The 63,069-nt window shown below is 39.8% G+C and overlaps 3 protein-coding genes across 6 annotated transcripts in view; all 3 read left to right on the plus strand.

Annotated features, from left to right (window-relative positions):
• The window catches only part of LOC132956574 (alpha-2,8-sialyltransferase 8E-like), a 9,535-nt gene extending 6,606 nt beyond the window's left edge, over positions 1-2,929 (plus strand). The window contains exons 6-9 of the mRNA XM_061030095.1: positions 286-427; positions 1,361-1,473; positions 1,583-1,675; positions 1,759-2,929. Coding sequence (XP_060886078.1) covers positions 286-427; positions 1,361-1,473; positions 1,583-1,675; positions 1,759-2,221 — 811 coding nt within the window. The 3' untranslated portion in view covers positions 2,222-2,929. The remainder of the gene's footprint in view (positions 1-285; positions 428-1,360; positions 1,474-1,582; positions 1,676-1,758) is intronic.
• A 13,211-nt stretch (positions 2,930-16,140) lies between these two features.
• LOC132956616 (alpha-2,8-sialyltransferase 8E-like) lies at positions 16,141-35,221 on the plus strand. Its single transcript, XM_061030167.1, has 8 exons — positions 16,141-16,253; positions 19,832-19,905; positions 21,345-21,419; positions 21,527-21,601; positions 33,157-33,295; positions 34,231-34,343; positions 34,447-34,539; positions 34,623-35,221. Exons 1-8 carry the CDS (start codon positions 16,248-16,250, stop codon positions 35,083-35,085), a joined length of 1,038 nt encoding a protein of 345 aa, XP_060886150.1. The 5' UTR covers positions 16,141-16,247; the 3' UTR covers positions 35,086-35,221.
• An 11,225-nt stretch (positions 35,222-46,446) lies between these two features.
• On the plus strand, positions 46,447-56,296 carry LOC132956456 (alpha-2,8-sialyltransferase 8E-like). 4 transcript variants are annotated; one of them, XM_061029920.1, is made up of 9 exons: positions 46,447-46,523; positions 48,705-48,813; positions 50,567-50,640; positions 52,083-52,157; positions 52,265-52,339; positions 53,448-53,586; positions 54,458-54,570; positions 54,679-54,771; positions 54,855-56,296. In XM_061029920.1, the coding sequence occupies exons 2-9, from the start codon at positions 48,808-48,810 to the stop codon at positions 55,315-55,317; spliced, it is 1,038 nt and encodes a 345-aa protein (XP_060885903.1). In that variant the 5' UTR covers positions 46,447-46,523; positions 48,705-48,807; the 3' UTR covers positions 55,318-56,296. The 4 variants fall into 4 exon arrangements, with proteins under 4 accessions (XP_060885903.1, XP_060885906.1, XP_060885904.1 ...); XM_061029921.1 differs by lacking the exon at positions 46,447-46,523 and adding an exon at positions 48,475-48,617 and having other exon boundaries at positions 48,718-48,813; XM_061029919.1 differs by lacking the exon at positions 46,447-46,523 and having other exon boundaries at positions 48,485-48,813.
• The last annotated feature ends 6,773 nt before the right edge of the window (positions 56,297-63,069 follow it).

The raw sequence follows: 63,069 nt of genomic DNA on the forward strand, positions 1-63,069 counted from the left end.
AGAAAGAAGAACAGCTGAAGAAGTGGGAAAGAGAAGTGGAAATACATGTGGAGTGAAGTTGAGGAACTTCTCTGTGAATGTTAAACACTTGGTCTAAATATAACACACATTAAAATCATGTGTGTGTTGATAAAACAGAGAGGACTTTGCCTGAAACACACATGACTGCCCTTAATGTTTATTTGCTCTTTTTTTAAAAAAAAAAAACTAAACAAACATTTGAGGGAGCATCAAAACATCAGAGTCACTTGTACATGGTTTAACAAAGTCCTTGTGGTTCCCTAGATCTCAGCTGAGCAACAACAGCAGTGGTTTTGACAATGCCATCCTTACCCAGGCCAACACTCCAGTGGGATCAAAGCTCGTTTATAATTGGGGAAAGAGCAGCCTCCAGGTGTCTCCGGAGGTTTTTAACACCTTTACAAAGGTATTTTGTTTGGTACTCATGAATATAACCAACACATCCACAATATCTGCTACTTGTTTGGCATTGTGATTGTTCCTGTAATGTCTGACTAAAAGATTACACATTAATTAAACGAAACATTAAATAAATACAAAAAACAACTTAGCATACACTTCACATGTGTATTTACACAAGTAATATGTTGGTAGACTTGGGATGCCTCGAGCTAGCTGGAGGGTTCACAGAGCTCCTTTGCTAATACAATCCCTGTCCTTTGAGCCAGACATTGGGCATAGCCAGCTGATAGTACCGCTAGCCGCGTGGCTAACTATGTGACACTTAGCAGCTCTTAACTTAAGCTTTCATACTCTCTACGCCGCATGCATGGCTCTGGATACACAAACAAAATGTGTACTTTGTTATGCTGCAACTGGAAACAGGTTGACAACAAGGTTGAACTATTAATCCACATGAATCCATCTGAATTTCTTATACAAAATACTAAACCAAAGTATTTTTTAATTAAGTGTAAACGTATGAGGTATTTGAAACTCAACTCTTTCCACAAATAAATTGGAAGTGAGGAACTCTTTTCAATCCAAATCTCAGGAAATGTTCCCCCAACCGCTTACAGCATGTATGTACACAAATTAACAACTGTGTCATCAGCAAGTTTAAAGCTGCCAGTATACTTCACAACAAAGTGATATACTGCTGAATTTATCCATTAAAAACAAGTGTGACGCCCAAGTAGATGTTGGAAATTAAAACCTGAAGACTTCCAGGAGCACTCATATTTCAGCTGGCAACCTCTTTTAGGGGTGTCTGCTGCAGGGCATTTCCAAGAGGGAAACATTTGCAAATGAGACCCAGCAGTAAATTTGATCTACTGTATTATATCATCAGTATAATTATCATTATGTGGTAATACATAACCATTGATTACAATTCCAGGAGCATCCTTTCTCAAATAAAACATGGGACACGTGTTCTGTTGTTGGGAACGGAGGAATCCTGACTGACAGCAGCTGTGGAGAGAGAATTGATTCAGCTCAGTTTGTCATGAGGTGAGAAAGGTGTCCATTGTGGTGACAATGTCAACTCACAGTGTCAAAAATCATTTATGTTGAGATTCCACAAAAAAGATCTCTGACTTTTTTTTTCTTGCTTCTTCAGGTGCAACCTTCCTCCTTTGGGAAATGGTTATGAGAAGCATGTCGGTGTCAAAACGGACCTTGTGACAGCGAACCCAAGCATCCTCAAGGAGAAGTGAGCAAGAGGCTGGATTTCACTTCACTGTCATTACAGAGTTCTTTTGTCTTGTTGATTTATATCTGCTGTTGTGTCTCCAGATATGAGTCTCTGATGAAGCGTCGTCGTCCGTTTGTGGAAAGTCTGCATATTTACGACAACTCCTTGCTAGTCTTTCCCTTCTCTCGTGGAAACACTCCTGTATGTCTGCGGGCCATCTACAGTGTTGAGGACTTTGGAAGCCCCATTAGGCCCGTCTTCCTTAACCCTGAGTACCAGATAAGACTGGGTGCCTTCTGGAGTGTACAAGGCTTGGGATCAGCGTTGATGAGCACCGGGCTAGTTATGACTAGCATAGCTTTGGAGGTCTGTGAAAATGTGCATCTGTATGGGTTCTGGCCCTTCGATAATCACCCCTATGGACTCTACGACCTGACGCACCACTACTATGATGACAGAAAAGCTAAAAGGTTCCACGCCATGCCCAAGGAGTTTGGGCTCCTGATGCAGCTGCACAGAAAGGGGGTGCTCAAGCTTCATCTGGGAGATTGTCAACGGTTATGACTATGAGTTATAATTGTATATAAGTGTTATTATGTTGGTCTGCTTTGTGTTCGGTGTTTCGTTTGTGCGTCTGTCTTTGTGCTGTGTTTCAGGTGCCCAGCCCTGATTGGAGAAACCCGGATGGTTGCTAATGTTTTCTGTAAAACAATTATGATCCAATCTTTTTATTAACGCTTCAAGTGTTCATCAGACACATGTTCACACAAGAATGCATTCCTTTGAATACTTCTATAAACATGTGGACTGGAGAGCTGTAGGGTTTTTGCACTATTCCAACTCTGATTTTTTTTATACAACTAGTCTATGTATAACTGATATGTAACTCAGTTTTTGGTTTGACATTATTTTGGTTTGTTTGCATACTAGTTAGATAACAATATGTGTAAGTAATCTAGTTAAGGTAAGATAAATCTGAGACTTGCTCAAGAAACGGTAATTTCTCGTGCTTTAATTTTGTATTTTAGAACATGTCATGCTAAGGTTACCTTGCTTCCTTTTTGGTATTTTGAAGCAACTTCCGGTTTTGAATGTTGTTTAGGTAACTTAACTTCGAGAAATGAACGTGATGTATATATTAAGAGATGGTAAACAACAAAAAAGTTACGGTAAAAGGTGAATGTTAAAGTTTTGCAGCCCCCCACCGGACAATAATCTCTTACGGTGGTTTTGAATTATGAGTGAGCTTTACAATAAAGCAGATAAAAATCATCAGTTGAAGAGTCTATCTTTCGAAGGGTTTTCTACAATATAATACAGATTTTTTTTTTCAACATATTTTTATTAAAGCAAGTTCAAAATATACAGTGCAATTGGGATGCAGTCAACATTTTTATTTTTTCCTCAGAAACAGTCAAAAACCCAGTATCACTTCGCCCTGTAAACAACCCTCCCAGACCAACAAATAGACCTCTTAGTTTAAAGACAAGAATAAAAGTGCAAGATTGGAAAACTCACAGAAAAAAAATATAAAAAAAATACAATAACCAAATAAAAACAAATAAATAATAATAATGAAAATTGACGAGACAAACATAAATAAAAAATGAACAAACAACATTAACAGGAATGAAAGTCGTTATGTGCATACAACATAAGTAAATAGGAAAAACAGTATAACCTGTAAAAGAGACAAAATCACTCACACACACTGCTCAACTTGATCAATAAAAGGAAAGACAACAGCTGCTCACATCCAGGCTACCACCTAAGCGGCTGAAGAACCCACGCACAGAAAGAAGTATGGTCAGAACATAAAATGTGGTATTTAATTACGCACAGGTTTGCCCTGACTCAGGGGGAGAAAAAGGGGGGGGGGGGGGGGGGGGCGGCTGGACAGGCACGAGAGGACAGGATCAGTATCGGCAGGCGAAGGTGTACTACTACAATACCTCGTCAGGTGAGAGTTTCTCGTCAGTGTAAAACCTATCAGAGCACCCTCTAAGAGAGAATTTAATTTTCTCCAACTTAAGGAGAAATAAGACATCGTGCAGCCATGCTTTGAAGGAGGGAGGTTGTGAAGATTTCCATAAGAGAAGGATTTTCCTGCGTGCAATTAAAGAGGCAAAAGCAATAACATTGTCCTGAGTGGTCGAGGTGGCAAGATCATCAGGAGACCTACCGAAAATAGCTATATGTGGGGATGGATTAATGTTTATACCTAAAATGTCGGAGATGGACTTAAAGAAGGATTGCCAATAATGAACTAATTTAGAACAGGACCAAAACATGTGAGTCAGGTTGCAAGGAGCCTGAGAGCATCTACCACAAGTTTCATCAATTGTATCCGGAAATATTCTGGAGAGTTTATATTTGCTGTAATGAAGTCTGTGGAGCACTTTAAACTGGATAAGAGACAGCCTAGCGCAGCTAGAAGAAGAATTAACAGCCCCAAGCGCCTTTTCCCAGAAATCCTCAGAAAGGTTGGTTTGTAATTTGCTTTCCCAATCAGCCTTGATCTTTTTTACCACGGACTCGTCAGTTGTGAACAGGAGGTCATAAAGGAAGGAAACCTGACCTTTGGGCAAGACTCTTGCCTTGAGTGCCAGATCAATGCCACTGGGGTTTGGAACATGAGGAAATACCGGTGAGTGGGTCCTAGCAAAATCACAGAGCTGAAAATATCGAAAAAAGTCTGAGCCATTTAAATGGAATGCAGAACGTAATTGGTCGAAACTGGCAAAAACATCATTAACGTATAAGTCACCCAGACAGCGCAGGCCATTCCTCTCCAAAGATGCAAATCGTGGGTCAATCCAAGATGGTATAAAAAGGTGATTATTACAGATGGGCGTCGCTTTAGGGAGGGAGAGCCACCCAAAGTGTCATCTAATTTGTGACCATATTTTAAGTGTGCCTATTACCACAGTATTAGACGTGAAGCTAGAGGGAGAGAGGGGAAGGGTGCCACACACCAGAGATGGGAGAGAAGAAGAGCAGGAGTCAGCCTCTAATCGGCACCAGCTGCACTGGGGTGAGATAAAGTATAATTTTGTGAACATTGGCTGCCCAATAGTAGCTGATAAAATTAGGTAGCCCAAGCCCACCCACTGACCTGCTCCTCTGGAGTAAAATGTTACCCGTTCTCGCACGCTTACCAGCCCAAATAAAAGAAGAAATAATGTCGTTAATAGATTTAAAATAGGACTTAGGGAGAAATATGGGGAGACATTGAAATAAATACAAATATCTGGGTAGCACGTTCATTTTTACAGTCTGTACCCTTCCCGCCAGAGATAGTGGCAAACAATTCCACCTCTGTAGATCTGATTTGACTGCAGCAGTTAAAGCAGTGACATTTTTTTCACGGAGTGTACGAATGGTATGCATGATCATCACACCTAGGTACTTTATCCCTGTGTTAGATATTTTAAATGGTATGGACGACGGTGACATTTCTGCGGCCAGTTGATTAATCGGAAGACATTCGCTTTTCAAAATATTTAATTTATATCCAGAAATAACGCCAAAAGTGTTCAGGAGCGAAAGGATAGGCGGAATACTTGTCAGGGGGTCACACACATAAAGGAGGAGATCGTCAGTATAAAGCGAGACGCGATGTTCAACCCCCCCGCCCCCCTTTTGATCCCTTTGAACCCTCCAACCGACTTTAAAGCAACTGATAACGGCTCAATGGCGAGTGCAAACAACAGCGGAGAGAGCGGACAGCCTTGCCTAGTGCCGCGAAAAAGAGGAAAAGGTCTTGAACACTGTGTTTGTACACACAGATGCGTAGGGGGAGGAGTAGAGTAGCTTAATCCAGGAGATGAAGCTGGCACTAAAACTGAACCGTTGCAAAGTGAAAAAGAGATATGCCCACTCCACCCTGTCGAAGGCCTTCTCTGCGTCGAGATATATTACAGCCTCAGGCTCAGTAGAAGAGGACGGGGTGTGAATGATCCCGAGAAGCCTTCTGACATTAGAAAAAGAGTGCCTCCCCTTTATGAATCCTGTCTGATCTTCTGAGATTACTGTGGGCATAATAGCCTCCAGACGACGGGCTAGGACCTTAGATAATACAGAATTTGATTAATTTCTGACACATGATCATGTAGTGAAGACATGATCTTTTTTTTTCAGCTGCACAAAACCACAAAATACATCGTTTGTAGTTTTGTGCTTTGCATTGCAAAGACATAACAGCGGACATCTCTCTATCTCTCTCTGGTCCAATGCAGAGTATGAAGTCAATTAGAGGTGAATTCTTTTTTCCCAGAGACCCCCCAACACTTTGCTGTTGAGGCTTTCAGGGTGTTTCAAGTGGGTCTCAGACCCCCAAGTGTTTCGCACCCTTTTGCTAAATAATTAGCACATTGTGAACTGCAAATTCGTTGTTTGGTGTTTAATCATTGGGAGTGAGGAAGGAGAGGGTCACTTTTATGTTACAGCTGGTTTCCCCTAGGCTGGTCACAACATCAACAAAGAAAAAAGTAGACCCATGGACTACTTTTTGCAAATGACGGCTCACTTGACCGCAGTACACTCCAGTCAGGTGTGCACTGTGCACAGGCGACGACAGGCACACAGTTATATCCCATAACCGACTCACAAGCACAGAGGGTGGGGCAAAGTCGTGGTTCATTAGCATACCTAACAAGGCTAATAAATTACCTGATGCTCCGAACAGCATCAGACACACAAAGAGCAGGAGCAGAGGGGCTTCATCTGAAGTGCATGGCACGAAGGTTACACGAGGGGGAAGTTAAACTCAGGTTCTGAGAAGCAACTTCAGCCGAGTTGACTCACCTCTCTAAGAGACGCACTCAGATCCGGTCACCGTCCACCTTCTGTGCGTTAAAGCGCACAGCCGAAACAGAACTTTATGCGCTCCCAGGAGACCTTCCTCCAGCCCTCAGCGCTCGCTGGCTCTCAGAGACTTTCCCCGTCAGCCGGTTTGTGACTTTCACAACCGGTTCTGCTGAGTAGTGACCGATCCGACCCAGAGCTCCGGGTCCCCCATGAGGCTAGAGGCCGCAGCCAGGATGGATCTGATCAGGAAGCTGTGGAGGGCGAGGAAGCTGATCCTTGTGGTGCTCGTTCCGCTGTCACTGTCTCCTTTACCGCTCATCCACCCCACGATGGAATTTTAAGGTCCTTAAATTAACAAATAAAGTTACCCAAAGATGCATTTACAGACTTTGTATTGCAATTCAAGTCATTAAAGTAATCAAAATGGCAGTATTGTGTACCATAGATATAAATTAAGGCCATTTCATGATATGGGAGATTGTTTTGCCCCTTTTAAGGGACCCAAGGATCAATACAGAATACACAAACAAAACAACACAATATAAGCATCATTTATAAACGCAGAATAGTTTGCTTTCTGATTAGCACTAAGTTTTATCAGACTATTAAAGTTGCTTAAAGTGACTGTGTAAAACAAGCTTGCAGATAATTGAAAAGCTAGATACACTACAGTTTCAACTACAACCTTCTAAGCAACAAGTATGAAGAATGTCTTCCATAACTCCTTATAACCATGGTTTGATTCAATCCATGAAATCTCTGTAAATTAATTCACAGGCAACATGATAATTACCTTCAAGAAATCCGAGACACAAAAACCATCCACATGATGTGTTGTTGTTCCTCCTTGTTGTTTCAATGGCTGCAGTTTCCTGATGGGATTTGTAGTGTGTGTGTGTGTGTGTGTGTGTGTGTGTGTGTGTGTGTGTGAGAGAGAGAGAGAGAGAGAGAGAGAGGGAATCAATCAAAAGCACTTTGTCCTCTGTTCTGATGAGTGCTTGTCCCGGTCATCAGCTGAGATGTGTGTGTGGAGAGGAGATGTCGTGACATGTTGATGAGATGGAGATCAGTAAGAGAGAGAAAGAGTGAACAACATGACACTCACACTCAGTTTGATAGTTTTCTGTAAGAGACACTGAAAAGAACAAAATCTGTCTCATATTGCCGGCTCAGCTTGTTTCAAGTCTCTGAGATGTGAAAGAACATGGGAAACAACATCACACTGAATAAATCTGTTCAGAAGTTGTTGCTCAATGTGACCGAGACACAGAGGCTTGAAGACGAGATGATTACAATGATTAAGAGTTTTTAAAGGTTTTATTCTTGTTACCTTTAGTTTTCAATCCAAACTGAATTGATTCTTGTTTAAATGTCTTGGTTCAATGGCTGAAGTTTGTCTGTTGTGTCTTGATTCAAAAAGAGTTGTGTTTGGGGTTTTAGAATTAAGTCAGGATCATGTTTCATGAGGCTCACACCTGTGAGATTTGTCTGGTTTAATGTCAGGAATGAGCATAAACTCCCTGGATTGTCAACATGCTCCTTGTTGAAGTGACATCCTATGGAAAGCGTGTGCTGCTGTGTCATATCTTGAGAAAAGCTTGACTGGGATCAGGCTCAAGTATGAGGATGAGCAGTACTACCAAAAAGCAAGTCGTATAGTACCACTAAATCAGAGTCACAGCACTCTCCGATTTTTTAAAAACTCACCAGCATGTGAAAGGAGTCCTATTGTTGGTCGGTTGGGCACTTGTAGCTTAGCATAGGTGTGAATAGGCTAATGTGAATTATTTCTATTTTATTAATCTCTCAAGAGTGTCCTGACCAAGACAGGCTGCACACCCATTTACAGAGCAGCACACAAACAATGAGCAGCCACACATACAAATAAAAAAAAAAACACAATTAGAAATTAAAAGCAGATTTAAACATCAAATGTTTGTCAAGATCATCCACAAACATATCAGGGAGATCATCTACAGCCAGATGTTTCTGCCTCCAAGTCATTAAACGTCTTCTTAAAAGCATCCAATGAGAGCAGTTCGTTAAGTTTCAGCTCTTTTTGTAACTTAGACGCCTTTTTCCACAGTTCAGTTCCGACTTTTGGACCAGACAGTGAGAAAAGGGTCCCGGTACTCCTCTGACTGATGGAGGTCAGAAGGTATGAAGGAAGTCCGTGAGGGCCCCCCTCCAACCAGTGTTCATTATTAATTCTCCTTTCTTTTTTCCATCCCATAAAGATGAAAAAAATCTTTGTCCAATTCTTCCTGCATCTTATCCCATTGTCAAGCCCGGCACAGTGTCGGTAGATGTCTGTTCATCATGAGCTAAATCATGCATCATTGCTAAATGTTGCTAAATGCTTTGTGCTCATGACGGATTAACACATTTAAAACAATTAGTTTCTCATAAAAACTAAAGCTTGTGCAGAGTTTTCATTTTGCCTATCTATCTATCTATAGGAAGCTACGATAAAAATCATTATCTGGTTTCCCAAAGTGCTCGGTCAGAAATAACACATTTTCTCTGCTCAGACATTTAAAAACTAGTTTCTCACATAAACGAAAGCTTGTGCAGAGTTTTCATTTTGTAAACAACAGACCAAGCAGCAGATCTCACCTCTATCCCCCACGCTGTGGAACTAAACAGCACCAACTTGTGTACATAAGGTGTCATTGCAGCTTACTTTTTATCTTCCATCCTCCTTCATGCACCTTGATTCAAAATAATAAAGATTTTTTCGGAGAATAATTTGTATCTACCTCTACAATAAAACAAAAAAAAAGTGTGTGTGTGTGCGTGCTTTTGGGCAGTTAAACAATAATAATGCTACGAGTAAGTCAGGAGGGGCATTCACAAGTCAAAAAAATGTTATAATAAGCCTCCGGTTGGTTAAAGCATAAATGGCCAAAAGATAAGAATGATACTATATCAAAGAGTAAGGTCTTTTACCTGCTCTTTTGTTATCTAGTTGCTTAGAAAAAATGTGACCAGAGGCCAAACTTACTTGCCGACCCGTGGATACAGGATATCTATACCAGATACAGCTCCTGCTCAAAGCTGACCGTTGCTTCCTCAGTTAACATTTTACATAAAGGGAAACAAATTAATCAGGAGGAAACTATTTTCACAATGACACAGGTATTAATGTAAATGTTCTCAGGTTTTGAGAAGAGATCCATCTGTCTCTTCGCGTCACTCGTTAAGATGGGTATGTAAATAACACATGAACATAAAGTAAACTACTTTCTCTGACTTTTCAGGCTGACTGCAGACAATGACAATGACCGCATTGTTTTGTTAACGGATGGGAGAGGTTTATGTTTGTGTTTGTTAGTCAGTGACAGTATAAACATTTATACAAAGTCTATCTGGGCTACATCCAAAGCCTTAGAGCTAATATTTTAGTCGATGTGATAATTTCCTTGATATTATGTTTGTTCATTAAATAGCACAGTGTCCGACATTTTTTTCCTGTATTATACTTTCCACTGTTTTTAGTTAGCCTATGATTTATTTTCTGTTCACCTTTTGTCTTTTGTTACATGTTTGAAATAAAAAAAATCTAATCAAATATGTTGGACTTTGAAGACTCGTTCACAGTTTTTACACCAAGGGTGATTCTGGTTACAACCCTGCTAGCAAGTAGGCTAATAAGTGGCCTTTGACCTCATCATATTTAACTAGTTCCCCTTGTCGATATGAGTTGGTGTCTTTCATTACAACATATCACAAAGAGGACCAGCTGTTATGATGTCAGAGATGTCTGTTGTAGCCGAGACGGGCAGCTAAGTTTGAGACTTGAAAAAATGACTTTTCTTAGGACAAATACAGTACGCCAATGCTCGTGGCTCCCAGCTGCTAACTATACAAATGTTTGCTGTGGCTTTGGCAAACTTTTGTACAGATAGTACGGATGCTCAAGAAACAGCAGCTAGACTAGACTAATTATCGTGATGTAATGGAAAAATAACAAATGTTCAATAAAAGTAAAAACCTGTAATTACACCAGCCAAAAGCTAGGAAAGGGGAGCCTTAAACTGAAGTTGCAACTAGACATTTTAAAGATCAACAAGAAGACAACTAACAGCCAATCATATCCCAGGGATAAGTGTAGGCAAAAACATAAGTATTTGCATATTTCATTGCATAAGAAAAGTGATTGGGAGGAACGGCCTGCCCGATCTGAACCCGACTGGTGTTTTGTTGTTGGACTTCTGTGCTAGTCATGGATTGGCTATAACAAACACCATGTATAGGGATGTTCATAAGTTCGTTCATAAGCCAAAGATCGATGATCGACTTTGTAGTTGTTTCGTCAGATCTGCGGCCGCATGTTTTGGACACTCGGGTAAAGAGAGGAGCAGAGCTGTCAACTGATCACCACCTGGTGGTGAGTTGGATCAGATGGTGGGGAAGGCTGCCGGACAGACCTGTTTTTACAAGATATCAAATTCAAATACTCATTATAGTGATTTATAAAGAACGTTGACAGTGGATGTCTCAAAAAGTACACAGTAAAAGTACTTCATAGTACCTGTGCATTTAGTCCAAGAAGTTTTAAGTCCAACCATTTCAGAATCATGGTGTACTTATGGAAGAAAACATATATATAATTATTGTTTTCTCCAAGAAAACTGATTTGTTTTTTTAAAAATTGTGAACACCTTATTTTGAAAAAAGGAAGCCGTTTCAGACACGTGTATCTCATAGCCAGTTTTATGGTAAGACCTAGGCATTTAACACTTCACGTCATCGCTCTCTCTGTCTTTTACTCCTGCTCGCTCTGGAGTCCAGAGCATTTACCATAAAGATCAGAATACGTGAGCACTGGCTTGACCGCAGTCTAACTCTTGGGTTATTTCCACTCTCAGTGAATTAAAACAGTATAACTAAAACCCTGAAAACAGCCTCATGAGTACTTGGCAGCAACTTTAATCCTGCAGACTATTTCACAGTCAATCCAAAGAAGAAGGTGATGCAGCTCAGGTGCATCACAGCCAGACTCTAATCCAATCAAAAGCAGAGGGGAGGAGCAAAGGGACAAACTTAGAGCCGCCAAATGTAGGACTAACTTCACCTGCTGAGAGGCTCCACAGGCAGCTGTCGGCCTACAGACGATGGCCTGATGTGACTTCTACACACAGACACATTAATACTGAGACTGTTACCAACAGGAATCAAAACATTCATGGACCACATAAAACCAATCCTGGCCTCCCTGCATTGGCCTCCTATTCACTCCACATTCAGCTGAAGATTACTCAAAAAAACCTGCTGGATAAGTGAAAAATGAATACAATATGCTACACTTTAAAAAAAAAAAGAGTTATAAGGCAGCAACATGAGTTATAACTTCAGAAAAAACTTGAAGTGTGTTATTATCCCATTATAAATTTAGCCATATACATACACACAAACACATATATTGACTGTGTGACCGTTATGTTGCCTTTCAGTTGATTTTTCTCCACTAAGCCTTTCAGAGAAAAGCACCTGATGCATTGACTAAGTGAATCCTCTAGAGGGCAGTATCTGACTGCAGCACTAAATTTGTCCATCCTGGACTGGTCCCTGAATATGTTTCAATTTGTAATCTTACTCTTACATTTTATGTCTCAATAAATTCCTCTTTATATTAAAATCTATAACATTCATCACATCCCAGTTTTTACCTTTTAGCCCAAATACATTACAACTTTAACAACTTTGTAAAACCCAGGTCAAGCCAGCCGCCGCTTGAAAGATGATACGTGTCTATACCGGGGTTTACAGTACAGGTGCTTGGAGCACCCAAAAAGAATGAATGCAGCCGCGTATTTCAGCAAAAGATACCATCAATAATAACGGCTGACAGAAAAAAAACACAAAGTTAAGACAAGACAATTGTTGTTCCTCGTCTCCATGTCTCTAGTCCTGAGAATTTTCAGCATATTTTACTGTATAGTTTGTTAAAAATTAAAGGCAAAGTCTGCTTAAATTGCATTAAGCCGCTTTGATATTTTTTTGTCATTTTTGATCTTTTATTTAAAAAAATCTGTGATAGGTGACAAGAAACTTTCAATTGGTTCTTGTTCCTCATGTCCCTGGATGTGGCCCTGAGAATCTTTAACATATTTTACTGTATAGTGTTTGAGATAATTAAAGGCACAGACTACTCACATTGCATTAAGACACTAATATTTTAGTGATATTTAATATTTTATTTTGAAAAATCTGTGACAGGTGACAAGAAACTTTCAATGGATAATTGTTTTCTCATGTCCTGTGTGCCTTTAAAGACAGTAAACGTTTTACTGTAAGTTAGTAGGCCTACTGAGACGAAAGTAAGAAAGTAATAATAATGTATTAGACTTTAATAACGCTTTTCTAAGTACTCAAAGACACTTAACAAAGAATAACAACAAAACAAAACAGTGAAAACAATAAAGATGATATAAGAGAAGGAGGATGAGAACAGAGTTGGTCAGTGGTTGGTGATGTTGAAGAGGTGAGTTTTTAGGGATTTCTTAAAAGTTAGCTATAGTTGGAAAGGAGCTTCTAGCTTGTAAGGGATGTGTATAGTGCTGTTTCCAATTGAAACATAATCGTGAACTAGAATTAGAGAAACCAACAGGAGTAAGCTTGACATGAAACCAACTGGAAAAATACCAGTTACACTTCAAACACAAGAACCTGGTATGGCTCACTTAATGAGCAGAACAATTGTTCAACAAGTGTTCATGAGAGAAAAGTTTCATCTTTAGCATCAGGTTCACTTTCATCTCAGCAGTCTCTAGAAACAAACGCTTGTGGTTCCTCATAATGTGGTTTGCAAGTAACAGCAATTAGCCTTCATATGATATATGATATGAAATGATAGTTGATACTATAAAAACTGGATGTTTTATCTTTAATGGTACATTATAATGCATCATTAAGAATTAAAATGTAGCATTATAACCCAAACATTAAAACATGACAAGCTGCAACCGTCTACAATCGAGCACTTGTGGGACTATCTGGGAATTCAAAACACAAACCGTGTTACACAACAAACCAGTAACAAGATCATGGATACAGTAGCTATAGTGGTGTGGTTAAAGTATTTGACTTTAATCCCACTGCTCAAGCGATGATAAATTCTAAAACTGTATAAGTATTGTATCACTTATTGTAAATATATTCTTAGAAAATGTTTCTAAAAAACAAGCTGTTTGTTTACAAGCTGTCGATTGTCTCATCTGACTCCTACCCTGTGGCAGCATTACAGGTATAAAAAACAATCTACGATATAGAAATAGTTCATCTTTTAGCTGATGGTCTTTTTTGCTTTTGTAGGTCAAAAAGAGGCATCAATATGTATTTTGTTCAATTTGATCAAAAGTTTAAAAACTTCCCACAGGAGCTTTAAGACACCAAAGTCCAAACTAAGCAGGATTTAAATTGGTATTGAAAAATGAAAAATAATGAGGAAGTTATTGAAAATGAAGTATCCTTCCAGTTGTCACAACTTGAGAAATCAGCCAGCGGGATCAAAACAGGGATTTACTTGCTTTTGGAACCAGCTCCACGTGGCCACTCGAGGAACTGCGATTTTGGCACTTCAGCTTTACTTACTTTCTGAGCACTTGAAGTTGTTTCTTGGTTAACATTAGTTTGGCAGAGTTACAGAAGAAGAATAAAGTACAGGAAAGCATTTATATAAATGCTATTATTCTAATAAAGCATGTGGACAAGAAATACAGAAGTGTTTCAGGTAGACTTTTCTTTGTTGTATGTGCAGATCATGTATGGAATGCTAATAAATGAGTTTTATTGTTAATCATTTTCATCCAGCTCAAGTCACTCTTCTCTCCTGTGATGACTCTCCTGTGTTTGTCGAGCCTGCTGATGTGGTACTTACTGGACAGGTAAGTGTGAAAATGACATTTACCTTGGCTACGTGCACACTCTCACACACAGACTGCCAAACCACATCACAGATATGTTGTTTTACTTCTTCCTGCACCCTTTAGCCGTTCATACTGCTAAAATGCACGTAGCCTTTGTAGACGGTTTAATCTTTTCTTTTTCTCGGCTTCATTCATATGCGTATAGGATATCTTATTAGGACCTACGTGTGTCTGTGTTCTTAAACAGTGGAGAGGACGAGGAGCTTTAAGTAATTTATTTTATAAAAACATATAAATGCAAGAAAATGTGAAAATTACAGTTGGTTATATTAAGATTATTTTAGTGATGACACAGACAGAGAGGAAGAAGAGAAACACAGAGACAGAGAGGAAGAAGAGAAACACACAGACAGAGAGGAAGAAGAGAAATACAGAGACAGAGAGAAATTCCTGGATGAGGCAGAGAAAGGGTAAATATTTCTGACTAGTAGGCCCTATGTGTATTACTTTTGTGTCTCCATAATTGTATTTTCTTGTGTGTTATCCATTCACTAAGATAAAACACAGGATGATCACAATCAACCTCCTGCAACCTGCTAGAACAGAACATTACACCATTGGTTCTCAACTGGTCTAACTTCAGGACCCACTACCAACCTCTTCATGAAAAATCAGTAGGCCTACCCAAATTTCTAATATTTTCAACCAATCAGATTTATTCAATAGAAAAGTGTGCAAGTTTGGACTTCAGAAGGTACAAAAATGTGACTGATCAAAGGAACAGAACAACACAAACATGCTTCAAATTCACAGCCTTTTAGACCTTTTGTTTTCAGTACGCATTCAGTACCCACTGAAAAAGGCTCCTCGACCCACTTTAGGGTCCCGACCCATCAGTTGAGAACCACTACATCAGCCCTACAAATGCAGGAGGGCCCCCAAATGACTAAATCCGCCACTAGTAATCACAAGAAAGACCGTTTCTATCTCGGGCTCATACAGCTGAAGTGAGCCAGCGTGCGGCCGCTTAAAAATGTATTTAATTTCTCTTTATCTCCTCTTTCTTCATCTCCTTTGTCTCTGTGTGTTTCTTTATTTCACCATCTTCACTTGTAGGAATCTGTAAGCTTGTGTTTATGATGTTACAGGACTTTGGGGCAGTACTGTGCATCAAACACCCTGATGTGCATCATGGAAAAGTCCATGTAGTGCGGCTGGAGGGGAAAGGGGCCGTGAGACATGAGTTATAGATTAATTAGCCATTCTTCTGATTACATTTTTTAGAAAAACATAACTTAACACAAAGTTAAATAATAATAAATTATTAATAATAATAATAATAATAATTCTTAAACTTGAAATTTTTTTAGGGCATTTTATAGAGCCCCTGCAGTGTGGGGGCCCATTACAATTGCCTACCTATGCCTAATGGTTAAGTCCGCCACTGGTTTTGAGGAGTGCCACAACAAACATTCATAGAAAAAGATACCATCATAAAATTCTTTAAAATATCCACTCTATATCAACATTGACAATCAACCCTGCACTCTTGACAAACAGGAATAGCTGCTCATCACAAGGTAAACCTTTAAACTTAAAGTGAAGGCTTGTTTTTTTGTCAAGGTAGTTGATTTTAGGTTCGTGGTGTCTTGTGGTGTCAACGACTTCTTATCGAACATTTTTGTGTTTTACTTGATGTTTGAGTGACTGTCTGACATATTTCAGCTTCCTGTCTGCTTGCTCAGGTAAATCTTGAAATTTGGCAGAAGTGTGGATTTTTTTTTTTTACTGTGTGGTGACATTGCAGGGATATCTTACAGTGAAAGACGACAGTGACAGTGAAAGAGAAGCAGGCAAGAGAGAAACATTGACTGGATCCATAATCAAAGGACTAGCTTTTTACCTGGAACATGAAGGTAAGAATCAACTCTTTTTGTAGCTTGTAAATTATTCGGGCCCGAAGCATTGACAGGTGCCAACTCAGTGACATTCAATGTCATAAAAATTATATGAATGTTCAAGTGTTCATGGGAGAAAATTAGTTTCATCTTTAGCATCAGGTTCACCTTCTTATCAGGTTTGCAAGTAACAGCAATTCAACACGAACACGAACTTCCTAAGTACAGACAGCACATGAAGTGTCCCACCAGAGGACCTAACACACTGGACCACTGCTACACAGTAATAAAGGACTCATATCACTATGTTCCCCGTGCAGCTTTGGGACTCTCTGATCACTGCCTAATTCACCTCATGCTGACCTACAGGCAGAAGTTAAAAACTGCTAAGCCTGTAGTAAGGACTGTAAGGAAATGGACAAAGGAGTCAAAACAGGAGTTACAGGCCTGCTTTGACTGCACTGATTGGAGTGTTTTTGAAGCTGCATCAGTAAATCTCAATGGACTCACTGACACTGTGACATCATAGATCAGCTTCTGTGAAGACATGTGTGTGTAGACCAAGACCTTCTGCACATACAACAACAACAAGCCCTGGTTTACACCTCATCTAAGGAAGCTGCGTCAGACCAAGGAGGAGGCCTACAGGAGTGTGGACCGGGACCTGTTCAAGCAGGCCAGACACAAACTGACGAAGGCGATCTGAGTAGCTAAGAGGAGCTACACTGAGAAGTTAAAACAAAGCTTCTCAGCTAACGACCCTTCAGAAGTCTGGAAAAGCCTGCGAGAAGTAACAGGAGACCCACCCCCCACCCTGCCGGTAGCAATTGACTGGCTGAAGATATTTAATATTATACCTTTGTACAAAGAGAGCACAGTTTACCAAAGTAAAATTCCTTGTGTGTTTAAGCATACCTGGCCAATAAAGCTGATACTGATTCTCTTAAGGCCCTGACACACCAAGCAGACGGCCAAGAACTGGTGGCGATGAAGTCTGCCTGTGGCGTCGGCGGGCGACGCCTCTTGTCTTGGCCAAAAAGTTGCACTAGAACACACTGCAAAGACGACAGTGTTGGGGTTGTATCAAGTCAACTTTGGTTATATTCTTTAATAATTATACTTAATTATTAATAATATAAATAAGATATAATTAAACTGTGTTTAATCTCGTTTTGGGGCACCACCCTGTACTCAGGTAAATATAACCAAAATATCACTCAAATCAGTCTCAAATCAGTTATTTAATTACTAATATTATTAATAATTAATAACTATATTTAATAAATTGAAATCCGTACACAAAGCCTTCGCACCCAGCTTATATCACAATGCAAATACAGCAGTTATCACAAACAACTGCTCTCTTAAATTATAACAAAGCATTATTTAAACAAAGCAACATCAATCCAAAATCAATGAACTTAATCAAACAAATAACTATTACAAACTAATCTAAGCAAACAAACATTATCAAGCAAACCTTGTGAATGAGGTGTAAATGTGTTTGTGTGTGTGTATGTAGATGAGAGAGAGAGAGAGAAAAAGAGAGAAAGAAAACAAGATGGTGGAGAGAGACAATGCACCTTGTGGCTTCGTCACATGGTGACAAAATGGTGACAAAATGGTGGACAACAAAGGAAGCTGTGTTGTTATCTTTTGAAATAGTTTGAGCTCTCTGAGCTGAGTTCAGTAACTGTTACTTAAACACCAGAAAGCCAGTGGCCGGACTTTGATTCAACGGCGGGTACACTGGTCTTTCTGATTGTGAAAGCCGTTGACTGAAGGTAAATTAGGATAGCGTTACACACATAGGCGAACACAGCGGTTCATCACAATAAAACAAATGCAGCAGCTTACAACAGATAATAAACAGGATGTGACGTCTTGTCAACAATGATGCATAATTATCAGTGGTTATAAAAGAAACAACTATTTCTGAAACTATTTATGCCCAGACCAAAGCTCTTACTTGGGGTAACTCCTGGTGATCGTTGCAAAGCTGGTTAGATCGTCACTCTGTTGAATGTTGAATCAACAGATTCAGGCAGTTTTCCTTCGTGGCAGATGTAGGAGGAGGGTAGCGGGATTCAGATCTTCGACCAGAGCGCTGCTCTATAGGGTCTTCTGGTTGCAGGAGCCGAGTTCTTTATGTGTCCTTGTGGATTCAGGGATCAGTGGGCTTCCTTCAGCGCTCCTGTCCAGTTGCGTTCAATGACGTCTTACGAAAAATCAAAGGAAAGAAACTTTTCTTTTTGCTCGAACCTGATAGCATCTGATTGCGCCCAAAACTCCTAAAAATATGCCGTGGAAGTAGTCAGCTGAATCCTCTGATGCTTGAATTCAGCATGTGAAGAGCTACCTATACTGAGCAACCTCAGCTCTGGAGTTTAACCTATGTAAGTCAAGAGGAGGAAAGGGTTTGTCTCGAATGCTGGAGTCCATCTTGTTGGAGAGGGTATCCTCTGGTGTCGGCAGACCACACTTGAAGAGAAGGAAGCAATGCCTGGTGATTGCTTTTAAAGACTGGAGCTGCCTGTGGGTTAACCTCAGGCATCCTCCAATGAGGATAGAGAATTCAGAAGCCCCCAACCCCCCCACTTTTCACACCTATTTGTTAGTTTCTGTTGGGGGGTTGCTGGGCTAAGACCCCTTTGTTTTATGTTTTATCCTTAATGGTTTACATTATAATGCATCATTAAGAATTAAAATGTAGCATTATAACCCAAACATTAAAACATGACAAGCTGCAATTGTCTACAATCGAGCACTTGTGGGACTATCTGGGAATTCAAAACACAAACCGTGTTACACAACAAACCAGTAACAAGATCATGGATACAGTAGCCATAGTGGTGTGGTTAAAGTATTTGACTTTAATCCCACTGCTCAAGCGATGATAAATTCTAAGACTGTATAAGTATTGTATCACTTATTGTAAATATATGCTGAGAAAATGTTTCTAAAAAACAAGCTGTTTGTTTACAAGCTGTCGATTGTCTCATCTGACTCCTACCCTGTGGCAGCATTACAGGCATGAAAACAATCTACAATATAGAAATAGTTCATCTTTTAGCTGATGGTCTTTTTTGCTTTTTTAGGTCAAAAAGAGGCATCAATATGTATTTTGGTCAGTTAGATCAAAAGTTTAAAAACTTCCCACAGGAGCTTTAAGACACCAAAATCCAAATTAAGCAGGATTTAAATTGGTATTGAAAAATGAAAAATAATGAGTAAGTTATTGAAAATGAAGTATCCTTCCAGTTGTCACAACTTGAAAAATCAGCCATCGGGATCAAAACAGGGATTTACTTGCTTTTGGAACCAGCTCCACGTGGCCACTCGAGGAACTGCGATTTTGGCACTTCAGCTTTACTTACTTTCTGAGCACTTGAAGTTGTTTCTTGGTTAACATTAGTTTGGCAAAGTTACAGAAGAAGAATACAATACAGGAAAGCATTTATATAAATGCTACTATTCTAATAAAGCATGTGGACAAGATATACAGAAGTGTTTCAGGTAGACTTTTCTTTGTTGTATGTGCAGATCATGTATGGAATGCTGATACATGAGTTTTATTGTTACTCATTTTCATCCAGCTCAAGTCACTCTTCTCTCCGGTGATGACTCTCCTGTGTTTGTTGAGCCTGCTGATGTGGTACTTACTGGAAAGGTAAGTCTGAAAATGGCATTTCCCTTGGCTACATGCACACTCTCACACACAGACTGTCAAACCACATCACAGATATGTTGTTTTACTTCTTTCGGCACCCTTTAGCCGTTCATACTGCTAATATGCACGTAGCCTTTGTCGACGTGTTAATCTTTTCTTTTTCTCGGCTTCATTCATATGCATATAGGATATCTTATTAGGCACCATGTGTGTCTGTGTTCTTAAACAGTGGAGGTAAGAGGAAAGAAGATTGTCAAATGAAGCTGCTGAAATATCACTTGATCAAGTAGGCCTACATTGCAAAAACAAAAACTTTGCACAGCTACAGAATAGCCCATACACTTTATTTATCTGTGTTACAATGATGCCATGGTAATGCCACTCATTGGACGTGATGCAAGAGGAGCTTAACAGCTGCAATTTCCCCAATTACATTACAGGGTATTTAGCAATCAATCACAATCGTTCATATGGCCGTGGATTTTGTAGTCAGTCGACCAAAACCAGAGGCACTGCTTGTCAACAGGCAAGGCAGGCAACTGCTCGGGACCCCAGACCAGTAGGGGGCCCCAGAGGGCTCACAAACTTCAACCAAAGCAGTGGCTCAAAATGTGCAAATTTTGCAATGACAGTAGGAAACCTCCCTTTGGGTGCCCCATCTGAAAGCACTCACTCTATTGCTGAGAAAACCAAGGTGAATCAATGAAAGTCACTGAAGAAAAATGAAGAAGAATTAGCCGTCTATAGGAGAGAAAGGAAGAGGAGTAAGCGTCGGCTGGCAGACATGATGGTGATGAACTCTGGTTGGAGGGCCCCAACAGACTTTAGAATCGCCACTGACCAAAACAGTTTCTTAGGAAGTTGAAAACAGGAACAGAAGATGATGATAGCTGTAAAAGTAACACCGCAGACCACAGATTTTTGCAGATGACATGTAGCTACGTAGCAAAAATCTCTGCTCAAGAGTTTGTAGACTGGTTGTTCATTCATGGTGTATGAAGTTGACAGCTACTGAACACTGAATTCATGATGTTTACTCCATTGGCTTTAGCGTTAGTTGGAGTTTGAAATTTCTACAGAATGGCATCAAATCTTTCACTTGTTAAATGTTGATTCATTATGTCTTCTGTATATTTTGAACAAAGAACACAGCACACTCAAAATGGGAGTTTTTGTTCTCAAGTGATGAAAACTAATTATAAAGCTAACATGTTGGCCTATGTGAGCTTTTGGATTTAGGGGTGATTTTCTTTGTGTTGGCTGTCTTTTTGAGGAGGGTCTGTCCACAAAGTAACTATTCATAACTGTAAATGTGGGGAGTGGTTCATAGTCTATATGCAGGGTCCAGAATGTGGTGTTACACACGTTTACGTTATCTATGTGTGCCTTGCTTCTGAATCAACACATCTGTCCTTCTTTTTCTTTTGTTTGTTCCACAGTGATGTGGACCAGCACTTACCAGCCCCTCAGAGGAGAAGAGCCTCCAAGACCTTTGACCTCTGCAAAGAATGCAAGTGAGTGTGCAAACACCATCACTGCTTCATGACTGCCATCAGATGAAGGGATTACTCACCTGGTTGTGTATGTGTATCTTAGTTTGAATGTTTTTGTTTTTTCACAGTAATACGATCATAAAAGTAATGCAGAATTACTCCCAAGCCTGGAAGAAGCAGGAGGACAATTTTAAAAAGTTCAGGTAAAACAAAAAGGTCGTCTTGGTTTTGAACTTTAAGGGGAAAAAATAAAAGAAGGTAAGAATTACGTACTTTTAAGTTCCATGATGCTGGGTGGTAAAGGAGGTCAAAAGGGTAATAAAACCCAACATAGTGCCTAATAAGATGGCCAAGTGTGATTAAAAGGTTAAACAGAATGAAACATGAATCACATTATAGAACTATTACCAGTGTTTGGGCCTGTTCCAAAAAAATGCAACACAACTTTTGGGTTTTGGTGCACAACAGCATGCAGCTGGTGACTTAAAAAAAAAAACAAAGAAAATATAGTTATTTTTATCCATGCCCCTCAGAAAACCTGAGTCTGCCTGTGCAGATCAACAAACACAACTTGGTTACAGCTTAGTCCATTTACATTGTGATAGGAGCCCACAATATACACAATGGGTCAAATAAGGATCATCAAAGGTTCCTCCACAGAATGAGAGTTAGTCACTTTTTATAAGAAAGAGGGGAGGGGGAGATGTACAGTCTTCTAAAATCCCTCTTTGGGCCTTTTCCATGTAACTTTACTAGCTGGGTAAGTAAAGAGATAAGTGAAGACAGAAATATCAATCACACAATCAAGGTTAAGATACAACCCAATAATTTGAATGGCTAAAAAAAGACTTTACTCTTTGCATGTTTTACTCGAGGACAAGCTCAGAAAAGATGAGTCAGAATGCCCTCGTCTGATTGTCACATATTAAGTCTGTCCTCGAAAAATGAATGTGATTCATGACCTTAAACTGTAAACATTGAATGTTTGAACAAAATTAGAATCTGTGCAGGATCAGAATAGTTTCCTCTTAAGACGGATAGAAAGAAGAACAGCTGAAGAAGTGGGAAAGAGAAGTGGAAATACATGTGGAGTGAAGTTGAGGAACTTCTCTGTGAATGTTAAACACTTGGTCTAAATATAACACACATTAAAATCATGTGTGTGTTGATAAAACAGAGAGGACTTTGCCTGAAACACACATGACTGCCCTTAATGTTTATTTGCTCTTTAAAAAAACCCATAAAAAACTAAAGAAACATTTGAGGGAGCATCAAAACATCAGAGTCACTTGTACATGGTTTAACAAAGTCCTTGTGGTTCCCCAGATCTCAGCTGAGCAACAACAGCAGTGGTTTTGACAAAGCCATCCTTACCCAGGCCAACACTCCAGTGGGATCAAAGCTTGTTTATAATTGGGGAAAGAGCAGCCTCCAGGTGTCTCAGGAGGTTTTTAACACCTTTACAAAGGTATTTTGTTTGGCACTTATGAATATAACCAACACATCCACAATATCTGCTACTTGTTTGGCATTGTGATTGTTCCTGTAATGTCTGACTAAAAGATTACACATTAATTAAACGAAACATTAAATAAATACAAAAAACAACTTAGCATACACTTAACATGTGTATTTACACAAGTAATATGTTGGTAGACTTGGGATGCCTCGAGCTAGCTGGAGGGTTCACAGAGCTCCTTTGCTAATACAATCCCTGTCCTTTGAGCCAGACATTGGGCATAGCCATCTGATAGCACCGCTAGTCACGTGGCTAACTGTGCTGCAGCTGGAGGAAGTGACACTTAGCAGCTCTTAACTTAAGCTTTCTTACTCTCTTCGGTGCATGCATGGCTCTGGATACGGTGGATGTGGTGAAAAATTGAGGTATTGCTAAGGTATCGAAATATTGTGAGGGAATTGTGATTTTCTGTACAAAGTTTCATGGCAATCCAGATTATTATTGCTAGTTACTGAAACAAAATGTGTACTTTGTTATGCTGCAACTGGAAACAGATTGACAACAAGGTTGAACTATTAATCCACATGAATCCATCTGAATTTCTTATACAAAATAATAAACCAAAGTATTTTTAAATTAAGTGTAAACGTATGAGGTATTTGAAACTCAACTTTTTCCACAAATAAATTGGAAGTGAGGAACTCTTTTCAATCCAAATCTCAGGAAATGTTCCCCCAACCGCTTACAGCATGTATGTACACAAATTAACAACTGTGTCATCAGCAAGTTTAAAGCTGCCAGTATACTTCACAACGAAGTGATATACTGCTGAATTTATCCATTAAAAACAAGTGTGACGCCCAAGTAGATGTTGGAAATTAAAACCTGAAGACTTCCAGGGGCACTCATATTTCAGCTGGCAACCTCTTTTAGGGGTGTCTGCTGCAGGGCATTTCCAAGAGGGAAACATTTGCAAATGAGATCCAGCAGTAAATTTGATTTACTGTATTATATCATCAGTATAATTATCATTATGTGGTAATACATAACCATTGATTACAATTCCAGGAGCATCCTTTCTCAAATAAAACATGGGACACGTGTTCTGTTGTTGGGAACGGAGGAATCCTGACTGACAGCAGCTGTGGAGAGAGAATTGATTCAGCTCAGTTTGTCATGAGGTGAGAAAGGTGTCCATTGTGGTGACAATGTCAACTCACAGTGTCAAAAATCATTTATGTTGAGATTCCACAAAAAAGATCTGTGACTTTTTTTTCTTGCTTCTTCAGGTGCAACCTTCCTCCTTTGGGAAATGGTTATGAGAAGCATGTCGGTGTCAAAACGGACCTTGTGACAGCGAACCCAAGCATCCTCAGGGAGAAGTGAGCTAGAGGCTGGATTTCACTTCACTGTCATTACAGAGTTCTTTTGTCTTGTTGATTTATATCTGCTGTCGTGTCTCCAGGTATGAGTCTCTGATGAAGCGTCGTCGTCCGTTTGTGGAAAGTCTGCATATTTACGGCAACTCCTTGCTACTCTTTCCCTTCTCTCGTGGAAACACTCCTGTATGTCTGCGGGCCATCTACAGTGTTGAGGACTTTGGAAGCCCCATGAGGCCCGTCTTCCTTAACCCTGAGTACCAGATAAGACTGGCTGCCTTCTGGAGTGTACAAGGCTTGGGATCAGCATGGATGAGCACCGGGCTAATTATGACTAGCATAGCTTTGGAGGTCTGTGAAAATGTGCATCTGTATGGGTTTTGGCCCTTCGATAATCACCCCTATGGACTCTACGACCTGAAGCACCACTACTATGATGACAGAAAAGCTAAAAGGTTCCACGCCATGCCCAAGGAGTTTGGGCTCCTGATGCAGCTGCACAGACAGGGGGTGCTCAAGCTTCATCTGGGAGATTGTCAACGGTTATGACTATGAGTCATAATTGTATATAAGTGTTATTATGTTGGTCTGCTTTGTGTTCGGTGTTTCGTTTGTGCGTCTGTCTTTGTGCTGTGTTTCAGGTGCCCAGCCCTGATTGGAGAAACCTGGATGGTTGCTAATGTTTTCTGCAAAACAATTATGATCCGATCTTTTTATTAACACTTCAAGTGTTCATCAGACACATGTTCACACAAGAATGCATTCCTTTGAATACTTCTATAAACATGTGGACTGGAGAGCTGTAGGGTTTTTGCACTATTCCAACTCTGATTTTTTTTTATACAACTAGTCTATGTATAACTGATATGTAACTCAGTTTTTGGTTTGACATTATTTTGGTTTGTTTGCATACTAGTTAGATAACAATATGTGTAAGTAATCTAGTTAAGGTAAAATAAATCTGAGACTTGCTCAAGAAACGGTCATTTCTCATGCTTTTATTTTGTATTTTAGAACATGTCATGCTAAGGTTACCTTGCTTCCTTTTTGGTATTTTGAAGCAACTTCCGGTTTTGAATGTTGTTTAACTTAACTTCGAGAAATGAACGTGATGTATGTATTAAGAGATGGTAAACAACAAAAAAGTTACGGTAAAAGGTGAATGTTAAAGTTTTGCAGCCCCCCCACCGGACAATAATCTCTTACAGTGGTTTTGAATTATGAGTGAGCTTTACAATAAAGCAGATACAAATCTTTTGAAGGGTTTTCTACAATATAATACAGAATTTGATTAATTTCTGACACATGATCATATAGTGAAGACATGATCTTTTTCTTCTGGTGCACAAAACCACAAAATACATCGTTTGTAGTTTTGTGCTTTGCATTCAAAGACCTAACAGCGGACATCTCTCTCTGGTCCAATGCAGAGTATGAAGTCAACTGGAGGTGCATTTTTTTTTCCAGAGACCCCCCCAACACTTTGCTGTTGAGGCTTTCAGGGTGTTTCAAGTGGGTCTCAGACCCCCCAAGACACTGCGGTCAAGCCAGCCGCTCCTCGCTTTTACATGGTGAAGTGAGCAGCCCCTAAATTTGAAGTGCTCACGTATTCTGATCTTTATGGTAAATGCTCCGGACTCCAGAGAGAGCGATTTTGACCCGTTATTAATCTCCTTTTCCAGGCAAAAGTGATAAATGCAGAAGTCTTACCATAAAACTGGCTATGAGATACATGTGTATGAAACGGGAGCAAACAAAATACTGTTCAGGGAATAGCTCCGGAGGTCGATGAAATTAGTTTGAGAATAATACTGCGAGTCTGCGGTAACTTCCGTTTTTCAAAATAAGGTGTTCACAATAAAAAAAAACTAAAAAATATAAAATAATATGTTCTTCCATAAGTACACAATGATTCTGATATGGTTGTACTTAGTACTTCTTAGACTACATGCACAGGTACTATGAAGTACTTTTACTGTGTACTTTTTGAGAAATCCAAAGTTCCTTATAAATCACTATAATGAGTCTTTTTTTCTGACTTTGATGTTGAGGAGCTGTGCAGTTGTGCAGATATGTCCATGATTTGCAGTTTAAAACAGAGTGCAATGTAAACAGAAAATATATAAGTCCAGTGAGCGTTAATGTAACGCATCAAATCAGTTTCAGCCTTCACATTACTGTCATGTATTGAGCTCAACTGTACTTTTGACACAAACCGGCAGCACTTCTATACAGAGATGTTCCTAAATTAAAATCTGGTCTCAAAGGCTGAATGTGCGACATTTTACACATACTGTAAATATAGCAGAAATCCAGTGTCTTCCTTTAACGTATCATAAACATAAGCAACGTCATAAAAAAAACATACCTTTTAGAATACACATGCTCAAGAGTCAAACACATTAAATTCTGCTATTCTAAAATAATTTATTTTCGAATAGTTAAGGACGAGACCTCTCGTTCAGTATTTATGAAGGATTTGGAGGGCCAAAGTCTTTGTTAGTTATAGATGGATGGATCCTTTATTGTCATTGCAGCTCACTACACAATGAAATTCAGTCCAGCCTCAACCCCTTGATACTTTAACAAAATATTTTTAAATAATTCAAAGATATAGAAAGTAAGCAAGTTTATGGCACATATGGAAAAAAGAATGCTTGAAATTACAAGGATTTTTACAAAATCAAGAAAAAGAAGCTGTCATGTGTTACCAGAGATTGTACTCTTTCAAAAACCAACCTCTTCTTCATCATTCCCCCCACAAATACAAAAATAAATTCATATGCTCAATAATGATATTAGATTTAAGTCTTCTCATGGGAGGTACAAACCTAAATAGAAGATAATTATGTGTATAGATTGCCCTGCCTATAGAAATGTTTCTCTATTCCACAAGATTCTCTATTCCTGACAAGTTCATAAAGGTTTGCACATTTTATTTTACAGAAACAGTGTGACACATGCCAAAGATGGTACCATGAGCAGTGCTTAGCCATGGATGAACAACAACTCCAACATGCAAGGGTGAACAATTGGGATTGTGCTCTTTGCAGTTAGGGCAGAAAATAAAACACTTAAAAATGTCATGTGGTCTTACCAAATAAAGACACGTGAGCGCACCGGACAAAATGTATCTCGTATTTTTAATTTGATGGCTGTATTTTTTGTTTGTTTAAATCTTTGTTAATATTCGTATTGGTTCAAATTTGAAGAAAAAAGACAGATGTATATAGTTGTTGTTGTTCATAGTCTTTGTAATTTCATATGTATGTTCTACGAAAATGTTAATTGTTTTATTCGTGAAAGATTATTAATATTTGAAAAATGCTTGTATGCGTGTTTGTTGCAAAGTATTAAAAGTGCAACATGTAGCTGTGACAGACCGTATCAAATTAGTACTGTCACATTCAAAACACTGCAGAGAGCTGTGCTGTGTAAGGGAGCTTGACAGTGGATTTCTCAGAAAGCGCACAGTTAAAGTACTTCATAGTACCTGTACATGTAGTCTAAGAAGTTCTAAGTCCAACCATTTCAGAATCATTGTGTACTTATGTAAGAAAAAGTATTTACAAGACGTCAAAGTCAGAAAGAATACTCATTATAGTGATTTATAAGGAACTTTGACAGTGGATTTCTCAAAAAGTACACAGTAAAAGTACTCCATAGTACCTCTGCATGTAGTCTAAGAAGTACTTAGTCCAACCATATCAGAATCATGGTGTACTTATGGAAGAAAATATATATAATCATTGTTTTCTCCAAGAAAACTGTTGTTTTTTTTTTTATTTTAATTGTGAACATCTTATTTTGAAAAACGGAAGTTACTGCAGACTCGCAGAATTATTCTCACACTAACTTCCCCGACCTCCGAAGCTATTAGCACTTCATCGCTCTCTCTGTCTGTTACTCCTGCTCGCTCTGGAGTCCGGAGCATTTACCATAAAGATCAGAATACGTGAGCACTTCATATTTAGGGGCGGCTCACTTCACCATGTAAAAGCGAGGAGCGGCTGGCTTGACCGCAGTCTAACTCTTGGGTTATTTCCACTCTCAGTGCATGAAAACAGTATAACTAAAACCCTGAAAACAGCCTCATGAGTACTTGGCAGCAACTATAATCCTTTAGACTATTTCACAGTCAATCCAAAGAAGAAGGTGCTGCAGCTCAGGTGCATCACAGCCAGACTCTAATCCAATCAAAAGCAGAGGGGAGGAGCAAAGGGACAAACTTAGAGCCGCCAAATGTAGGACTAACTTCACCTGCTGAGAGGCTCCACGGGCAGCTGTCGGCCTACAGACGATGGCCTGATGTGACTTCTACACACAGACACATTAATACGGAGACTGTTACCAACAGGAATCAAAACATTCATGGACCACATAAAACCAATCCTGGCCTCCCTGCATTGGCCTCCTATTCACTCCACATTCAGCTGAAGATTACTCAAAAAAACCTGCTGGATAAGTGAAAAATGAATACAATATGCTACACAAAAAAGAGTTATAAGGCAGCAACATGAGTTATAACTTCAGAAAAAACTTGAAGTGTGTTATTATCCCATTATAAATTTAGCCATATACATACACACAAACACATATATTGACTGTGTGACCGTTATGTTGCCTTTCAGTTGATTTTTCTCCACTAAGCCTTTCAGAGAAAAGCACCTGATGCATTGACTAAGTGAATCCTCTAGAGGGCAGTATCTGACTGCAGCACTAAATTTGTCCATCCTGGACTGGTCCCTGAATATGTTTCAATTTTACTCTTACATTTTATGTCTCAATAAATTCCTCTTTATATTAAAATCTATAACATTCATCACATCCCAGTTTTTACCTTTTCGCCCAAATACATTACAACTTTAACAACTTTGTAAAACCCAGGTCAAGCCAGCCGCTGCTTGAAAGATGATACGTGTCTATACCGGGGTTTACAGTACAGGTGCTTGGAGCACCCAAAAAGAATGAATGCAGCCGCGTATTTCAGCAAAAGATACCATCAATAATAACGGCTGACAGAAAAAAAAACACAAAGTTAAGACAAGACAATTGTTGTTCCTCGTCTCCATGTCTCTAGTCCTGAGAATTTTCAACATATTTTACTGTATAGTTTGTTAAAAATTAAAGGCAAAGTCTGCTTAAATTGCATTAAGCCGCTTTGATATTTTTTTGTCATTTTTGATCTTTTATTTTTAAAAATCTGTGATAGGTGACAAGAAACTTTCAATTGGTTCTTGTTCCTCATGTCCCTGGCTGTGGCCCTGACAATCTTTAGCATATTTTACTGTATAGTGTTTGAGATAATTAAAGGCACAGACTGCTCACATTGCATTAAGACACTAATATTTTAGTGATATTTAATATTTTATTTTGAAAAATCTGTGACAGGTGACAAGAAACTTTCAATGGATTATTTTTTTCTCATGTCCTGTGTGCCTTTAAAGACAGTAAACGTTTTACTGTAAGTTAGTAGGCCTACTGAGACGAAAGTAAGAAAGTAATAATAATGTATTAGACTTTAATAACGCTTTTCTAAGTACTCAAAGACACTTAACAAAGAATAACAACAAAACAAAACAGTGAAAACAATAAAGATGATATAAGAGAAGGAGGATGAGAACAGAGTTGGTTAGTGGTTGGCAGTGTTGGGCAAGTTACTTTAAAAAAGTTATTAGTTACAGTTACTAGTTACTTCTCCCAAAAAGTAACTAAAGTAGTTACTGAGTAACAAATTATAAAAGTAACTAGTTACTTTGGAAAGTAACTATTGCGTTACTTTCAAGTAAATTTTTAAATGCTCAAATGTGTCAAAGAATTTGGACCCCACCTCCACCCCTCTTTAACAGAACTTAAAATACATGTGCATGTTCAATTATTTATGATAAATCTGAATATTATAATGAAATGGACACTTAATACAATCAATAATTAAAAGAAACAGTGTACACAAATCTAAACTATTTTAATGTTGCTGTGGGACAAAGTGAGACTAGCCTCCAATCAAATGTCATGTATTATTGTAGATATTATAATTACTATGTTTATATAGTGGATCCGTAAAAATGACATAATAGATGTTTTGTCTGCTGTGGTAGACAAATATTCTAATTTCTCAAATGTCTGTTTGAGCTCGACATTCATTTGAGCATGTTGGGCGTCTATATAGTTCACAAACGTCTTTCTACATGGCAGGCCAACTCCTGCTCTGACCGGTATTTTGGCAACTAGTGCTCTGAATGACTCCGACTCAACCATCGATAATGGCAGCATATCCTCCACAACATACCTGGCTACCAGTTTGTTTAGCTCGGCCTGAGACAAAACGTGTGGTGGTGGTGGGGCCGACTATGCATGCTTTCGAATTTGTGTAAACAACACCCGCCCAACTCTACCTCTGATTGGCTCACCATGAAATTTTACTCTACCTTAGCCAATCGTCATCATTTATGCGATTGTCTCGTGTCTGCACTCACCAATGAGGAAAAACAGTTGCCGCTCGGCTTAGAGATCTAGTTGGTCTGATGAAGAACAGCTTCAGTCATAGTAACGCGCTGCATTTTTTGGCAGTAACGGTAATAGCGTTATAATGATGGGAAGAGTAATCAATTAGATTACTCGTTACTGAAAAAAGTAACGCCGTTAGTAACGCCGTTATTTATAACGCCGTTATTCCCATCACTGGTGGTTGGTGATGTTGAAGAGGTGAGTTTTTAGGGATTTCTTAAAAGTTAGCTATAGTTGGAAAGGAGCTTCTAGCTTGTAAGGGATGTGTATAGTGCAGTTTCCAATTGAAACATAATCGTGAACTAGAACTAGAGAAACCAACAGGAGTAAGCTTGACATGAAGCCAACTGGAAAAATACCAGTTACACTTCAAACACAAGAACCTGGCATTAGTGATGTGTAGTTCGTGAACGATTCGTTCAAAATGAACGAATCATCTGGGTGAACGAACTGAACTGAATCACTTACTGAAAAGAGTCGTTCATTTCTCAACTTCAGTTGCGCTCTCCTCTCTCCCGTCTCGTGTCTCTCTCTCAGTTTGTTCACTGAACGAACTGAGAGAGAGCTCCGACGTGAATCACTGAACGAACTGAACGAGAGCTCCGACGTGAATTAGAATTTAATAAGCTGAAACACGGCCGAACGTTTAGTTCTGCTCGCGATCGTACTGAGAACAGCCGGTGGTGAATAATAAACCAATGAGCTGATTCATTATGTCTTCTGTATGTTTTGAACAAAGAACACAGCACACTCAAAATGGGAGTTTTTGTTCTCAAGTGATGAAAACTAATTATAAAGCTAACATGTTGGCCTATGTGAGCTTTTGGATTTAGGGGTGATTTTCTTTGTGTTGGCTGTCTTTTTGAGGAGGGTCTGTCCACAAAGTAACTATTCATAACTGTAAATGTGAGGAGTGGTTCATAGTCTGTATGCAGGGTCCAGAATGTGGTGTTACACACGTTTACATTATCTGATGTGTGCCTTGCTTCTGAATCAACACATCTGTCCTTCTTTTTCTTTTGTTTGTTCCACAGTGATGTGGACCAGCACTTACCAGCCCCTCAGAGCAAAAGAGCCCCCAAGACCTTTGACCTCTGAAAAGAATGCAAGTGAGTGTGCAAACACCGTCACTGCTTCATGACTGCCATCAGATGAAGGGATTACTCACCTGGTTGTGTATGTGTATCTTAGTTTGAATGTTTTTGTTTTTTCACAGTAATACGATCATAAAAGTAATGCAGAATTACTCCCAAGCCTGGATGAAGCAGGAGGACAATTTTAAAAAGTTCAGGTAAAACAAAAAGGTCGTCTTGATTTTGAACTTTAAGGGGAAAAAATAAAAGAAGGTAAGAATTACGTACTTTTAAGTTCCATGACGCTGGGTGGTAAAGGAGGTCAAAAGGGTAATAAAACCCAACATAGTGCCTAATAAGATGGCCAAGTGTGATTAAAAGGTTAAACAGAATGAAACATGAATCACATTATAGAACTATTACCAGTGTTTGGGCCTGTTCCAAAAAAATGCAACACAACTTTTGGGTTTTGGTGCCCAACAGCATGCAGCTGGTGACTTAAAAAAAACCAAAGAAAATATAGTTATTTTTATCCATGCCCCTCAGAAAACCTGAGTCTGCCTGTGCAGATCAACAAACACAACTTGGTTACAGCTTAGTCCATTTACATTGTGATAGGAGCCCACAATATACACAATGGGTCAAATAAGGATCATCAAAGGTTCCTCCACAGAATGAGAGTTAGTCACTTTTTATAAGAAAGAGGGGAGGGGGAGATGTACAGTCTTCTAAAATCCCTCTTTGGGCCTTTTCCATGTAACTTTACTAGCTGGGTAAGTAAAGAGATAAGAGAAGACAGAAATATCAATCACACAATCAAGGTTAAGATAAAACCCAATAATTTGAATGGCTAAAAAAAGACTTTACTCTTTGCATGTTTTACTCGAGGACAAGCTCAGAAAAGATGAGTCAGAGTGCCCTTGTCTGATTGTCACATCTTAAGTCTGTCCTCGAAAAATGAATGTGATTCATGACCTTAAACTGTAAACATTGAATGTTTGAACAACAAAATCAGAATCTGTGCAGGATCAGAATAGTTTCCTCTTAAGACGGATAGAAAGAAGAACAGCTGAAGAAGTGGGAAAGAGAAGTGGAAATACATGTGGAGTGAAGTTGAGGAACTTCTCTGTAAATGTTTAACACTTGGTCTAAATATAACACACATTAAAATCATGTGTGTGTTGATAAAACAGAGAGGACTTTGCCTGAAACACACATGACTGCCCTTAATGTTTATTTGCTCTTTTAAAAAAAAAAAAAAACTAAACAAACATTTGAGGGAGCATCAAAACATCAGAGTCACTTGTACATGGTTTAACAAAGTCCTTGTGGTTCCCCAGATCTCAGCTGAGCAACAGCTGCAGTGGTTTTGACAAAGCCATCCTTAACCAGGCCAACACTGTAGTGGAACCAGAGCTCGTTGATAAGAGAAAGTGCAGCTTCCAGGTGTCTCAGGAGGTTTTTAACACCTTTACAAAGGTATTTTGTTTGGCACTCATGAATATAACCAACACATCCACAATATCTGCTACTTGTTTGGCATTGTGATTGTTCCTGTAATGTCTGACTAAAAGATCACACATTAATTAAACGAAACATTAAATAAATACAAAAAACAACTTAGCATACATTTAACATGTGTATTTACACAAGTAATATGTTGGTAGACTTGGGATGCCTTGAGCTAGCTGGAGGGTTCACAGAGCTCCTTTGCTAATACAATCCCTGTCCTTTGAGCCAGACATTGGGCATAGCCAGCTAGCTGCGTGGCTAACTGTGCTGCAGCTGGAGGAAGTGACACTTAGCAGCTCTTAACTTAAGCTTTCTTACTCTCTTCAGCGCATGCATGGCTCTGGATACACAAACAAAATGTGTACTTTGTTATGCTGCAACTGGAAACAGGTTGACAGCAAGGTTGAACTATTAATCCACGAGTCCATCTGATTTTCTTATACGAAATAATAAACCAACGTATTTTTAAATTAAGTGTAAACGTATGAGGTATTTGAAACTCAACTTTTTCCACAAATAAATTGGAAGTGAGGAACTCTTTTCAATCCAAATCTCAGGAAATGTTCCCCCAACCGCTTACAGCATGTATGTACACAAATTAACAACTGTGTCATCAGCAAGTTTAAAGCTGCCAGTATACTTCACAACGAAGTGATATACTGCTGAATTTATCCATTAAAAACAAGTGTGACGCCCAAGTAGATGTTGGAAATTAAAACCTGAAGACTTCCAGGAGCACTCATATTTCAGCTGGCAACCTCTTTTAGGGGTGTCTGCTGCAGGGCATTTCCAAGAGGGAAACATTTGCAAATGAGATCCAGCAGTAAATTTGATCTACTGTATTATATCATCAGTATAATTATCATTATGTGGTAATACATAACCATTGATTACAATTCCAGGAGCATCCTTTCTCAAATAAAACATGGGACACGTGTTCTGTTGTTGGGAACGGAGGAATCCTGACTGACAGCAGCTGTGGAGAAAGAATTGATTCAGCTCAGTTTGTCATGAGGTGAGAAAGGTGTCCATTGTGGTGACAATGTCAACTCACAGTGTCAAAAATCATTTATGCTGAGATTCCACAAAAAAGATCTGTGATTTTCTTGCTTCTTCAGGTGCAACCTTCCTCCTTTGGGAGATGGTTATGAGAAGCATGTCGGTGTCAAAACGGACCTTGTGACAGCGAACCCAAGCATCCTCAAGGAGAAGTGAGCAAGAGGCTGGATTTCACTTCACTGTCATTACAGAGTTCTTTTGTCTTGTTGATTTATATCTGCTGTTGTGTCTCCAGGTATGAGTCTCTGATGAAGCGTCGTCATCCGTTTGTGGAAAGTCTGCATATTTACGACAACTCCTTGCTAGTCTTTCCCTTCTCTCGTGGAAACACTCCTGTATGTCTGCGGGCCATCTACAGTGTTGAGGACTTTGGAAGCCCCATTAGGCCCGTCTTCCTTAACCCTGAGTACCAGATAAGACTGGCTGCCTTCTGGAGTGTACAAGGCTTGGGATCAGCATGGATGAGCACCGGGCTAATTATGACTAGCATAGCTTTGGAGGTCTGTGAAAATGTGCATCTGTATGGGTTTTGGCCCTTCGATAATCACCCTTATGGACTCTACGACCTGACGAATCACTACTATGATGACAGAAAAACTAAAAGTGTCCACGCCATGCCCAAGGAGTTTGGGCTCCTGATGCAGCTGCACAGACAGGGGGTGCTCAAGCTTCATCTGGGAGATTGTCAACGGTTATGACTATGAGTCATAATTGTATATAAGTGTTATTATGTTGGTCTGCTTTGTGTTCGGTGTTTCGTTTGTGCATCTGTCTTTGTGCTGTGTTTCAGGTGCCCAGCCCTGATTGGAGAAACCCGGATGGTTGCTAATGTTTTCTGCAAAAGAATTATGATCCGATCTTTTTATTAACACTTCAAGTGTTCATCAGACACATGTTCACACAAGAATGCATTCCTTTGAATACTTCTATAAACATGTGGACTGGAGAGCTGTAGGGTTTTTGCACTATTCCAACTCTGATTTTTTTTTATACAACTAGTCTATGTATAACTCATATGTAACTCAGTTTTTGGTTTGACATTATTTTGGTTTGTTTGCATACTAGTTAGATAACAATATGTGTAAGTAATCTAGTTAAGGTAAGATAAATCTGAGACTTGCTCAAGAAACGGTAATTTCTCGTGCTTTAATTTTGTATTTTAGAACATGTCATGCTAAGGTTACCTTGCTTCCTTTTTGGTATTTTGAAGCAACTTCCGGTTTTGAATGTTGTTTAGGTAACTTAACTTCGAGAAATGAACGTGATGTATATATTAAGAGATGGTAAACAACAAAAAAGTTACGGTAAAAGGTGAATGTTAAAAGTTTTGCAGCCCCCCACCGGACAATGATCTCTTACGGTGGTTTTGAATTATGAGTGAGCTTTACAATAAAGCAGATAAAAATCATCAGTTGAAGAGTCTATCTTTCGAAGGGTTTTCTACAATATAATACAGATTTTTTTTTTCAACATATTTTTATTAAAGCAAGTTCAAAATATACAGTGCAATTGGGATGCAGTCAACATTTTTATTTTTTCCTCAGAAACATTCAAAAACCCAGTATCACTTCGCCCTGTAAACAACCCTCCCAGACCAACAAATAGACCTCTTAGTTTAAAGACAAGAATAAAAGTGCAAGATTGGAAAACTCACAGAAAAAAAATATAAAAAAAATACAATAACCAAATAAAAACAAATAAATAATAATAATGAAAATTGACGAGACAAACATAAATAAAAAATGAACAAACAACATTAACAGGAATGAAAGTCGTTATGTGCATACAACATAAGTAAATAGGAAAAACAGTATAACCTGTAAAAGAGACAAAATCACTCACACACACTGCTCAACTTGATCAATAAAAGGAAAGACAACAGCTGCTCGCATCCAGGCTACCACCTAAGCGGCTGAAGAACCCGCGCACAGAAAGAAGTATGGTCAGAACATAAAATGTGGTATTTAATTACGCACAGGTTTGCCCTGACTCAGGGGGAGAAAAAGGGGGGGCGGCTGGACAGGCACGAGAGGACAGGATCAGTATCGGCAGGCGAAGGTGTACTACTACAATACCTCGTCAGGTGAGAGTTTCTCGTCAGTGTAAAACCTATCAGAGCACCCTCTAAGAGAGAATTTAATTTTCTCCAACTTAAGGAGAAATAAGACAGCGTGCAGCCATGCTTTGAAGGAGGGAGGTTGTGAAGATTTCCATAAGAGAAGGATTTTCCTGCGTGCAATTAAAGAGGCAAAAGCAATAACATTGTCCTGAGTGGTCGAGGTGGCAAGATCGTCAGGAGACCTACCGAAAATAGCTATATGTGGGGATGGATTAATGTTTATACCTAAAACGTCGAAGATGGACTTAAAGAAGGATTGCCAATAATGAACTAATTTAGAACAGGACCAAAACATGTGAGTCAGGTTGCAAGGAGCCTGAGAGCATCTACCACAAGTTTCATCAATTGTATCCGGAAATATTCTGGAGAGTTTATATTTGCTGTAATGAAGTCTGTGGAGCACTTTAAACTGGATAAGAGACAGCCTAGCGCAGCTAGAAGAAGAATTAACAGCCCCAAGCGCCTTTTCCCAGAAATCCTCAGAAAGGTTGGTTTGTAATTTGCTTTCCCAATCAGCCTTGATCTTTTTTACCACGGACTCGTCAGTTGTGAACAGGAGGTCATAAAGGAAGGAAACCTGACCTTTGGGCAAGACTCTTGCCTTGAGTGCCAGATCAATGCCACTGGGGTTTGGAACATGAGGAAATGCCGGTGAGTGGGTCCTAGCAAAATCACAGTGCTGAAAATATCGAAAAAAGTCTGAGCCATTTAAATGGAATGCAGAACGTAATTGGTCGAAACTGGCAAAAACATCATTAACGTATAAGTCACCCAGACAGCGCAGGCCATTCCTCTCCAAAGATGCAAATCGTGGGTCAATCCAAGCTGGTATAAAAAGGTGATTATTACAGATGGGCGTCGCTTTAGGGAGGGAGAGCCACCCAAAGTGTCATCTAATTTGTGACCATATTTTAAGTGTGCCTATTACCACAGTATTAGACGTGAAGCTAGAGGGAGAGAGGGGAAGGGTGCCACACACCAGAGATGGGAGAGAAGAAGAGCAGGAGTCAGCCTCTAATCGGCACCAGCTGCACTGGGGTGAGATAAAGTATAATTTTGTGAACATTGGCTGCCCAATAGTAGCTGATAAAATTAGGTAGCCCAAGCCCACCCACTGACCTGCTCCTCTGGAGTAAAATTTTACCCGTTCTCGCATGCTTACGAGCCCAAATAAAAGAAGAAATAATGTCGTTAATAGATTTAAAATAGGACTTAGGTAGAAATATGGGGAGACATTGAAATAAATACAAATATCTGGGTAGCACGTTCATTTTTACAGTCTGTACCCTTCCCGCCAGAGATAGTGGCAAACAATTCCACCTCTGTAGATCTGATTTGACTGCAGCAGTTAAAGCAGTGACATTTTTTTCACGGAGTGTACGAATGGTATGCATGATCATCACACCTAGGTACTTTATCCCTGTGTTAGATATTTTAAATGGTATGGACGACGGTGACATTTCTGCGGCCAGTTGATTAATCGGAAGACATTCACTTTTCAAAGTATTTAATTTATATCCAGAAATAACGCCAAAAGTGTTCAGGAGCGAAAGGATAGGCGGAATACTTGTCAGGGGGTCACACACATAAAGGAGGAGATCGTCAGTATAAAGCGAGACGCGATGTTCAACCCCTTTGAACCCTCCAACCGACTTTAAAGCAACTGATAACGGCTCAATGGCGAGTGCAAACAACAGCGGAGAGAGCGGACAGCCTTGCCTAGTGCCGCGAAAAAGAGGAAAAGGTCTTGAACACTGTGTGTTTGTACACACAGATGCGTAGGGGGAGGAGTAGAGTAGCTTAATCCAGGAGATGAAGCTGGCACTAAAACTGAACCGTTGCAAAGTGAAAAAGAGATATGCCCACTCCACCCTGTCGAAGGCCTTCTCTGCGTCGAGAGATATTACAGCCTCAGGCTCAGTAGAAGAGGACGGGGTGTGAATGATCCCGAGAAGCCTTCTGACATTAGAAAAAGAGTGCCTCCCCTTTATGAATCCTGTCTGATCTTCTGAGATTACTGTGGGCATAATAGCCTCCAGACGACGGGCTAGGACCTTAGATAATACAGAATTTGATTAATTTCTGACACATGATCATGTAGTGAAGACATGATCTTTTTTTTTCAGCTGCACAAAACCACAAAATACATCGTTTATAGTTTTGTGCTTTGCATTGCAAAGACATAACAGCGGACATCTCTCTATCTCTCTCTGGTCCAATGCAGAGTATGAAGTCAATTGGAGGTGAATTCTTTTTTCCCAGAGACCCCCCAACACTTTGCTGTTGAGGCTTTCAGGGTGTTTCAAGTGGGTCTCAGACCCCCAAGTGTTTCGCACCCTTTTGCTAAATAATTAGCACATTGTGAACTGCAAATTCGTTGTTTGGTGTTTAATCATTGGGAGTGAGGAAGGAGAGGGTCACTTTTATGTTACAGCTGGTTTCCCCTAGGCTGGTCATAACATCAACAAAGAAAAAAGTAGACCCATGGACTACTTTTTGCAAATGACGGCTCACTTGACCACAGTACACTCCAGTCAGGTGTGCACTGTGCACAGGCGACGACAGGCACACAGTTATATCCCATAACCGACTCACAAGCAGAGGGTGGGGCAAAGTCGTGGTTCATTAGCATACCTAACAAGGCTAATAAATTACCTGATGCTCCGAACAGCATCAGACACACAAAGAGCAGGAGCAGAGGGGCTTCATCTGAAGTGCATGGCACGAAGGTTACACGAGGGGGAAGTTAAACTCAGGTTCTGAGAAGCAAATTCAGCCGAGTTGACTCACCTCTCTAAGAGACGCACTCAGATCCGGTCACCGTCCACCTTCTGTGCGTTAAAGCGCACAGCCGAAACAGAACTTTACGCGCTCCAAGGAGACCTTCCTCCAGCCCTCAGCGCTCGCTGGCTCTCAGAGACTTTCCCCGTCAGCCGGTTTGTGACTTTCACAACCGGTTCTGCTGAGTAGTGACCGATCCGACCCAGAGCTCCGGGTCCCCCATGAGGCTAGAGGCCGCAGCCAGGATGGATCTGATCAGGAAGCTGTGGAGGGCGAGGAAGCTGATCCTTGTGGTGCTCGTTCCGCTGTCACTGTCTCCTTTACCGCTCATCCACCCCACGATGGAATTTTAAGGTCCTTAAATTAACAAATAAAGTTACCCAAAGATGCATTTACAGACTTTGTATTGCAATTCAAGTCATTAAAGTAATCAAAATGGCAGTATTGTGTACCATAGATATAAATTAAGGCCATTTCATGATATGGGAGATTGTTTTGCCCCTTTTAAGGGACCCAAGGATCAATACAGAATACACAAACAAAACAACACAATATAAGCATCATTTATAAACGCAGAATAGTTTGCTTTCTGATTAGCACTAAGTTTTATCAGACTATTAAAGTTGCTTAAAGTGACTGTGTAAAACAAGCTTGCAGATAATTGAAAAGCTAGATACACTACAGTTTCAACTACAACCTTCTAAGCAACAAGTATGAAGAATGTCTTCCATAACTCCTTATAACCATGGTTTGATTCAATCCATGAAATCTCTGTAAATTAATTCACAGGCAACATGATAATTACCTTCAAGAAATCCGAGACACAAAAACCATCCACATGATGTGTTGTTGTTCCTCCTTGTTGTTTCAATGGCTGCAGTTTCCTGATGGGATTTGTAGTGTGTGTGTGTGTGTGTGTGTGTGTGTGTGTGTGTGTGTGAGAGAGAGAGAGAGAGAGAGAGAGAGAGGGAATCAATCAAAAGCACTTTGTCCTCTGTTCTGATGAGTGCTTGTCCCGGTCATCAGCTGAGATGTGTGTGTGGAGAGGAGATGTCGTGACATGTTGATGAGATGGAGATCAGTAAGAGAGAGAAAGAGTGAACAACATGACACTCACACTCAGTTTGATAGTTTTCTGTAAGAGACACTGAAAAGAACAAAATCTGTCTCATATTGCCAGCTCAGCTTGTTTCAAGTCTCTGAGATGTGAAAGAACATGGGAAACAACATCACACTGAATAAATCTGTTCAGAAGTTGTTGCTCAATGTGACCGAGACACAGAGGCTTGAAGACGAGATGATTACAATGATTAAGAGTTTTTAAAGGTTTTATTCTTGTTACCTTTAGTTTTCAATCCAAACTGAATTGATTCTTGTTTAAATGTCTTGGTTCAATGGCTGAAGTTTGTCTGTTGTGTCTTCATTCAAAAAGAGTTGTGTTTGGGGTTTTAGAATTAAGTCAGGATCATGTTTCATGAGGCTCACACCTGTGAGATTTGTCTGGTTTAATGTCAGGAATGAGCATAAACTCCCTGGATTGTCAACATGCTCCTTGTTGAAGTGACATCCTATGGAAAGCGTGTGCTGCTGTGTCATATCTTGAGAAAAGCTTGACTGGGATCAGGCTCAAGTATGAGGATGAGCAGTACTACCAAATTAAAAGTCGTATAGTACCACTAAATCAGAGTCACAGCACTCTCCGATTTTTTAAAAACTCACCAGCATGTGAAAGGAGTCCTATTGTTGGCCGGTTGGGCACTTGTAGCTTAGCATAGGTGTGAATAGGCTAATGTGAATTATTTCTATTTTATTAATCTTAAATTAATTCTCATAAAAACTAAAGCTTGCGCAGAGTTTTCATTTTGCCTATCTATCTATCTATCTAAAGGAAGCTACGATAAAAATCATTATCTGGTTTCTCAAAGTACTCGGTCAGAAATAACACATTTTCTCTGCTCAGACATTTAAAAACTAGTTTCTCACATAAACGAAAGCTTGTGCAGAGTTTTCATTTTGTAAACAACAGACCAAGCAGCAGATCTCACCTCTATCCCCCACGCTGTGGAACTACACAGCACCAACTTGTGTACATAAGGTGTCATTGCAGCTTACTTTTTATCTTCCATCCTCCTTCATGCACCTTGATTCAAAATAATAAAGATTTTTTCGGAGAATAATTTGTATCTACCTCTACAATAAAACTAAAAAATGTGTGTGTGTGTGTGCGTGCTTTTGGGCAGTTAAACAATAATAATGCTACGAGTAAGTCAGGAGGGGCATTCACAAGTCAAAAAAATGTTATAATAAGCCTCCGGTTGGTTAAAGCATAAATGGCCAAAACATAAGAATGATAGTATATCAAAGAGTAAGGTCTTTTACCTGCTCTTTTGTTATCTAGTTGCTTAGAAAAAATGTGACCAGAGGCCAAACTTACTTGCCGACCCGTGGATACAGGATATCTATACCAGATACAGCTCCTGCTCAAAGCTGACCGTTGCTTCCTCAGTTAACATTTTACATAAAGGGAAACAAATTAATCAGGAGGAAACTATTTTCACATTGACACAGGTATTAATGTAAATGTTCTCAGGTTTTGAGAAGAGATCCATCTGTCTCTTCACGTCACTCGTTAAGATGGGTATGTAAATAAGACATGAACATAAAGTAAACTACTTTCTCTGACTTTTCAGGCTGACTGCAGACAATGACAATGACCGCATTGTTTTGTTAACGGATGGGAGAGGTTTATGTTTGTGTTTGTTAGTCAGTGACAGTATAAACATTTATACAAAGTCTATCTGGGCTACATCCAAAGCCTTAGAGCTAATATTTTAGTCGATGTGATAATTTCCTTGATATTATGTTTGTTCATTAAATAGCACAGTGTCCGACATTTTTTTCCAGTATTATACTTTCCACTGTTTTTAGTTAGCCTATGATTTATTTTCTGTTCACCTTTTGTCTTTTGTTACATGTTTGAAATAAAAAAAATCTAATCAAATATGTTGGACTTTGAAGACTCGTTCACAGTTTTTACACCAAGGGTGATTCTGGTTACAACCCTGCTAGCAAGTAGGCTAATAAGTGGCCTTTGACCTCATTATATTTAACTAGTTCCCCTTGTCGATATGAGCTGGTGTCTTTCATTACAACATATCACAAAGAGGACCAGCTGTTATGATGTCAGAGATGTCTGTTGTAGCCGAGACGGGCAGCTAAGTTTGAGACTTGAAAAAATGACTTTTCTTAGGACAAATACAGTACGGCAATGCTCGTGGCTCCCAGCTGCTAACAATACAAATGTTTGCTGTGGCTTTGGCAAACTTTTGTACAGATAGTACGGATGCTCAAGAAACAGCAGCTAGACTAGACTAATTATCGTGATGTAATGGAAAAATAACAAATGTTCAGTAAAAGTAAAAACCTGTAATTACACCAGCCAAAAGCTAGGAAAGGGGAGCCTTAAACTGAAGTTGCAACTAAACATTTTAAAGATCAAGAAGAAGACAACTAACAGCCAATCATATCGCAGGGATAAGTGTAGGCAAAAACATAAGTATTTGCATATTTCATTGCAAAAGAAAAGTGATTGGGAGGAACGGCCTGCCCGATCTGAACCCGACTGGTGTTTTGTTGTTGGACTTCTGTGCTAGTCATGGATTGACTATAACAAACACCATGTATAGGGATGTTCATAAGTTCGTTCATAAGCCAAAGATCGATGATCGACTTTGTAGTTGTTTCGTCAGATCTGCGGCCGCATGTTTTGGACACTCGGGTAAAGAGAGGAGCAGAGCTGTCAACTGATCACCACCTGGTGGTGAGTTGGATCAGATGGTGGGGAAGGCTGCCGGACAGACCTGTTTTTACAAGATATCAAATTCAAATACTCATTATAGTGATTTATAAAGAACGTTGACAGTGGATGTCTCAAAAAGTACACAGTAAAAGTACTTCATAGTACCTGTGCATGTAGTCCAAGAAGTACTTTGTCCAACCATTTCAGAATCATGGTGTACTTATGGAAGAAAACATATATATAATTATTGTTTTCTCCAAGAAAACTGATTTGTTTTTTTAAAAATTGTGAACACCTTATTTTGAAAAAAGGAAGCCGTTTCATACACGTGTATCTCATAGCCAGTTTTATGGTAAGACCTAGGCATTTAACACTTCACGTCATCGCTCTCTCTGTCTGTTAATCCTGCTCGCTCTGGAGTCCGGAGCATTTACCATAAAGATCAGAATACGTGAGCACTTCATATTTAGGGGCGGCTCACTTCACCATGTAAAAGCGAGGAGCGGCTGGCTTGACCGCAGTCTAACTCTTGGGTTATTTCCACTCTCAGTGCATGAAAACAGTATAACTAAAACCCTGAAAACAGCCTCATGAGTACTTGGCAGCAACTATAATCCTGCAGACTATTTCACAGTCAGTCCAAAGAAGAAGGTGCTGCAGCTCAGGTGCATCACAGCCAGACTCTAATCCAATCAAAAGCAGAGGGGAGGAGCAAAGGGACAAACTTAGAGCTGCCAAATGTAGGACTAACTTCACCTGCTGAGAGGCTCCACAGGCAGCTGTCGGCCTACAGACGATGGCCTGATGTGACTTCTACACACAGACACATTAATACTGAGACTGTTACCAACAGGAATCAAAACATTCATGGACTACATAAAACCAATCCTGGCCTCCCTGCATTGGCCTCCTATTCACTCCACATTCAGCTGAAGATTACTCAAAAAAACCTGCTGGATAAGTGAAAAATGAATACAATATGCTACACAAAAAAGAGTTATAAGGCAGCAACATGAGTTATAACTTCAGAAAAAACTTGAAGTGTGTTATTATCCCATTATAAATTTAGCCATATACATACACACAAACACATATATTGACTGTGTGACCGTTATGTTGCCTTTCAGTTGATTTTTCTCCACTAAGCCTTTCAGAGAAAAGCACCTGATGCATTGAATAAGTGAATCCTCTAGAGGGCAGTATCTGACTGCAGCACTAAATTTGTCCATCCTGGACTGGTCCCTGAATATGTTTCAATTTTAATCTTACTCTTACATTTTATGTCTCAATAAATTCCTCTTTATATTAAAATCTATAACATTCATCACATCCCAGTTTTTACCTTTTCGCCCAAATACATTATAACTTTAACAACTTTGTAAAACCCAGGTCAAGTCAGCCGCCGCTTGAAAGATGATACGTGTCTATACCGGGGTTTACAGTACAGGTGCTTGGAGCACCCAAAAATGCGGCCGCGTATTTCAGCAAAAGACACCATCAATAATAACGGCTGACAGAAAAAAAAACACAAAGTTAAGACAAGACAATTGTTGTTCCTCGTCTCCATGTCTCTAGTCCTGAGAATTTTCAGCATATTTTACTGTATAGTTTGTTAAAAATTAAAGGCAAAGTCTGCTTAAATTGCATTAAGCCGCTTTGATATTTTTTTGTCATTTTTGATCTTTTATTTAAAAAAATCTGTGATAGGTGACAAGAAACTTTCAATTGGTTCTTGTTCCTCATGTCCCTGGATGTGGCCCTGAGAATCTTTAACATATTTTACTGTATAGTGTTTGAGATAATTAAAGGCACAGACTACTCACATTGCATTAAGACACTAATATTTTAGTGATATTTAATATTTTATTTTGAAAAATCTGTGACAGGTGACAAGAAACTTTCAATGGATAACTTTTTTTCTCATGTCCGGTGTGCCTTTAAAGACAGTAAACGTTTTACTGTAAGTTAGTAGGCCTACTGAGACGAAAGTAAGAAAGTAATAATAATGTATTAGACTTTAATAACGCTTTTCTAAGTACTCAAAGACACTTAACAAAGAATAACAACAAAACAAAACAATGAAAACAATAAAGATGATATAAGAGAAGGAGGATGAGAACAGAGTTGGTCAGTGGTTGGTGATGTTGAAGAGGTGAGTTTTTAGGGATTTCTTAAAAGTTAGCTATAGTTGGAAAGGAGCTTCTAGCTTGTAAGGGATGTGTATAGTGCAGTTTCCAATTGAAACATAATCGTGAACTAGAACTAGAGAAACCAACAGGAGTAAGCTTGACATGAAACCAACTGGAAAAATACCAGTTACACTTCAAACACAAGAACCTGGTATGGCTCACTTAATGAGCAGAACAATTGTTCAAAACGTGTTCATGAGAGAAAAGTTTCATCTTTAGCATCAGGTTCACTTTCATCTCAGCAGTCTCTAGAAACAAACGCTTGTGGTTCCTCGTATGTGGTTTGCAAGTAACAGCAATTAGCCTTCATATGATATATGATATGAAATGATAGTTGATACTATAAAAACTGGATGTTTTATCCTTAATGGTTTACATTATAATGCATCATTAAGAATTAAAATGTAGCATTATAACCCAAACATTAAAACATGACAAGCTGCAACCGTCTACAATCGAGCACTTGTGGGACTATCTGGGAATTCAAAACACAAACCGTGTTACACAACAAACCAGTAACAAGATCATGGATACAGTAGCCATAGTGGTGTGGTTAAAGTATTTGACTTTAATCCCACTGCTCAAGCGATGATAGATTCTAAGACTGTATAAGTATTGTATCACTTATTGTAAATATATTCTTAGAAAATGTTTCTAAAAAACAGGCTGTTTGTTTACAAGCTGTCGATTGTCTCATCTGACTCCTACCCTGTGGCAGCATTACAGGCATGAAAACAATCTACAATATAGAAATAGTTCATCTTTTAGCTGATGGTCTATTTTGCTTTTGTAGGTCAAAAAGAGGCATCAATATGTATTTTGGTCAGTTTGATCAAAAGTTTAAAAACTTCTCACAGGAGCTTTAAGACACCAAAGTCCAAATTAAGCAGGATTTAAATTGGTATTGAAAAATGAAAAATAGTGATTAAGTTATTGAAAATGAAGTATCCTTCCAGTTGTCACAACTTGAGAAATCAGCCAGCGGGATCAAAACTGGGATTTACTTGCTTTTGGAACCAGCTCCAAGTGGCCACTCGAGGAACTGCGATTTTGGCACTTCAGCTTTACTTACTTTCTGAGCACTTGAAGTTGTTTCTTGGTTAACATTAGTTTGGCAGAGTTACAGAAGAAGAATAAAGTACAGGAAAGCATTTATATAAATGTTACTATTCAGCTCAAGTCACGCTTCTCTCCGGTGATGACTCTCCTGTGTTTGTCGAGCCTGCTGATCTGGTACTTACTGGAAAGGTAAATGTGAAAATGGCATTTACCTTGGCTACATGCACACTCTCACAAACATAGACTGCCAAACCACATCACAGATATGTTGTTTTACTTCTTCCTGCACCCTTTAGCCGTTCATACTGCTAAAATGCACGTAGCCTTTGTAGACAGTTTAATCTTTTCTTTTTCTCGGCTTCATTCATATGCATATAGGATATCTTATTAGGAACTACGTGTGTCTGTGTTCTTAAACAGTGGAGAGGACGAGGAGCTTTAAGTAATTTATTTTATAAAAACAAAGAAATGCAAGAAAATGTGAAAATGACAGTTGGTTATATTAAGATTATTTTAGTAACGACACAGACAGAGAGGAAGAAGAGAAACACAGAGACAGAGAGGAAGAAGAGAAATACAGAGACAGAGAGGAAGAAGAGAAATACAGAGACAGAGAGGAAGAAGAGAAACACAGAGACAGAGAGGATGAAGAGAAATACAGAGACAGAGAGGAAGAAGAGAAACACAGAGAAAGAGAGGAAGAAGAGAAACACAGAGATAGAGAGGAAGAAGAGAAACACAGAGAGGAAGAAGAGAAACATAGAGACAGAGAGGATGAAGAGAAATACAGAGACAGAGAGGAAGAAGAGAAACACAGAGAAAGAGAGGAAGAAGAGAAACACAGAGACAGAGAGGAAGAAGAGAAACACAGAGATAGAGAGGAAGAAGAGAAACACAGAGACAGAGAGAAATTCCTGGATGAGGCAGAGAAAGGGTAAATATTTATGACTAGTAGGCCCTATGTGTATTACTTTTGTGTCTCCATAATTGTATTTTCTTGTGTGTTATCCATTCACTAAGATAAAACACAGGATGATCACAATCAACCTCCTGCAACCTGCTAGAACAGAACATTACACCAGTGGTTCTCAACTGGTCTAACTTCAGGACCCACTACCAACCTCTTCATGAAAAATCAGTAGGCCTACCCAAATTTCTAATATTTTCAACCAATCAGATTTATTCAATAGAAAAGTGTGCAAGTTTGGACTTCAGAAGGTACAAAAATGTGACTGATCAAAGGATCAGAACAACACAAACATGCTTCAAATTCACAGCCTTTTAGACCTTTTGTTTTCAGTACACATTCAGTACCCACTGAAAAAGGCTCCTCGACCCACTTTAGGGTCCCGACCCATCAGTTGAGAACCACTACATCAGCCCAACAAATGCAGGAGGGCCCCCAAATGACTAAATCCTCCACTGTCTGCATTATGATGCTGTTATTTCTGCAAAGCTTATTCCCGTAATTTGCGAGTAATCACAAGAAAGACCGTTTCTATCTCGGGCTCATACAGCTGAAGTGAGCCAGCGTGTGGCCGATTAAAAATGTATTTCATTTCTCTTTATCTCCTCTTTCTGCCTCTCTCTTCATCTCCTTTGTCTCTGTGTGTTTCTTTATTTCACCATCTTCACTTGTAGGAATCTGTAAGCTTGTGTTTATGATGTTGCAGGACTTCGGGGCAGTACTGTGCATCAAACACCCTGATGTGCATCATGGAAAAGTCCATGTAGTGCGGCTGGAGGGGGAGGGGGCCCTGAGACACGAGTTATAGATGAATTAGCCATTCTTCTGATTACATTTTTTGCGTAAGTGTTTTTTTTAGAAAAACGTAATAACTTACCACAAAGTTAAATAATAATAAATTAATAATAATAATAATAATTCTTAAACTTGATTTTTTTAGGCCATTTTATAGAGCCCATGCAGGTTGGGGGCCCAATACAATTGCCTACCTATGCCTAATGGTTAAGTCCGCCACTGGTTTTGAGGAGTGCCACAACAAACATTCATAGAAAAAGATACCATCATAAAATTCTTTCAAATACCCACTCTATATCAACATTGACAATCAACCCTGCACTGTTGACAAACAGGAATTGCTGGTCGTCACAAGGTAAACCTTTAAAGTTAAAGTGCAGACTTGTTTTATTGTCAAGGTAGTTGATGTTAGGTTCGTGGTGTCTTGTGGTGTCAACGACTTCTTATCTAACATTTCTGTGTTTTACTTGATGTTTGAGTGACTGTTCTGACATATTTCAGCCTCCTGTCTGCTTGCTCAGGTAAATCTTGAAATTTGGCAGAAGTGAGGATACACTCAGACTTTTTTTTTTTTTTTTTTTTTTTTTTACTGTGTGGTGACACTGCAGGGATATCTTACAGTGAAAGACGACAGTGACAGTGAAAGAGAAGCAGGCAAGAGAGAAACATTGACTGGATCCATAATCAAAGGACTAGCTTTTTACCTGGAACATGAAGGTAAGAATCAACTCTTTTTGTAGTTTGTAAATTATTAGGGCCCGAAGCATTGACAAGTGCTAACTCAGTGGCATTCAATGTCATAAAAATTGTATGAGTGTTCAAGTGTTCATGGGAGAAAATTAGTTTCATCTTTAGCATCAGGTTCACCTTCTTATCAGGTTTGCAAGTAACAGCAATTCAACACGAACTTCCTAAGTACAGACAGCACATGAAGTGTCCCACCAGAGGAGCTAACACACTGGACCACTGCTACACAGTAATAAAGGACTCATATCGCTATGTTCCCCGTGCAGCTTTGGGACTCTCTGATCACTGCCTAATTCACCTCATCCCGACCTACAGGCAGAAGTTAAAAACTGCTAAGCCTGTAGTAAGGACTGTAAGGAAATGGACAGAGGAGTCAAAACAGGAATTACAGGCCTGCTTTGATGGCACTGATTGGAGTGTTTTTGAAGCTGCATCAGCAAATCTCAATGAACTCACTGACACTGTGACATCATATATCAGCTTCTGTGAGGACATGTGTGTGTAGACCAAGACCTTCTGCACATACAACAACAACAAGCCCTGGTTTACACCTCATCTAAGGAAGCTGCGTCAGACCAAAAGGAGGCCTACAGGAGTGGGGACCGGGACCTGTTCAAGCAGGCCAGAAACAAACTGACAAAAGCGATCTGAGTAGCTAAGAGGAGCTACACTGAGAAGTTAAAACAAAGCTTCTCAGCTAACGACCCTTCAGAAGTCTGGAAAGGCCTGCGAGAAGTAACAAGCTACAGGAGACCCACCCCCCACCCTGCCGGTAGCAATTGACTGGCTGAAGATATTTAATAAGTCAAGAACTGGTGGCGACAAAGGCTACCTGTGGCGTCGGCGGGCGATGCCTCTTGACTTGGCCAAACAGTTGCACTAGAACACACTGCAAAGACGACAGCCAACGGCCAACCACCACGTACGTTCTGCGCATGCGTGAGAGGAAATAGCTCTCCATGCCAGCAGGCGCCGGTAGTCTGTAATCGTCATTCCAAAAAGGGGAAACTGGAAAAGGACGAGGAAGAACGCGGACAAATAAACCGTTGTTTTGCCACGAGAAGACAATTCTCTCACCACTGTCACTCAACACTCGTAATATAGGTACTTCTAATGGAGAATAATGTCTGATAAAAAGTTGAAAATGGCGCTGGCGTTCTCAGCCCTTCATCTTTTATTAGTGGCCTTTAAGACCCTGACACACCAAGGAGACTGTCGGCCGTCTGTGAGCGGTTGCCCCCCGTAGTTTTTGCAGTGTGTCCAGCTCCGTCGCTACCAGTCGGCCCCAGTTGGCCTTTTTTTGGCCGACCCTACATATTGAATCGGAGGACCCGTCGCTGGCTCAGTTGGGGGTAGGAATCTCTCTGATTGGCTGTTCAGCTAAGCGAAACAGGAGAGCCAGTGCACAAGAAGAAATATGGAAGCGCCTATTCTATTCTAGTTCCACTAATAAAAGACCAAGGGCTGACAACGGCAGCGATTTTGGCACTTCAGCTTTACTTACTTTCTGAGCACTTGAAGTTGTTTCTTGGTTAACATTAGTTTGGCAGAGTTACAGAAGAAGAATAAAGTACAGGAAAGCATTTATATGAATGCTATTATTATAATAAAGCATGTGGACAAGAAATACAGAAGTGTTTCAGGTAGACTTTTCTTTGTTGTATGTGCAGATCATGTATGGAATACTAATACATGAGTTTTATTGTTACTCATTTTCATCCAGCTCAAGTCACTCTTCTCTCCTGTGATGACTCTCCTGTGTTTGTCAAGCCTACTGATCTGGTACTTACTGGACAGGTAAGTGTGAAAATGACATTTACCTTGGCTACATGCACACTCTCACACACAGACTGCCAAACCACATCACAGATATGTTGTTTTACTTCTTCCTGCACCCTTTAGCCGTTCATACTGCTAAAATGCACGTAGCCTTTGTCGACGTGTTAATCTTTTCTTTTTCTCGGCTTCGTTCATATGCGTATAGGATATCTTATTAGGCACCACGTGTGTCTGTGTTCTTAAACAGTGGAGATAAGAGGGAAGAAGATTGTCAAATGAAGCTGCTGAAATATCACTTGATCAAGTAGGCCTACATTGCAAAAACAAAAACTTTGTACAGCTACAGAATAGCCCATACACTTTTTCTGTGTTACAATGATGCCATGGTAATGCCACTCATTGGACGTGATGCAAGAGGAGCTTAACAGCTGCAATTTCCCCAATTACATTACAAGGTATTTATCAAGCAATCACAATCGTTCATATGGCCGTGGATTTTGTAGTCAGTCGACCAAAACCAGAGACGCTGCTTGTCAACAGGCAAGGCAGGCAACTGCTCGGGACCCCAGACCAGTAGGGGGCCCCAGAGGGCTCACAAACTTCAACCAAAGCAGTGGCTCAAAATGTGCAAATTTTGCAATGACAGTAGGAAACCTCCCTTTGGGTGCCCCATCTGAAAGCACTCACTCAATTGCTGAGAAAACCAAAGTTTTTCAATGAAAGTCACTGAAGAAAAATGAAGAAGAATTAGCCGTCTATAGGAGAGAAAGGAAGAGGAGTAAGCATCGGCTGGCAGACATGATGGTGATGAACTCTGGTTGGAGGGCCCCAACAGACTTTAGAATCGCCACTGACCAAAACAGTTTCTTAGGAAGTTGAAAACAGTAACAGAAGATGATGATAGCTGTAAAAGTAACACCGCAGACCACAGATTTTTGCAGATGACATGTAGCTACATAGCAAAAATCTCTGCTCAAGAGTTTGTAGACTGGTTGTTCATTCATGGTGTATGAAGTTGACAGCTGCTGAACACTGAATTCATGATGTTTACTCCATTGGCTTTAGCGTTAGTTGGAGTTTGAAATTTCTACAGAATGGCATCAAATCTTTCACTTAAAGATGTTAAATGCTGATTCATTATGTCTTCTGTATGTTTTGAACAAAGAACACAGAACACTCAAAATGGGAGTTTTTGTTCTCAAGTGATGAAAACTAATTATAAAGCTAACATGTTGGCCTATGTGAGCTTTTGGATTTAGGGGTGATTTTCTTTGTGTTGGCTGTCTTTTTGAGGAGGGTCTGTCCACAAAGTAACTATTCATAACTGTAAATGTGGGGAGTGGTTCATAGTCTGTATGCAGGGTCCAGAATGTGGTGTTACACACGTTTACATTATCTGATGTGTGCCTTGCTTCTGAATCAACACATCTGTCCTTCTTTTTCTTTTGTTTGTTCCACAGTGATGTGGACCAGCACTTACCAGCCCCTCAGAGGAAAAGAGCCCCCAAGACTTTTGACCTCTGCAAAGAATGCAAGTGAGTGTGCAAACACCGTCACTGCTTCATGACTGCCATCAGATGAAGGGATTACTCACCTGGTTGTGTATGTGTATCTTAGTTTGAATGTTTTTGTTTTTTCACAGTAATACGATCATAAAAGTAATGCAGAATTACTCCCAAGCCTGGAAGAAGCAGGAGGACAATTTTAAAAAGTTCAGGTAAAACAAAAAGGTCGTCTTGGTTTTGAACTTCAAGGGGAAAAAATAAAAGAAGGTAAGAATTACGTACTTTTAAGTTCCATGACGCTGGGTGGTAAAGGAGGTCAAAAGGGTAATAAAACCCAACATAGTGCCTAATAAGATGGCCAAGTGTGATTAAAAGGTTAAACAGAATGAAACATGAATCACATTATAGAACTATTACCAGTGTTTGGGCCTGTTCCAAAAAAATGCAACACAACTTTTGGGTTTTGGTGCCCAACAGCATGCAGCTGGTGACTTAAAAAAAAAACAAAGAAAATATAGTTATTTTTATCCATGCCCCTCAGGAAACCTGAGTCTGCCTGTGCAGATCAACAAACACAACTTGTTTACAGCTTAGTCCATTTACACTGTGATAGGAGCCCACAATATACACAATGGGTCAAATAAGGATCATCAAATGTTCCTCCACAGAATGAGAGTTAGTCACTTTTTATAAGAAAGAGGGGAGGGGGAGATGTACAGTCTTCTAAAATCCCTCTTTGGGCCTTTTCCATGTAACTTTACTAGCTATATAAGAGAAGACAGAAATATAAAATCACACAATCAAGGTTAAGATACAACCCAATAATTTGAATGGCTAAAAAAAGACTTTACTCTTTGCATGTTTTACTCGAGGACAAGCTCAGAAAAGATGAGTCAGAGTGCCCTCGTCTGATTGTCACATATTAAGTCTGTCCTCGAAAAATGAATGTGATTCATGACCTTAAACTGTAAACATTGAATGTTTGAACAAAATCAGAATCTGTGCAGGATCAGAATAGTTTCCTCTTCAGATGGATAGAAAGAAGAACAGCTGAAGAAGTGGGAAAGAGAAGTGGAAATACATGTGGAGTGAAGTTGAGGAACTTCTCTGTAAATGTTTAACACTTGGTCTAAATATAACACACATTCAAATCATGTGTGTGTTGATAAAACAGAGAGGACTTTGCCTGAAACACATATGACTGCCCTTAATGTTTATTTGCTCTTTAAAAAAAACAAAACACTAAACAAACATTTGAGGGAGCATCAAAACATCAGAGTCACTTGTACATGGTTTAACAAAGTCCTTGTGGTTCCCCAGATCTCAGCTGAGCAACAGCTGCAGTGGTTTTGACAAAGCCATCCTTAACCAGGCCAACACTGTAGTGGAACCAGAGCTCGTTGATAAGAGAAAGTGCAGCTTCCAGGTGTCTCAGGAGGTTTTTAACACCTTTACAAAGGTATTTTGTTTGGCACTCATGAATATAACCAACACATCCACAATATCTGCTACTTGTTTGGCATTGTGATTGTTCCTGTAATGTCTGACTAAAAGATCACACATTAATTAAACGAAACATTCAATAAATACAAAAAACAACTTAGCATACACTTCACATGTGTATTTACACAAGTAATATGTTGGTAGACTCGGGATGCCTCGAGCTAGCTGGAGGGTTCACAGAGCTCCTTTGCTAATACAATCCCTGTCCTTTGAGCCAGACATTGGGCATAGCCAGCTGATAGTACCGCTAGTCACGTGGCTAACTGTGCTGCAGCTGGAGGAAGTGACACTTAGCAGCTCTTAACTTAAGCTTTCTTACTCTCTTCGGGGGATGCATGACTCTGGATACACAAACAAAATGTGTACTTTGTTATGCTGCAACTGGAAACAGGTTGACAACAAGGTTGAACTATTAATCCACATGAATCCATCTGATTTTCTTATACAAAATAATAAACCAAAGTATTTTTAAATTAAGTGAAAACATATGAGGTATTTGAAACTCAACTCTTTCCACAAATAAATTGGTAGTGAGGAACTCTTTTCAATCCAAATCTCAGGAAATGTTCCCCGAACCGCTTACAGCATGTATGTACACAAATTAACAACTGTGTCATCAGCAAGTTTAAAGCTGCCAGTTTACTTCACAACGAAGTGATATACTGCTGAATTTAGCTGGCAACCTCTTTTAGGGGTGTCTGCTGCAGGGCATTTCCAAGAGGGAAACATTTGCAAATGAGAACCCGCAGTAAATTTGATCTACTGTATTATATCATCAGTATAATTATCATTATGTGGTAATACATAACCATTGATTACAATTCCAGGAGCATCCTTTCTCAAATAAAACATGGGACACGTGTTCTGTTGTTGGGAACGGAGGAATCCTGACTGACAGCAGCTGTGGAGAGAGAATTGATTCAGCTCAGTTTGTCATGAGGTGAGAAAGGTGTCCATTGTGGTGACAATGTCAACTCACAGTGTCAAAAATCATTTATGCTGAGATTCCACAAAAAAGATCTCTGACTTTTTTTTCTTGCTTCTTCAGGTGCAACCTTCCTCCTTTGGGAAATGGTTATGAGAAGCATGTCGGTGTCAAAACGGACCTTGTGACAGCGAACCCAAGCATCCTCAGGGAGAAGTGAGCAAGAGGCTGGATTTCACTTCACTGTTATTACAGAGTTCTTTTGTCTTGTTGATTTATATCTGCTTTCGTGTCTCCAGGTATGAGTCTCTGATGAAGCGTCGTCGTCCGTTTGTGGAAAGTCTGCATATTTACCGCAACTCCTTGCTAGTCTTTCCCTTCTCTCGTGGAAACACTGCTATATTTCTGCGGGCCATCTACAGTGTTGAGGACTTTGGAAGCCCCATTAGGCCCGTCTTCATTAACCCTAAGTACTTCAACAGACTGGCTGCCTTCTGGCGTGTACAAGGCTTGGGATCAGCATGGATGAGCACCGGGCTAATTATGACTAGCATAGCTTTGGAGGTCTGTGAAAATGTGCATCTGTATGGGTTCTGGCCCTTCGATAATCACCCCTATGGACTCTACGACCTGACGCACCACTACTATGATGACAGAAAAGCTAAAAGGTTCCACGCCATGCCCAAGGAGTTTGGGCTCCTGATGCAGCTGCACAGAAAGGGGGTGCTCAAGCTTCATCTGGGAGATTGTCAACGGTTATGACTATGAGTCATAATTGTATATAAGTGTTATTATGTTGGTCTGCTTTGTGTTCGGTGTTTCGTTTGTGCGTCTGTCTTTGTGCTGTGTTTCAGGTGCCCAGCCCTGATTGGAGAAACCCGGATGGTTGCTAATGTTTTCTGCAAAACAATTATGATCCAATCTTTTTATTAACGCTTCAAGTGTTCATCAGACACATGTTCACACAAGAATGCATTCCTTTGAATACTTCTATAAACATGTGGACTGGAGAGCTGTAGGGTTTTTGCACTATTCCAACTCTGATTTTTTTTTATACAACTAGTCTATGTATAACTGATATGTAACTCAGTTTTTGGTTTGACATTATTTTGGTTTGTTTGCATACAAGTTAGATAACAATATGTGTAAGTAATCTAGTTAAGGTAAAATAAATCTGAGACTTGCTCAAGAAACGGTAATTTCTCGTGCTTTAATTTTGTATTTTAGAACATGTCATGCTAAGGTTACCTTGCTTCCTTTTTGGTATTTTGAAGCAACTTCCGGTTTTGAATGTTGTTTAACTTAAGTTCGAGAAATGAACGTGATGTATGTATTAAGAGATGGTAAACAACAAAAAAGTTACGGTAAAAGGTGAATGTTAAAGTTTTGCAGCCCCCCACCGGACAATAATCTCTTACGGTGGTTTTGAATTATGAGTGAGCTTTACAATAAAGCAGATAAAAATCATCAGTTGAAGAGTCTATCTTTCGAAGGGTTTTCTACAATATAATACAGATTTTTTTTTTCAACATATTTTTATTAAAGCAAGTTCAAAATATACAGTGCAATTGGGATGCAGTCAACATTTTTATTTTTTCCTCAGAAACATTCAAAAACCCAGTATCACTTCGCCATGTAAACAACCCTCCCAGACCAACAAATAGACCTCTTAGTTTAAAGACAAGAATAAAAGTGCAAGATTGGAAAACTCACAGAAAAAAAAAAAAAAAAAATACAATAACCAAATAAAAACAAATAAATAATAATAATGAAAATTGACGAGACAAACATAAATAAAAAATGAACAAACAACATTAACAGGAATGAAAGTCGTTATGTGCATACAACATAAGTAAATAGGAAAAACAGTATAACCTGTAAAAGAGACAAAATCACTCACACACACTGCTCAACTTGATCAATAAAAGGAAAGACAACAGCTGCTCGCATCCAGGCTACCACCTAAGCGGCTGAAGAACCCGCGCACAGAAAGAAGTATGGTCAGAACATAAAATGTGGTATTTAATTACGCACAGGTTTGCCCTGACTCAGGGGGAGAAAAAGGGGGGGCGGCTGGACAGGCACGAGAGGACAGGATCAGTATCGGCAGGCGAAGGTGTACTACTACAATACCTCGTCAGGTGAGAGTTTCTCGTCAGTGTAAAACCTATCAGAGCACCCTCTAAGAGAGAATTTAATTTTCTCCAACTTAAGGAGAAATAAGACAGCGTGCAGCCATGCTTTGAAGGAGGGAGGTTGTGAAGATTTCCATAAGAGAAGGATTTTCCTGCGTGCAATTAAAGAGGCAAAAGCAATAACATTGTCCTGAGTGGTCGAGGTGGCAAGATCGTCAGGAGACCTACCGAAAATAGCTATATGTGGGGATGGATTAATGTTTATACCTAAAACGTCGAAGATGGACTTAAAGAAGGATTGCCAATAATGAACTAATTTAGAACAGGACCAAAACATGTGAGTCAGGTTGCAAGGAGCCTGAGAGCATCTACCACAAGTTTCATCAATTGTATCCGGAAATATTCTGGAGAGTTTATATTTGCTGTAATGAAGTCTGTGGAGCACTTTAAACTGGATAAGAGACAGCCTAGCGCAGCTAGAAGAAGAATTAACAGCCCCAAGCGCCTTTTCCCAGAAATCCTCAGAAAGGTTGGTTTGTAATTTGCTTTCCCAATCAGCCTTGATCTTTTTTACCACGGACTCGTCAGTTGTGAACAGGAGGTCATAAAGGAAGGAAACCTGACCTTTGGGCAAGACTCTTGCCTTGAGTGCCAGATCAATGCCACTGGGGTTTGGAACATGAGGAAATGCCGGTGAGTGGGTCCTAGCAAAATCACAGAGCTGAAAATATCGAAAAAAGTCTGAGCCATTTAAATGGAATGCAGAACGTAATTGGTCGAAACTGGCAAAAACATCATTAACGTATAAGTCACCCAGACAGCGCAGGCCATTCCTCTCCAAAGATGCAAATCGTGGGTCAATCCAAGCTGGTATAAAAAGGTGATTATTACAGATGGGCGTCGCTTTAGGGAGGGAGAGCCACCCAAAGTGTCATCTAATTTGTGACCATATTTTAAGTGTGCCTATTACCACAGTATTAGACGTGAAGCTAGAGGGAGAGAGGGGAAGGGTGCCACACACCAGAGATGGGAGAGAAGAAGAGCAGGAGTCAGCCTCTAATCGGCACCAGCTGCACTGGGGTGAGATAAAGTATAATTTTGTGAACATTGGCTGCCCAATAGTAGCTGATAAAATTAGGTAGCCCAAGCCCACCCACTGACCTGCTCCTCTGGAGTAAAATTTTACCCGTTCTTGCACGCTTACGAGCCCAAATAAAAGAAGAAATAATGTCGTTAATAGATTTAAAATAGGACTTAGGTAGAAATATGGGGAGACATTGAAATAAATACAAATATCTGGGTAGCACGTTCATTTTTACAGTCTGTACCCTTCCCGCCAGAGATAGTGGCAAACAATTCCACCTCTGTAGATCTGATTTGACTGCAGCAGTTAAAGCAGTGACATTTTTTTCACGGAGTGTACGAATGGTATGCATGATCATCACACCTAGGTACTTTATCCCTGTGTTAGATATTTTAAATGGTATGGACGACGGTGACATTTCTGCGGCCAGTTGATTAATCGGAAGACATTCACTTTTCAAAGTATTTAATTTATATCCAGAAATAACGCCAAAAGTGTTCAGGAGCGAAAGGATAGGCGGAATACTTGTCAGGGGGTCACACACATAAAGGAGGAGATCGTCAGTATAAAGCGAGACGCGATGTTCAACCCCTTTGAACCCTCCAACCGACTTTAAAGCAACTGATAACGGCTCAATGGCGAGTGCAAACAACAGCGGAGAGAGCGGACAGCCTTGCCTAGTGCCGCGAAAAAGAGGAAAAGGTCTTGAACACTGTGTGTTTGTACACACAGATGCGTAGGGGGAGGAGTAGAGTAGCTTAATCCAGGAGATGAAGCTGGCACTAAAACTGAACCGTTGCAAAGTGAAAAAGAGATATGCCCACTCCACCCTGTCGAAGGCCTTCTCTGCGTCGAGAGATATTACAGCCTCAGGCTCAGTAGAAGAGGACGGGGTGTGAATGATCCCGAGAAGCCTTCTGACATTAGAAAAAGAGTGCCTCCCCTTTATGAATCCTGTCTGATCTTCTGAGATTACTGTGGGCATAATAGCCTCCAGACGACGGGCTAGGACCTTAGATAATACAGAATTTGATTAATTTCTGACACATGATCATGTAGTGAAGACATGATCTTTTTTTTTCAGCTGCACAAAACCACAAAATACATCGTTTGTAGTTTTGTGCTTTGCATTGCAAAGACATAACAGCGGACATCTCTCTATCTCTCTCTGGTCCAATGCAGAGTATGAAGTCAATTAGAGGTGAATTCTTTTTTCCCAGAGACCCCCCAACACTTTGCTGTTGAGGCTTTCAGGGTGTTTCAAGTGGGTCTCAGACCCCCAAGTGTTTCGCACCCTTTTGCTAAATAATTAGCACATTGTGAACTGCAAATTCGTTGTTTGGTGTTTAATCATTGGGAGTGAGGAAGGAGAGGGTCACTTTTATGTTACAGCTGGTTTCCCCTAGGCTGGTCATAACATCAACAAAGAAAAAAGTAGACCCATGGACTACTTTTTGCAAATGACGGCTCACTTGACCACAGTACACTCCAGTCAGGTGTGCACTGTGCACAGGCGACGACAGGCACACAGTTATATCCCATAACCGACTCACAAGCACAGAGGGTGGGGCAAAGTCGTGGTTCATTAGCATACCTAACAAGGCTAATAAATTACCTGATGCTCCGAACAGCATCAGACACACAAAGAGCAGGAGCAGAGGGGCTTCATCTGAAGTGCATGGCACGAAGGTTACACGAGGGGGAAGTTAAACTCAGGTTCTGAGAAGCAAATTCAGCCGAGTTGACTCACCTCTCTAAGAGACGCACTCAGATCCGGTCACCGTCCACCTTCTGTGCGTTAAAGCGCACAGCCGAAACAGAACTTTACGCGCTCCAAGGAGACCTTCCTCCAGCCCTCAGCGCTCGCTGGCTCTCAGAGACTTTCCCCGTCAGCCGGTTTGTGACTTTCACAACCGGTTCTGCTGAGTAGTGACCGATCCGACCCAGAGCTCCGGGTCCCCCATGAGGCTAGAGGCCGCAGCCAGGATGGATCTGATCAGGAAGCTGTGGAGGGCGAGGAAGCTGATCCTTGTGGTGCTCGTTCCGCTGTCACTGTCTCCTTTACCGCTCATCCACCCCACGATGGAATTTTAAGGTCCTTAAATTAACAAATAAAGTTACCCAAAGATGCATTTACAGACTTTGTATTGCAATTCAAGTCATTAAAGTAATCAAAATGGCAGTATTGTGTACCATAGATATAAATTAAGGCCATTTCATGATATGGGAGATTGTTTTGCCCCTTTTAAGGGACCCAAGGATCAATACAGAATACACAAACAAAACAACACAATATAAGCATCATTTATAAACGCAGAATAGTTTGCTTTCTGATTAGCACTAAGTTTTATCAGACTATTAAAGTTGCTTAAAGTGACTGTGTAAAACAAGCTTGCAGATAATTGAAAAGCTAGATACACTACAGTTTCAACTACAACCTTCTAAGCAACAAGTATGAAGAATGTCTTCCATAACTCCTTATAACCATGGTTTGATTCAATCCATGAAATCTCGGTAAATTAATTCACAGGCAACATGATAATTACCTTCAAGAAATCCGAGACACAAAAACCATCCACATGATGTGTTGTTGTTCCTCCTTGTTGTTTCAATGGCTGCAGTTTCCTGATGGGATTTGTAGTGTGTGTGTGTGTGTGTGTGTGTGTGTGTGTGTGTGTGTGAGAGAGAGAGAGAGAGAGAGAGAGAGAGGGAATCAATCAAAAGCACTTTGTCCTCTGTTCTGATGAGTGCTTGTCCCGGTCATCAGCTGAGATGTGTGTGTGGAGAGGAGATGTCGTGACATGTTGATGAGATGGAGATCAGTAAGAGAGAGAAAGAGTGAACAACATGACACTCACACTCAGTTTGATAGTTTTCTGTAAGAGACACTGAAAAGAACAAAATCTGTCTCATATTGCCGGCTCAGCTTGTTTCAAGTCTCTGAGATGTGAAAGAACATGGGAAACAACATCACACTGAATAAATCTGTTCAGAAGTTGTTGCTCAATGTGACCGAGACACAGAGGCTTGAAGACGAGATGATTACAATGATTAAGAGTTTTTAAAGGTTTTATTCTTGTTACCTTTAGTTTTCAATCCAAACTGAATTGATTCTTGTTTAAATGTCTTGGTTCAATGGCTGAAGTTTGTCTGTTGTGTCTTGATTCAAAAAGAGTTGTGTTTGGGGTTTTAGAATTAAGTCAGGATCATGTTTCATGAGGCTCACACCTGTGAGATTTGTCTGGTTTAATGTCAGGAATGAGCATAAACTCCCTGGATTGTCAACATGCTCCTTGTTGAAGTGACATCCTATGGAAAGCGTGTGCTGCTGTGTCATATCTTGAGAAAAGCTTGACTGGGATCAGGCTCAAGTATGAGGATGAGCAGTACTACCAAAAAGCAAGTCGTATAGTACCACTAAATCAGAGTCACAGCACTCTCCGATTTTTTAAAAACTCACCAGCATGTGAAAGGAGTCCTATTGTTGGTCGGTTGGGCACTTGTAGCTTAGCATAGGTGTGAATAGGCTAATGTGAATTATTTCTATTTTATTAATCTCTCAAGAGTGTCCTGACCAAGACAGGCTGCACACCCATTTACAGAGCAGCACACAAACAATGAGCAGCCACACATACAAATAAAAAAAAACACAATTAGAAATTAAAAGCAGATTTAAACATCAAATGTTTGTCAAGATCATCCACAAACATATCAGGGAGATCATCTACAGCCAGATGTTTCTGCCTCCAAGTCATTAAACGTCTTCTTAAAAGCATCCAATGAGAGCAGTTTGTTAAGTTTCAGCTCTTTTTGTAACTTAGACGCCTTTTTCCACAGTTCAGTTCCGACTTTTGGACCAGACAGTGAGAAAAGGGTCCCGGTACTCCTCTGACTGATGGAGGTCAGAAGGTATGAAGGAAGTCCGTGAGGGCCCCCCTCCAACCAGCGTTCATTATTAATTCTCCTTTCTTTTTTCCATCCCATAAAGATGAAAAAAATCTTTGTCCAATTCTTCCTGCATCTTATCCCATTGTCAAGCCCGGCACAGTGTCGGTAGATGTCTGTTCATCATGAGCTAAATCATGCATCATTGCTAAATGTTGCTAAATGCTTTGTGCTCATGACGGATTAACACATTTAAAACAATTAATTCTCATAAAAACTAAAGCTTGTGCAGACTTTTCATTTTGCCTATCTATCTATCTATCTATAGGAAGCTACGATAAAAATCATTATCTGGTTTCTCAAAGTGCTCGGTCAGAAATAACACATTTTCTCTGCTCAGACATTTAAAAACTAGTTTCTCACATAAACGAAAGCTTGTGCAGAGTTTTCATTTTGTAAACAACAGACCAAGCAGCAGATCTCACCTCTATCCCCCACACTGTGGAACTAAACAGCACCAACTTGTGTACATAAGGTGTCATTGCAGCTTACTTTTTATCTTCCATCCTCCTTCATGCACCTTGATTCAAAATAATAAAGATTTTTTCGGAGAATAATTTGTATCTACCTCTACAATAAAACAAAAAAAAGTGTGTGTGTGTGCGTGCTTTTGGGCAGTTAAACAATAATAATGCTACGAGTAAGTCAGGAGGGGCATTCACAAGTCAAAAAAATGTTATAATAAGCCTCCGGTTGGTTAAAGCATAAATGGCCAAAACATAAGAATGATACTATATCAAAGAGTAAGGTCTTTTACCTGCTCTTTTGTTATCTAGTTGCTTAGAAAAAATGTGACCAGAGGCCAAACTTACTTGCCGACCCGTGGATACAGGATATCTATACCAGATACAGCTCCTGCTCAAAGCTGACCGTTGCTTCCTCAGTTAACATTTTACATAAAGGGAAACAAATTAATCAGGAGGAAACTATTTTCACATTGACACAGGTATTAATGTAAATGTTCTCAGGTTTTGAGAAGAGATCCATCTGTCTCTTCACGTCACTCGTTAAGATGGGTATGTAAATAAGACATGAACATAAAGTAAACTACTTTCTCTGACTTTTCAGGCTGACTGCAGACAATGACAATGACCGCATTGTTTTGTTAACGGATGGGAGAGGTTTATGTTTGTGTTTGTTAGTCAGTGACAGTATAAACATTTATACAAAGTCTATCTGGGCTACATCCAAAGCCTTAGAGCTAATATTTTAGTCGATGTGATAATTTCCTTGATATTATGTTTGTTCATTAAATAGCACAGTGTCCGACATTTTTTTCCTGTATTATACTTTCCACTGTTTTTAGTTAGCCTATGATTTATTTTCTGTTCACCTTTTGTCTTTTGTTAC

The sequence above is a fragment of the Labrus mixtus genome, chromosome 22, assembly GCF_963584025.1.
Source record: "Labrus mixtus chromosome 22, fLabMix1.1, whole genome shotgun sequence".
Classification (NCBI taxonomy): Eukaryota; Metazoa; Chordata; class Actinopteri; order Labriformes; family Labridae; genus Labrus; species Labrus mixtus.

What these genes read in the sequence shown, in the direction of transcription:
- LOC132956616 (XM_061030167.1), top strand. An exon ending in GACCTCTGCAAAGAATGCAA is followed by an intron (nt 21,420 to 21,526) that starts GTGAGTGTGCAA and finishes GTTTTTTCACAG; the next exon opens with TAATACGATCATAAAAGTAA. An exon ending in CCAAGCATCCTCAAGGAGAA is followed by an intron (nt 34,540 to 34,622) that starts GTGAGCAAGAGG and finishes TTGTGTCTCCAG; the next exon opens with GTATGAGTCTCTGATGAAGC.
- LOC132956456 (XM_061029920.1), top strand. An exon ending in GACAATTTTAAAAAGTTCAG is followed by an intron (nt 52,340 to 53,447) that starts GTAAAACAAAAA and finishes GTGGTTCCCCAG; the next exon opens with ATCTCAGCTGAGCAACAGCT. An exon ending in TCAGCTCAGTTTGTCATGAG is followed by an intron (nt 54,571 to 54,678) that starts GTGAGAAAGGTG and finishes TTGCTTCTTCAG; the next exon opens with GTGCAACCTTCCTCCTTTGG.